Source organism: Ctenocephalides felis, unplaced genomic scaffold (assembly GCF_003426905.1).
Source record: "Ctenocephalides felis isolate EL2017-DRISC unplaced genomic scaffold, ASM342690v1 CF-g0.4_SCAFFOLD_01886, whole genome shotgun sequence".
NCBI classification, from domain to species: domain Eukaryota; kingdom Metazoa; phylum Arthropoda; class Insecta; order Siphonaptera; family Pulicidae; genus Ctenocephalides; species Ctenocephalides felis.
In genome coordinates, this window is record NW_020538040.1 from 113,166,761 (window position 1) to 113,238,849 (window position 72,089).

General features: G+C 30.1%; 1 protein-coding gene across 1 annotated transcript; it reads right to left on the reverse strand.

Moving 5' to 3' along the window:
* Positions 1–15,734: 15,734 nt before the first annotated feature.
* On the reverse strand, positions 15,735–54,776 carry LOC113375741 (homeotic protein empty spiracles-like). The gene is made up of 3 exons (XM_026615686.1): positions 54,110–54,776; positions 30,947–31,119; positions 15,735–16,025 (listed from the first exon to the last, which is right to left on the reverse strand). The coding sequence occupies exons 1-3, from the start codon at positions 54,774–54,776 to the stop codon at positions 15,801–15,803; spliced, it is 1,065 nt and encodes a 354-aa protein (XP_026471471.1). The 3' UTR covers positions 15,735–15,800.
* Between the last annotated feature and the right edge of the window lie 17,313 nt (positions 54,777–72,089).

Sequence of the window (72,089 nt, forward strand, 5' to 3'; positions counted from 1 at the left end):
TTGTAATATAGTTTGTTTTCTTGTATTGAATTTTGAACCAAAATTTCACTTTCAAAGGACAAGAATTACATTTTACAACATATCTCATAAAGCAATTACTGCTAATTAATTAATATTGTTCGACTTATAGCATGATATCAAGGAAAGTGAACTATCTGTATACAATTAGCAGTTATTAATCAAAGACACCAAACAAAAAAACCTACTTTTGGCTCTTTGAAAAAATTGATCTAAAGATCATGTTATGTGGGGCGCTGACTCAATTAATCGGTGCATGTTCGAATAAACATACTTCATCTTTTCCCCTTAAAATTAGTATATTTTAAGTGTTATGACGTTGTCATTACCGTATCCTGGTACAACCATACCCTGTCTCCGCTGCAGTTAAATTGTACCATTTGAATGAATAACATAGTTTTTTTTATTTTGACTTATAACATTAAATTTAATTGCCTTAATAAAAACTTGCGAAGACATCTCTAAAATACATTATTTTACAATGATCATATATTGTCAATGTAGTTTTATTCGATTTGTATTAGTTAATATTGAGTCAAAATCCGTTAGGTAGTTCATTGTATATAAAAAATCTAAAATGATCTTATTTTGCAGTTATTACAAAGTGGTAAGAAATTTGATAGTCGTTCAAAAATAAATTAATCTTTTATTTTATATCTCATTTGCGTGTATTGCGTCGACGTAAATTTATACTAATTTCCATATATATTAACACAAAATACATTATATAGGGCTATAATAATCAATTTAAATGTTTCTCACAGGAAAATGTATCTAATAAATCGCTTAAGACGTCTAGCACAATATTTTCAAATTTCATTAAAATAAACAGCCATTAGCAATCACCATTATTACATTGCGTTGACAGTTCACCACTTTTAGCACCTTTGCTTGCGAATCGCTGTTATAAATCCGAGACATTTAACCAGCCTGCTTAGTGTAGTCGGAGAGCCAGCGGCCGTGAGAAGCTGTATAGATAAATTATAATGCGATAAATGAATTAATGGATAAATTATAATGTGATAAATGAATATAAAAAAAATCTTTTCAATCAACTACCATACTCAAATACTAGAATCAAAATACTATAAAAAATATAAATAATAATTCTTCGCATGAAAGTTGTGAATATGATTATTAGTCGTGGCACAAAGGTTTAATTTGATTTTAAGTAAATAAACTGTTTAAACGAAATGAACTACATCAAAACAAATGACACGTATCAAACAAACAATTATCGAAATATCTTCAGTAAAATTTCTAATTATAGGAATATGTTTCTTTTTTACTTTTTTCTAAAATTTATCAAATTTATCATCTAATCCTTTTTACGCCGTATAAGTAAACATGTTCATTTTTTTTTAATCTTAAACTTTTTATTGTCAAATATTTAGCTAAATTATTCACCCATTCAATTTATAAATTTTATCGGTACATTTTTTTCAGAAATAACATTGTATATTATTAGTATATGTATTTTGTCAGAAGTATTCATAAGCAGAGTTGGATAATTATTTATTTAAATTACCTCTTGTAAAGTTATTTTTTTAACTTAATTTAGTTTTTTATTTACTATTTATTTTATTATTTATGCTTTTGCCAGTTAAAGGCTATGTTGATACTTTTTACTCCGCCTAATGTAAGTTTTTCTAGAGGTTATATAAAAAAACTGTTGAATCTAATTTAAAAATAGTTGGTATTGGTATTTTGCCTTGAGGCAAGTTACATGAACTTTCTGATATGTGTAAATAATCGACTTAATCAATAAAAAATAAAATAATTTAGGAGTCATTAAAAGTATTCCTAATGGATTTATAACACATGATTGAAAACGAACTAACACGCTAACTCGGAGTATTTTCTAAAAGCAAGTTTTCAAAAATCAACAATTTTTATAATTGAACCAGTTTCCGTAAGATTTTAACGGTTTAGTATGTTCATTAAGACCAAGTACTCTATCGTTATACCAAGTAAATCGTCTAATTTTAATTTTAGCAAACGTCAAAAAAACTACTCATTTTCTCAAACTTTGATGAATTTTAAAAATTAAACTACTTATCGTAAGGCCGTAATATTTCAGTGTGTTTTATAAGACCATGATATATATCACCAAAAAAACTTTCATAAAAATGGGCTTAATTTTTTTTTTCAACAGTTAATTACTAGAAAACGGCTCGGTAGATTTTTACCTAAAACTAATCAGTATCATTCCCAACTAATATCTTTCGAACAGTTTAAGATTTTTTAAAATCGATTCGGTAGTTTAAACTTAAATGTGGACGAAAAGTTTAACACTTTTTTCGAAATTACAAAGAAACGGCTAAACAGATCGTCGCACAAAACTGACGACCGATAGTCCTCATCGATATACATCAAATGGCTTTTAAATTTCTGAAATCGGTTCAGGCGTTTTTGAGAAAACGTCGATGAGAGGTCTAACTTTGACAAATTCCAAACAAACGATACCAATTTTTGCAAACTTTGACGAATTTTTAAGATTAAACCAATTGTCGTAGAGCCGTAATATTTTAGTATCATCTAGAACAGGGTTTCTTAAAGTGGGGGTCGCGACCCCCAGGGGAGTCGCGAGACTACTGAACGGGGGTCGCACAGATATGATACTTTTCAGTCATTATAAATTAAATTACGTGCAAATATAAATACTTCTTATGAGACTTAAAGACAGCCCCAATTTTGCAATACAACTGGACGAGTCGACAGACATTTCAAAAATGGCACAGTTGTTACTTTTTGTAGGATATATTTATGAGGGAAGGATTTATGAAGATATACTGTTTTGTCGTCCTCTGGAAGGTCATACTCGTGGAAAAGATATATATATAAAAAAGTAAATAAGTTTTTTGAAGAAGAAGGATTAAATTGGAAAAATTGTGTTGGTGTGTGCACGGACGGTGCTGCAGTAATGACCGGACAAGATCTTGGTTTTACAGCATTTGTTAAAGCTGGAAATGATCAAATTACATTTACACACTGTATGATTCACCGAGTGGCACTTGTCGTTAAAAAAATTGCACCAGAATTAAACACTGTGTTTTCTAATGCAGTCAAAATCGTTAAATTTATTAAAAGTCGAGCACTTAATAGTCGATTGTTTAAAAATTTGTGCATTGATATGGATTCGGATTATACAAGTTTATTGCTACATGCTGAAGTTAGGTGGCTATCAAGAGATCGAAGTTTGAAACGATTATTAACTTTAAAAGATGAAGTTCTTATATTTCTAACAGAGCAAAATTCTAATTTGGCCGATTATTTTCACGATAATTTATGGCTTCTCAAGCTATGCTATTTGGCAGACATTTTTGATAAAATCAATTATGTGAATTTATCAATGCAGGGAGTCTGCGCTAATATATTTATGTCAAAAAATAAACTTGAGGCCTTTGTTAAAAAAACTCATATATGGAAGAACAGGGTAGTATCCCCTACTATCGGAAATAGCAATGAACAATTTACTGCCATTTTGTACAACATATTTATGTGAATCAGCCTTTTCCACATTAACTTATATAAAATCAAACTACCGTTCAACTTTAATAAACGTTGAAAATTTATTACGATCTGCACTAACTCAAATTTGCCTAGATTTAATTATTTGTGTAAAAATAAACAATCACATTCGTCACATTAGTATTATTTGATATTAATAATATGTTTATATTAAAAAAATTGTTACAAAACTTTATTTTTTCTATTGAATAAATAAATAAATATATATATATATATATATATATATATATATAATTTTGCCATTCTATTCATTGTGTGTGTGTGAAATAAATGGATACGTATTCTTTAATTCTTATTTTATTTACATTGTAAAATAGTGTTATATTACATCTACGTCTACGGTTAAAATATATTTTATTATTATTTCATTATATGAAGGAGGGGGTCGTTAAAAATTTTCTGAGCTTGAAGGGGGTCGCTATATAAAAAAGTTTAAGAAGCCCTGATCTAGAAGACTATGGTATCTACCGTCAAAACAATAATAATGAAAATCGTCGAAAAAAATTTTTTTTACACTTTATTACAAGAAAACTGGCCGGCCGATCTCTACCAAAAACTAATCAGCACGATTCCCAAACAATATCTTTCGAACGGTTTTTGAATTTTCGTAATCGATTCAGAATTGCGGGCTAAAACGTGGACGAAAATTTTTTCACTTTTCTGCGATTTACAAAGATACGGCTCGGCCGATCGTAGCGCAAAACTGTTAAACGATAGTCCTCATCGAGATACATTGCATGGCTCTTAAATTTTTGAAATCGGTCCAGCCGTTTTTGAGAAAACGTCGATTTACGGCAAAGAATCTGTTCAGATACACACACACACATACTTCTTCCAGGTCTCGTTCGATTCAGAATGGCTTGAAACGTCGAGAAAACATAAAATTAGCGAGTCAGATTTTTTGATGAAAACATAAACTTCTCCTTCGGGAAATTAATTAACAATACAACTTATGAAACCATTAAATAACGTTCACTTGAAAATTATATTAAGATCTAGTAACTAAACAACAGTGCTCACAACCAAAGAAACTAATAACGAAATTAAATTCTTGTTATGGATTTTCAATCATTGCCGTTTATCTCACGATAGCGACGTCGTAAGAATCAAAGTGATGGCTGCTTATACATCTTTCTCCCTCTGCTTTCAAATATTGGTAAAGAATATTTAACATTGCTTGTTTTTGGGATATTGATGGTGATTCTTTTCACCCGCGGATCTTTAAGCTCCGCTCTATCTAATATTATGATGATTTTTATGTTACTATTATTATATACTAACTTATAAATACTCTGTAAATATACTAGTAATAAAATCAAATCATATTCAAAACTCTTGCGCATTTAATTTGAAAATAAAACTGATTTTCTTGCAATTTTAGTTGAAAATTCTCTCTGCTTATAAAAGTCCCGAAAAGCGTAAAATGTGTCTGTAGACTAGAATCTTCAGTCTAGTGCTCGGTCGCTGTCTCCTGACTTTTCTCACCGCTCGCACGCACACTTGGCTTGGCGCTTTCCGTCGTACTTCATCCCGTGCGTTTTGCCTGGCGATTCTTTTTGCCCGAGAGAGGTAATCACCACAACGATATATGGAAATGAATAATGCGCTTATTACACTATATTATGCATCGAGATGATTTTGAGTAAGAAAACTTATTTACATAGTACTAAATTTTCTTCGAGCGATCATTGAACGTGTTATTACAAAAACGAATGGATTTGTGATATCCACTCGCGTTAATGCGATGATGAATTTTATAATGCCGATGTACGAAATAATCTCGCCGTGATTACACTTGATATATTGCTGGGCCGATGGAGGTGATACACGCTTGTTATACGCTCTTACAGGACACCGGGCTTATTGGACGGTCGATTAGGCAAAATGTTCGATTATTAGTTTCGTTCATCATAATTAAAATTGCCAAAAAATTTAACGCTTTATCGATTGATAGCTTGTTAAGTGGTTCAATTTTTTATAACCAACACTAGCGCATCAACCGGTAGTAAAAAGGGTAGGGCAGGGCACAAAGGTCCAATTTGACTTTGAACAACTAGTGGAGCGCATGGCATCGTGCCACGCAAATTGCTGGAACTTTGCGTACCAAAAATTATTATTTTATCAAAAACGATAAACATTTTTGAAAAAAATTTACTTCCAAAAAAATAGATTTTTGAGAAACTACAAATTTGACAAAAAATTACTTTTTTTTTAAAAAAAAAATTTAAAAAATATTAAAAAAAAATGTTCTCTTTATTTTGACATATTTTGAAAATTCTGAACTTATTAACTTCCCGCAGGGCAAGTTATAGAAATCGCAAAAAAATCGAAAATGAAAATTTTTATATATCTTTACGTTTCAAAGGTTTCTGAACATTTTGGCATACCTTATTTTTAGAAGAAATAGATGTATGTGTGTGTATGTGTGTGTGTGTGCGTGTGTGTGTGCGGCTACAAATTTTCATCGACGATTTCGGGAACACCGATCAACCGATTTAAATAATTCAAAAAACATTTGATTCATATTGATAAGGAGACTTGCTGATTAGTTTTTGGCGAAGACAGGTCTTACGGAACGATAACTCAGTTTTTAAGAGAACGGAGCATCCGATTTTAATAATTCAAAAAACATTTTACTTGTATTGACAAGATAAAGAACTGATCAAATTTTCATGAAGGCAGGTCTAGCGGTTTCGAAGATCCAATAAAAAAAGTAAAAAAAAGCCATTTGGCGGTCAAAAATGATCATTAGACATATGCACATCAAATTATCAGATATTTTATAGAGATTTTAACAATAAGTATAAATTTTATTTGCACTCCTATGGGTTCCTTACCAATGTATATTCGTTAGCCTGCGACGCGGCGCTTATGCGCTTTGACATTTTGTCTCTATGCAGTTAAAGCAGTACGTATAATTTAATGACAATGTACAATATAAAATAATACATTTGAGCTGTAATACAGTAAGTGGCTATGCGAAAATAGCAAATATATGTAAAATTAAATTTCTATACTATCAGAACTCTAGATGTTTATTTTTAGTTTTTTTCGAATATAAGCAGCAAGATTTTTTTTAATAGCAATTATAATCTTTGACTAGTTATTAAGAATTAATTAACTTCCCGTAGGGCAAGTTATAGTAATCGCAAAAAAATCGAAAATGAAAATTTTTGTATTTCTCGACGTTTCAAAGGTTTCTAAATATTTTGGCATACCTTAGAAAAAATGGATGTATGTGTGTGTGTGTATGTGTGTGTGTGAGTGTTTCTGTGTGCGTGTGTGTATGTATGTGCGGATACAAATTTTCGTCGACGATTTCGGGAACACCGATCAACCGATTTGAATAATTCAAAAAACATTCGATTTGTATTGATAAGGAGACGTGCTGATTAGTTTTTGGCGAAGTCAGGTCTAGCCGTTCCAAAGATACGGGGCAAAAAGTGCCAAAAACGGTAACTCAGTTTTTAAGAGAACGGAGCGTCCAATTTTAATAATTTAAAAAACATTTTACTTGTATTGACAAGGTGAATAACCGATCAAATTTTCATAAAGGCGGGTCTAGCGGTTTCGGAGATCTAATGAAAAAAGTAAAAAAAAATGCCATTTGGCGGTCAAAAATGATCATTAGACATATGCACGTCAAATTATCAGATATTTTATAGAGATTTTAACAATAAGTATAATTTTGGTTTACATTCCTATGGGTTTCGTACCAATGTTTACGCGTTAGACGTCGACGCGGCGCTTATGCGGTTTGATATTTTGTCTTTATGCAGTTAAAGCAGTACGATTGCTTTGAAAAAAAGTTTAGATCTTTCAAAATATGTCAAAATAAAGAAAACATTTTTTTCAAAAAAAAAAATTAAAAAAAAAAAATGATAAAAAAAAAAATTTTTTTCAAAAAAAGTAATTTTTTGTTTGTTTGTCAAAAATCTTATTTTTTCGAAGTAATTTTTTTTTCAAAAATGTTAATCGTTTTTAAAAAAATAATAATTTTTGGTACGGAAAGTTCCAGCAATTTGCCTTAAGGCACGATGCCTTAATTGCCTTAAGACAGAATTCCACTTACAGCTAGTTATGATTATATTTTAACTTCAGTCAGAAACATACTTATGATCTATATTTTCAAGTAAAATATCACTGCTTGATATCAGAATGCATTCAACAAGAGATTGGAACTTGGATTCTTGTGGCCGCCAGGTCAAAGCTCTACCACTCGCTTAAAATAACTCATTTTAATTAATGGAGGAAAATGTTTTATTGTTACTAGCAAGCTACTTGTAAATATAATTATAACTACTTTAAATGACAATTACCGTATTGGTATTTATATTTATCTGTCGGAAAAAAGTAAAAAAGTACGGATCTTTTCTAGTCTCCCCTACAATATCCGCTTTAGTTATAGATGTAACAACTGCGATAGCCATCCGCGCGTTTCAAAAATGATAAATGATTTTTTCGAGTAACTGTGTTATTATTGAAATGGATATTTACCAAAAATGGTTCTGGGATTTTGTATGACATACATTTCTGAAATGGATATGGGCGTTTTTTGCAAAATTCACTTATTTTACTCAGCCATACATATGCTTGGTTTTAAATAAAATATTTTACAATCATTATATTTATTATACCGATATAAAAAATTTAAAAAAAATATCTCAAAAACTTACTGTCATAATTGCAATATTTTTGTATCATACGTATCGTATACTATATAAAAATTAGTATAATTTGAATCTGGCATTGATAGTAAAAACTGTCTACGAAGTGAATACAGTTTTTTTGTTGCTATAAATACATTAATTTGAATTTTTTTGTACTTTAAAACCTTTGAATCTAAGACATGGAATAAATAAATATACGTAGAAATAACTATTAATTCAATAAATCTATGGCAAAATTATATTTTAGCTTATTTTACTTTTTTATTTGCTATTTTCTTATTGTTTATACCTCTCCAGTTTTTTTTTTATTACATATAGAACTCATTTAATTATTTTACTTATTTTTAATTATATTCACTCACTGAAATTAGAAACATTTAGAAATGTAAAATGCCCATGGAGGAGAAGAACATGTACATAATTATATATATTGTATCATATTCCACATAATGCAATAACTAGTTGTGCATGGAATTGTGCCTTGAGGCAAATTGCTGGAACTTCCCGTATCGTAACAAAATGTTCGAGGAATATTAAATGTTTTCAAATAGATTATTATAAATTGTGTAATATTGTCTAATAAGATTTACATAAACTGAATTACAAAGTTAAAATTATTGACTTAAAATATATTAGTGAGCTTTAAAACTTTAACCAGAATTAAAATTGAAATCTGAATCATTTTAGATAAAAAAAAAATTAAGAAAAAACGAAATTATTTTTTTTTCCAATTGTTTCGTCAATGCAAGCAGAAAGTTTTTTGAATTATTCAAATCGGATGTTTATTTCTCTCAAGAACTGCCATTTTTGTACATTCAGCTCGGTATCTCTAAAATGACTGGACCTGACTTTGCCAAAAACTATTCACCACTTCTCCCAATGATTACAAAGTGAATGTTTTTTAAATAATTAAAATCGGATGCTCCGTTCTCTCAAAAACTCGATTTCTATTTTCTGCACTCTTTGCTCTTTATCTTTGTAACGGTTAGACCTGCCTTTGCCAAAAACTAGTCAGCACATTTTTTTATCAATAGGAATCGAATGTTTTTTAAACTATTCAAATCGGTTGACCCGTGCGAAAACGTGAACGAAAAAAATGCGGACACATAAAACGCACACACACACATACACACACGTTCATTTTTTCTGAGGTATGCCTAAATGTTCAGAAACCTTCAAAACGTGGAGAAATGCAAAAAAAAAATATTTACGATTTTGGGCCCATTACTATAACTACCCTACGAGAAGTTAAAAATTTCAAATCTGTAACTGAACTTTTTGAATTGAATCCCCGCTTTATCCTATTACCATTTTTAGATAAACTTTTAGTTTATGCAGATTTACGTTTTCAGATTTATAAATCGAAAGATTTATAGAAGCTTTTGGGGCAACTTTCCAATATTGGTAGTATACTCGTTTAGCTAAAGATAAAGATAATTAGTAATCTTATGTTTGATTAAAATTTCTACTGCCATTTGTTGTGATATTATAGAAATAATTTATTTTCATCTTGAGAATCCTCGGCCCGTGTGATTTTCCGTGTTGGTTCGCGGGTCCGCATAAAAGCAGTATACTAATCAAGGTGTAAAATGTTGTGTGTTCACTACCATTTTGTGCAATATCAGGCCAATAGAAATGCAATGCCAAATGCAAACAGCCTTTAGCCATGTCTTATTGCAAATTGCAGTCACGATATATGCAGAGTTCTTTACAATCTAATTTGATACCTACGCTGGTTCTCATTTACTCGCGCTGAATACTTATTTAAAAGAATTAATGCAATGGCTACGGAGTAGTCAGCTGAGCAATTTGTATCCGACGATTGTGTAATTTGTGAATTATGCCTTATCATATCATTGGCTCGGATTATTCTTGGTAGATACGAGCAGAAAATATTAACAAGAGTAATTGTGTGTGTTTCTACAATTGTATAATACCGCCTCCATCATTTCTTGGATATCACAGGATGAAATGCCAATTTGTTTTTGAAGCTCAGCTAAACTAATGTCTGACTACTAACTTTAATTCTTTCGACAATGATGTACCTGTGTGAATTTTCTTTTCACTCATAGGGGAGACTGGATACAGTTAAACATTTTTTATTATCAGCAATAATTTAATTTACCAGCTGGGAGAAAAGTAAATTAAATGTTAATTTGATCATTTCTCGACATGGAAATACTAAAATACTGTCTTTAAATCTTTAAATCAGACAAAAAAGGCGATTGTCACAACATAGGTTATCCACAATCGTACTCAGCTTTCTCGGCTAAATTATCTACGCAAAAGCTAGTTAGTGGAAATTAACTATTGATGTTCAACTTACAGCAAAATAACAAATAATGTGATCTATCTGTATACAAGTAACAATTATTATTAAAAGAAAGCCAACATGAAAACTAACTTTTGACACTTCTGACTCAATAATGGAAACTTGTTCGATCAAGCATTTTACATCTTTCTCGTGTTGGACTCTCAAAATTAGTAATTTTATTTAGTATGACAACTGTCACTACCGTACCCTGACATAACCGTACCCAGTCTCCTCTGATATTTATATGTTATGATTATACATTAATATTATTCATTCATATAAGATCTACTACACGGTAGATATTACAATGAAATGTATCAACTCAATTTTCAAATTTGAATGATGATAAAGATTGTAATTTATATTGGCAATACATATAAATGAAGAAAAAAAGTTTTATCCAATCGCTGTTAATGTGTATATCTATAATACTGTCACAACTAATATTTTATGTTCTGGATATTACAGAAAAAAATACCTACTTGTTTTTAATATCAATAAAACAAATGTAAAAAAACTATGATCTATAAATCTTATAAGAATATTGTTTCAATAATATATTTCTTTAATCCAAAATATCACCAACTTTTGGATCTCACTAATCACTCTTGGTACTAATCAATGTAATGAATGTTTTAATTTTTATATCAATTTCGATTGAAAAAATGCCGTTTTGTTTATGAAACATATCAATACAAATATTAAAAGTATACTATTTTTGCTTCAATACTATTTTACTGTTAATATTTCTACAATCTCAATTTAAATTATATACTTGTATAATTCTGTCTTAAATATTACTTTGAATTTTACAGAATGAAGTATTATTTAATTTTGAATCCTAACTAAAGAAATATCAAATATTAAAATATTTTGGTAGTAATTACAAGTTTCGGGCGCTTGCCAATTTGATTCGCTTTAAGTTTATAAAATATAATGAGATATATTTATTCAAAACTTTAAAAGGCAATTATAAAAATATTTTTTCATATTTTCCAATTTATTTTTAATGATCTACATAATAAATTTAGAAACAGAATCAGTATTATAAGCTTTCATTAATTCAAAAAAAGTATACGTGTGTTAAATTTTAGATCTAACAATGAGTACATGCAATATATACAAAAGAATTATTATGATAGAAAATAATGCAATAAATTATTTTATACTTCAATAGTTTTTAAGAATGGATTTAAGACAGCTGCCCAACAAACATTAAATTTTTATCGCTTCAGGATCAATACTCATAAATCCATCATCAATATTTAAAGCATAATATAACTATAAAAATAGAGTGAATGTAAGACAATTTGATGATGATTTCTACTTAAATAGCACGCGTAGAAGAATTTCACTCTACAACTTTTACAGATTCAGCAGTTAAATCAAAGTGTTGATAAAAATAATTCTAGCTAAATTTATTCTAATTGCTACCGGCGAATAGCAAAAGCTATCATATATATTCAAAAGAATTGCTTATGATTGAAAATTGAATCAAAAATAAAAAATAAATATTAATCAACGTGAAATTTACCCGTGAGTAAATTTTAAAATACTTTGGAATAAATATTTTGAAAGAAATTTAATGGCTTTTTTATTTTATGAGCAATAAAAGTTATCATGTCTACGAATTAACTTTAGAAAAATTTATTTGTATTTATTGTTAGCCTGTAGCATATCCAAATCTCTTATCTATTCTAAAGTATAATACAGATCCCAAAATATACTAAATCAGTAACAATTTGTGTATAATTTGTGTATGGTACTTAAACATTGTATGTAATAAAATTCTCAGGCTTGCAATTACCACGAAGTGATAATAAAGCTACTAAATTTATTCCAATATCTGCAGCCGTATTGTAAGAGCTTTCAACTTTTTTAAATTAGAATTTTGCTGCAATTGCTGGCACACAAACTAGTCTAAAATTTAGTATAATAAAAACTAATCAGTATAAAAATTATATGAATAAAAATAAATTTAATAATAAATAATCAAGTAATCAAAAAGAAATGATTAATTAATCGAATAAATTGTCGGAATTGTTCTTGTGACAGGTTGGACATTCACAAGCAATTGAGATGGTCGTCAGTTCTATTTTCGTTCAATTCTAATATTAATTTTAAAAAGCTCTTAAATGTATTCCAAGAAATCGCTTTCGATTGGCTATCATCGACTCATAATTCGATGTATTTTGGAATAAATAATTTAAAATACTTACTTATCCATTTGATTTATCGTTCAATATACATAAAGTCAGACGGAGCGCGTGCATTAGAATAATAGTGTGTACTAAATCATAAACGAGTTTCGAAAATTTATCAGAAGTGCTTTATTAGATTTCAAATTATTTATGTGAAGTTTACTGCTCACGGACAAGCGTTTATATTGTGATGAAATTTAAGATATCTAAAATAGTTTTTTGTTTTTGAAAAATCATACTTAAGCATACAAAAACTTACTTTTTGGTTCATTTACTTAATATCAGATAACTTCTCGTAGGGTAACTTATAGTAATCGCACACAAAATCGAAAATAATTATTTTATATCTCGTTACGTTTTAAAGGTTTCTGAACATTTTGGCATACCTTAAAAAGAATTGATGAATGTGTGTGTGGGCGGATATAAATTTTCTTCAGCGATTTTGGGAATACGGATCAACCGATTTTAATAATTCAAAAAACATTCGATTGGTTTTTAGCAAAGGCATGCCTAGCCGTTTCAAAGACACAGGACAAAAACTGCAAAAAATAGCAATTCAGTTTTTGAGAGAATGAAATTCTGATTTAAAAAAAATATATTTGTATTGACAAACTGATTGCATTTTTGAAAAGGCGCGTTTTCGAAGATACAATAAATAAAAAAGTAAAAAAAAATCTATTTAGCGGTCAAAAATGATCATTAGACCTATGCACATCAAATTATCATATAGTTAAATAATAAGTTCAATTCACATTTTGTTATGTACCGTACCAATGTTTACCCGTTACACTGCGATGCAGCGCTTACGCGCTTCTATATTTTGTCTCTATAACAGCTACGCAGCGCGATTCAAAATTTTCAAATAATTTCAAAATATAAAAAAATCTAAGTTTTTAGAAAAGTTAAGTTATGTTTAAAGAAATTTCAAAATGCTCAATTTTTTTTAATTTAATTTTTAGTATGAGAAGTTCCAGCAATTTGTTTTAAGGCATGTCATGTACCACCAATTTTGTGTTAATAACGGTTTAATTAAACTGGTTATGTGCAATTAAGATCGAAATGCAAATATATCATGCATAATAAAAGTTTTGAATAAGTTAAAAAAAACTAACTTGATTTTTTTTAAATCGCAATTTTTCGATATGATACTTTTCTGTATAATTTATTTAATTTCTACAAATATATATAGAAAAATATTCAAAAAATTTATTCATGAATAATTAGTATATACATTCTAAATTTTTTAATAGGTCTTTAAATATTTTTTAGATTATTTATATTTTAATATAAATTTTATACGTCAATATTCCAGAATATAATTTCTATTAGATTTTCATAAAAAACGGTCAGTGACAATAAAAGGAATAGTCAAACGACAATAATATATTTTGTTTCATACTTCATGTACAAATTCCTGAAAAAATATGAAATAAATGAAACATTGAATATATTTCATCATATATTTTATTATTTATTTTGTATTGAATATATTTATATTCCATTGACATAGAATTTCTTTTGTTTACGCTTAAAATTAAACATATTTATGTACATTACATCCTTCACTCTAATAGTACAACAAACTCATTTATATAATTTATACTATATAATCCATATGCTTTTATAAAAGTGTTTTATAAATTATTTACAGATAGTTTCGAGATGATTTATTAAGTGACAAATGACTCATTAGAATTGTGATTTTGTGAGAAAGATGTTTCAACTATGGAAAAAGATAACTGAATTTAAAATGAATTGAAATAGATAAATTGGACCAAGTATTAAATATGTTAAAAAAAATAATATTTGTCATTATTTGAAAAGCGTGTATATTTAATATTTCTAACAATGAAACAATAGTTAAAAAATCTTTTTATTTAATTATTGAAGTTCGTATTTTTGAAATAAAATGTTTGAATATTTACGTTTTCAGTATAATACAAATAATAATAAATATGTTGCGATAGTTTGGACAGAGCGCAATATTGCTTTATAAATCATTATCGATAATATCGTTATAATTTTGATAAAGTATACATTAGAAATCTATTTACATATGTACAAGGTTTGGATGTACTTTTGGTGTAAAAATTTATCGATTACTGTAAATTTTAATAAATAGAATAAAAATTTTCAAGATTACTTTTATTATTAGACAGAAAAACATATGCCATTTTTAAACCAATTTGCCGTACATCATATAAATAAATAATATTACTATGTTAAAAATATTTAAACATAAATCATTTTACACAACTAAGTATTGCTATTTACGATTTATTTAAATTAATTTTGGCACTATTTAAAATTACATTGCTTTCTTCATTACACATATATATATATATAATTTTAAACTTAATCATAAAAATACTGATTACTATTCCAAATACTATCAATATATAGGTAGGTTTTCTCTATACCTATTTATGTTTGAAAAAGAGAAATTTGCACACAATACTACAACATTTTGTTTAAAAAGATGAGAAAATTCATTTACAGATCACTGGTTGGATTATAAATATATTTTTAATGTCTTTCGAACTGAAATTCATTTGGGGTTATTTTTTGGCACAAAAGTTCACCAGATCAATATAAGTTCGTTTACATTTATCACAATAATTATAAATGTTTATATAGTTGGATTTAACTTGGTTACTAATTTTAGTATGGTTTTTGAAAGTAAAATTGTTAAGACAAACACGTCCAGCGTGGATTCACACATCACACGAAGTGGAAATTGTCTTTGTGCATTTAATTTTCACTAATAAAACACTGCCGGAAAAATTGCTGTTAGTCTTTTGTCGCACTTATGAAATTTCTTCTATTTGTACTCCGTGTAACTGTTTTTACTCCCAAAACCAAAGTTTTAATCACTAAGACATCTTCGACCCATCCTATCGCCTAAATCCTACACCTTCGAACGTCCAATCACAGATACAGCGCAGAGTCTAAAGCATCATATCAATCCCTGGTGTCATTTTCAAGTAACCCATGCATTTCGTTCTTATTCTAAAGCATCATAATTGGGCTGTCCAGATCCTGGTCACCAGGATCGACCGCTCTAAGTCACGCGTCGCTCTCTTCTCCGCTGCAATCGTCCATTTCCATATCGATTAATTCTTCGTCGTCGTCCAGGCCTGAGTAATCTTTGCCGGAGGCTCCGTTTCCGGAGGAACCTTTGTCTCCGTTACCGGAACCGCCGTTGCCCTGGCCGCCGGAACCAGATTTTTGGTCTTCCTCTTGCTGCATTCGCTTGTGTTTCGTCCGCCGGTTTTGGAACCAAACTTTTACCTGAAATAAAAAAACGCTCATTAGAGATTTGGTATATCATATAATATTAATAAATAAAAAAAGTATCCTTACTCCTTATCCTAAATGTAATGACTTTTTAAATATATTTCAAGAATTTTTATTACGATGGGTGTATCAATAGCGAACAAAATTACAAATTCTTAATTATAAATATTTATTTTAATTAATGAAAGTTTTCAATTTTTGATCAAATCGTAACATCGTGATTTGCGTCGCGCGCATTATTTCTTTCCATAAGCGAAACTAACCGTTTTGTCTTCAAATACGAAATGTTTCTATGTATCGTTTCTAATTATTGTGCGACTAAGCGACTTAAGCTTAAATGCCATTTAACTGTCAAAATAATCCGTTATAATGAATGCCGTGGCAGAAAGGGCAATCATATCAGCTCGTATACGTCTTCCGCCTTCCGTTTTCCGTTTTCAAACCACCGGGAACGGTTGTCTTTTCATATGAACAAATTGTCACTGCGGCAAAACGTTTTCATACTTATTACGAGACATTCGTACCGTTGATATCGCATTTAAGCACAAGAAATTACTTAACTGTCATCAGAACTGATTTTACTGACTTTGATTTATTGTACTACGATACACAAACATGGTAAAATTTACTATTCGACATATTAATAAAAAAATGTTTTATGATTGAAATTCCAACTGGTCTAAATCACAGTTCCAAAACAACTATTGAATATTGTGCGATTCGCTACAGTCTTCGAAAACTAATTTTCTCGGTTTTTCGAAATACATATTTTGGAGTCAAATTTGAGACCTCGCGAGGCGACGTGATACTACCGAACAATTAAAATATTTAGTTCATGCAATTCAAACTATATGGACTGTACAAAAGATTAGTGATTAGTTTATTGATACCAAGATACATTATAGTTGATCGCTAATAAGATTATATTGCAAAAAGACGAGTATAAATCACTCGACGAAATTCTTCAAACTTTATATGTCTGACGATAGGAAGATTTAACAATATAATTATAGGGCAGCTAGGGGCTTGTTGTAACTTTTTTTTAACATCTTGAAATCAACTGATTACATTTCTACGAAATGAAAGGTTGCTGTAACTATTCCTCTACCAAATCAAGTAAACATATATTCACGAATGTTGTTCATTATTTCACAATTAATCAATTTCAAGAAAAAGTGCGCGAAGAAGTAACGACAAAAAAACGACAATAACGCTTCTGATTATTCATTCTCTATACTTATTTTTATGAAAATTGACTTGTTTCTAAATAATTCTTTTCGTACATCAACGCAAACTATAATTAATACAAATAAATATATAATGTCTTCTTTAATATATATTTTTATCATAAATCCACGCAAACTATAATTATTATCATAATACAAATGAAAGATATAGTGTCTCCTGTAACACAATTCACATTTCTCGCACATTTTACGGATTATAAGTTGCACCTAATCTTCTTCACTAGAATCTGTGCATAATTCTTGTATGTTACACCTAGCCCAAATGTATGTTAAAACTAATTCCAGGTGTAATTCTTTTATTTTAATCAAGATAACTATTTAAACAATTTAACTATCACAAAAATTGTTATACGTTATAGAAGATTGATAAATTTGAAACAAGAAAACATACGTAAAATTTAAAAAAAATTCAAACTAGTCGATAATAATAATGTAAAATGAAATTTTATGTTAATATATTGCGTTCGTCTACGGGACAGTAGCTATGACAATATTAGGCAGAACGACTTACATGTCCAATCGATTTACTTAGTTTTCTACCGCTTGCAACCCTGTAAGAGTCTAGGCGACAACTGAAGGATTTGATCTTTATTGCTTGGGATGATTTGATCTTTATTCCCCCGATTTGTAGTGTCCCCGGTCATCGCGCGAATGTTCACCGCCGCGCCGCCGCCATTTTCAGCCGGGCGCGCGTGGCCGTCAGCCATGTTGGGATCGTTCCCGTTTCCCGGGCGCCGAGCTTTTGTTTGCCGAACGTGCCGGATAAAGCTCCCGATAAAGCGCGTCTGGTGCCGCGGAGCTTTCGATGGACGGATTACGCGTTTTAATTGTCGACTACGCTAACAAGGTTTCAAGTTATTTATACAGTATATGAGTTTGTGACGCGGAAACGCCGCTCAAACAAAATAGAGCGGTCGATGTCTCGTTTAGAATGCAATTGTAAACCAGGGAGAATTCGAATTTGATACGTGATTATTTCAGATTTAGAGTATAATCATCGCTATATACATATACATGTTAAAATGCTATAAATTTATTTGTGTATGCACCATGATCAAAATTGTCCATGGTTTGATGTCTGTCTTGTAACAGAAGTAGTGTATATATACGAGGTGTGTTCAAAAAGTACCCGGAATTACTAATAATTAAATTTCGCGGGTCTGGAGTGTCTGATTGTCAAATTTTTTTTTTATTGTGTTGGTATACATGCCCCTAAAGTATGATGAAATTTTCAGCTATATTCACTGTTTACTTTGTCTGTGGTAGTCGCTAAGGTTCGACGTGTTTTTCTGAGCTCGGCGATTTTTACAATGGAAGAATTGAAAAGTCAAAGAATTTGTATTAAATTTTGCGTAAAAAATGAAATAAAGTGTTGCAAAGTGCAAAAATTCACCAGATATGGCTCCGTGTGACTTTTTCCTATTCCCAAAGTTGAAGAGACCCATGAAAGGACGGCGGTTTTCCTCGATTGAAGAAAATCGCTGAGAGTGCTCAAGGACATATCAAAAAGTGAATATCAAGGGTGCTTCGAAAATTGGAAAAAACGCTGGCATAAGTGTATTATATCTGGGGGGGACTACTTTGAAGGGGACCACATAAATGTAGACGAATAAATAAATATTTTTTTGAAAAAACGAAAATTCCGGGTACTTTTTGAACAGACCTCGTATATATAACAAAATATATACACGGAAGATTGGTTCCGTAAAATGCCGTGTAACTTGAAAAATTTATTCTTATATGGTGAAGCCTTGCTTTTTGTTTCGGTACTTCAAACAAACTAGCTTATACATAAAATTTAGTTTTTATCATGAAACGGAGAGTTCCCATCTTAATTTACATATTTATATCATAGACATAAACTATATAGAACTCGTAACTGTAGATATAAGCGAATTATAGTTTAGTGTTTATAATTTCATGTGAATACAAAAATGATAAATTTCGTTAAAAACAAATTATTTCCATAACCGTGTAAGATAGAAAACGTGTAAAACTAGTAACGTATAAAACGGTGGTAGGTGTAATTATAAGTTTGTAATATAAATGTTAATCGGTATGCAACGGAATACATTTACAAAATTTTAAGGATAACTACATTGATATTGGCAATTTCAATCTTCTAAATAAAATGAGCTGTTTTACTTATACAGTCTCTTTAAGTAAACAGTTTTAAATAATAGAGGTAAGGTACTAACAAATAGAAATCAACGAAAGAAAACTATAAACAAAGTGTAATATAAGAGCAGTTAAAAAAATTTAATCAAATTATGACTGCTGTGGTACAAAGTTGAAAAAAATAACAATAATCATAAACTATTAAAAATTAACTCGTTGTCAGTTAAGAGTTTAGAATCTTCAGTTTTGAAATTTCAAAGTTTTGAGCCACTTTCCTATCATCACAGCCATTATTTTTATATTAGCCACATACCCGTATTTACTGTAATTATTTTCCATTGCAACATATTAGTTTTTGTATGATGTTTTGAAGCGTCCTTTACAAAACTACTCTATGCTAAAGTTCGCTATTTATATACGCAAAATCAAATAAAAACCAATGACTATACTGCATATAAAAATTGTCGTATATAAAATTTCAAAAGAAGGAAATGGAGGTTATTTGTCAAAGTTAACGGCGTGTAAAGCGCGACAAAATGCAACGAATAACAAGCACAAAATAGCGTCCGTTAGATCCCATATACATACACATATATGTACATATTTATCCACACACACGATTTGCAGCCCTTTTGCCTATGACAATTCTATAATAATGCGATGGGATCCCTTTTTAAATAATTTATTAGTTCCCGAATTCGGAGGGTTGAACGGTTAATAAAACGAGTCTATGATTCGCATCATGAACGATTAAATCAAGGATAATACACGCGTCATGAGCGGAGTCTGCAGATTAATTTAAGTAACAAAACATTATATATATATATATGGAAAAGTTCGGTTTTAAGTTACGATTTGGTTCACCAATACAATAAATCTAAAGAGGAAACAAATAGAAAAAAAAGATTTCACGCTCAATCACATATAATGGATAATTGATTTCATTATTTAATAATAAAGTTATTTGTTGAAAATTTAAATATTATTGACATCGTTTATTTTAATTTCATTGTATTCATATACAGCGTTTTATTTTGTATTTGTTACCATACTTATATTACACTAGATTTAGATTTTAAAATGTTTACTATACTATTTCACGCAATATAATCTTATACTTGAACAATGTGTAAATGGTATTTCACTTCAAGGCAATTTGTATATAATTTCAAATATCTGAAAATAATCAAGTTGATCAATACAGCTTGATAAATATTTGAATTTTTTAAATTTTAATTTTTCATTAATTATTATTTATAAGGAAACGACTGCAAATTTTCACACTAATCAGCAAATTTCAACTTATATCTTCCAAACGAATTTGCAAAATTCTTTAATATTCATTATTTTGCGCTTAAGTAAAGTAAAATATAATAATAAGCATCATAATGATTTTTTATTATAAATACAATAATTATATAGCCTAGGAATCTGGTTACTGAAATAAAAACGGAGGTTACATGATGAACTTAAAAAATCTTAGAAGAAATTAAAAAAGAAACAAAGAAAAATTTATTGTTCGATTAATATATTCGTATGTAACTGATTATAAAAAGAATAGAAGAATCAAATTGCTTGAACACACATTATATTCCAAACCCATAAACATGCAAGCTTCTAAACCATCTGCATTATGCGTGCACTTAAATGCCAGATCATATGAATGCGCAATTATTTTATTTGTCTTCTATTTTCGAACAATAGAAAACAAATCTGAGATCGTAACAAGAATGGCTAATTCATAAATTACAAATTCATTTACATCCCCTCAAGCGGAATATCTCTCATTCCTCCGATGGGAAGTTAATAATGTGACTACTCTCAATCTGAGCAACCCTGCTTCCCTACCCTTGAATAAAACTTGGTCAAAAGAGCATTTATCATCCTATAAAAGTGCCCCAGCGAAAAAGCATCACAAAAGATCGTCCAATCAGACGCTTCACTTTATAAAGCACCCTAATTTCCAAAACGACTCGTAATGACGACGGAGCAGCCTGAATGGATCTGCTTTCCTATAGAGGGTTGGAAAAGTTGTAAGGGTCGCTTGTGTACTGTATATTCACAGACTGTTATAACGTCATCAGCAAAATTAGCAGTTGGTATCACAATCTCGACAAATTGCCGCTCGTGACCCAAAAATCAGGCGACCGTGGAATATAGATATACAGATGTGGGACGTAATAATGGAAATGGTAGAAATCTTTGTGCATTCGAAAAATTATTAGGGTTATAGTTGAAAAAGAATTTTGAAAATTATCATTTTTTGCAGCTCTATATTGCGGTGTTCAGGCAGTTTTTCTGTTACCTTGACTCACTAGTTTTATCAGTAACCTATATCATCAAAATTACCAGAAAGTAATATGAAGATCAATTCTGAGGCTGGCTAGAACTGTAAGTATATACATAAAACAATACCTAACTAGGACTATAATTAGCTGAATCTTTAATCAAAACGATAATAAAATATTATCTAATACCGTTGGGATTCACAATAAAACCAGTATTAATTATTACGTGTAAGTTTCAGTGGTTTGTTTTGAAGAGTATTAGAAATCGATTATTGAACGTGTAATCAACTTCGTTACAAGTAACTTTCTCCAGGTTTAATTATAGGATAATTTATATTATTTGTCAGCGATACCGTTCGTGTTTTGAATGAGTAATGTGACTCAATCGATGTATAATTGCGACAGCTAATCAGGCATCAATAGCCGGTGAATACATTAACTATTGTCAATGATGGGATATATTTTTAATTGAGTTTTTAGTTTATTCATCTTGAATATGGCAAGACAATTTTATTAGACAATTACTAGAAATGTTTCCTAGTGTGTTGAATGTTCTAGTGTTCTAATTTTGCCACAGGAAGTTTGCTTCAAAAATAGGCGAGTCATTGTGAAAAATTAACCTTTGTTAGTTTGTTTTTGTATGAAATAAATTCATTAGAATACTGTCTGTATATATTGAACATCTTATGAAGTAGATATAACAGTTATACACGCGCCAAGATTAGTGAATTGAATTAAGCGAACAATGCGATGATAATCTAGAAAAATAAGTCTGAACGTCGGCCGACCATTCCGATATGTGACAACGGATGATGAATTGATTCATCTCATCCATTTATAACCCGACCATTTCAATTATGTACATTTAGACATGTGAAAATAAAAGATCGCAATCAATTTCTACAGAGTTTTTATTAATGTAATTATAATCGAAAAAATAAAAAAATCCGGAAACTTTTGGTCAAAACACCTGCTTAGAACAAACAACCAATGATAGTTTGAGCCGTCATTTGATTTGTATTGAAAATAAAATTTGTTTGCCCGAAACTTGTTATTTAGATTAAGTTTCTATGAAAAAAAGTTTTATTGTTGCTGCTTTATTATTGCTAACTAACATCCTTACTCCTGACTAATAATTTTTCAATTTAATAACTATTTTTAGAGAAATAGTTATTACCGCAACTTAAGATACTGGGATGACAAAATTATTCCTTTTTGCATAAAAATTAAATTATGTATTTATTTGTTTTTATTTTATTCATTATTTTTTTATTTGTTTGCTCAAACAAAATAGCATAAAATATGATTAAAAAGGATGGAAATGATATAAAAAACATAAAATAAAAATAATAATAAGTGATGAACAAAAAATGAGTTACCTAACGTTTTTTCACTATTTTCGGAAACATTATCATTTGATGTTTGTATTATATGAAAAGATCGAATCATAGACAAAAATTGCATAAAATTGTTAAACACTATTATCCACTTTTTTGTTTTAAGTGTTTTCGTCTAACTCAAAATTAGAGTGTTCGTATTATGATGAAAATTACAAATGCAAATGCATGAAATATATTAATTGTATTATATTACATTTATCTATCGCAGCACAATTGCAGCAAAATAAACGATCCCTTAGATATCAATGCAAAATTTTTACTTCCCATGCAATAATTATTGATCAGAACATTCTATCGTGATTCTCGAATACCTGCACGTTTTTAATGCGAAACATACATTTAAATTCTCAGATAATAAAACTATTTCGATCATATAACGTGCATTTTACAATGATACATATATTTTTTTATTAATCAATACCTGTTCACCACCAAGGCCACGATTTCTTTGTATGATATGATTAAACCTCAATTTGTTGCCCGAGTCGACGAACGGGTAAGTCGGTGTAAACTCGTTATAAATTTGAAATGAATTACAATTTCTATTTTATATTGGAAGAATAAATAAAAAATGAACCGGTTCAGTTTTTGAAAAAAGCATTTGGAAGAAAAAAAATTTGGCAGATTAGAATGCATCAAATAAATGAACCGTTGAATTATTTAATTTAATACAAAAATGATTCAAGCAAATATAGAATTTTAACATATATATATATATATATATATATATATATATATATATATATACGATATATATATATATATAATTTGGATAAGCAATCATATTGTGAAAACCAAACCAATTATGTTACAACAAATAACACACTTAACAAACAACTATCTGATTATCTTCAGTAAAACTCATCATTGTAAAAATGAGTTTTTTTTTTGCTTTTTTCCAAAAATTGTCACCCCATTGGTAGATTAAAATGGGGCAGCTAGGATTAAAACAGGTCCAATGTTTTATTTGTACTTTTAAATGGATTTTACAAAATAAAAGCTACAGTATCTAACAAACCCAAAATATAAATTTCATGGGTACAATTTTTACAGAGATAACACTGTATATACTAAAAAAACTAACATCCGAAGAAACTACATTTGTTAATAAACATTGGCGATTATATCCCGATTTACATTTCATCCTTCACAATTTGCATTTTTTTCCCTATACTTTCAAATGATGTTGTTAAATTCTTAACTTTACTTATTTTTGAGATATTGATGTTCGAACTTTTTATCCGTGGATCGTTAAATCAAACTCTACCCTATTGTATTTTTATAAATGTATACCTTGGAACGGATGTATCATTAACATATAAAATAAATTGTTACAGAATACTGTAACATGCACCATTGCAAATAAATATATTCCATCATATCTTCCATCATCAAATATAAGAATATAATTGCGTGCATATAGCAGACTTTTATTGATATATTTTATTTATAACAATTGATTTGTCTTTATTAGAATTCGTTTTCTAAAAGTGAGATCTATTTTTACAATTCGAACGCAGAGAGCAAAGCAAACCGTAGCGGATCCCACGCCTCCGACGAGCGCGCTAATCATTGAACAATAAAACTGGCACGATGTTCCGTCCAATAAAATACGTTGTAACAATCCGACAGCTAATATAACAAAGATTGCCAATTAGTGCTCTTTCAAGATCTGCTCGTGTTCGAAATACTAAATGCCTAGATCGATGATAATTATATTCAAAATTCAACCGAATACGGAACAAAGGCGGATAACAGTAATTGCACAATAGACATTTAATTCTCACTCAATACCTCTTTTGTTTTGGCAACGAATGATAAAGATATTGATGAAATTGTTTTTGAAATTAAAAAACGTGGACTTGGTCTAATTTAAAATATGATTTCAAGTGTATATGGGTAGGATAGACTGAATACGGTTGTACTAGGGTACGGTAGTGACAGTCGTCATACTAACCTATACTGATTTTAACATAGGGTCCAAAGGGAGAAAGATTAAGTAAGTTTGTTTAAACAACTATATTATCGCGTTCAGTCAGCGCCCTACATTAACACACTTTCGGCGGATAGGATTTCGGGCTAACTTGTACCCGTAGCGGGGTTTTTACAACGGTGCGAATGCGTAAGCGTGGCATGAAAGCACAGTCTTTTACTACAATACTTACTGCCTAAACTCATACGCAGTAGTAAATAATATAATATTAAGTTATTATGAGGTAAAACTATCAACACTGAAGGTAAAATATTTGCAAATAAAGTTGAATATTATTACGCAATGATACATATGTTTAGGCAATGAAATGAAAAATGTAATTAATTCTAAAAATTTAAAACAAAATACACAGAAAAATTTTCTATACGTTTTCTTACGGAATTCCTCATAAGTTTAGTCTCTGAAATAAAAAAATGAATTTAATCATAAAAATCAATTAATCAAAATACAGAAAAGTTTGTTATAGGTAGGTTTATACGCGATTATACACTACACATTTTTACGCAATAAGTTTAGAATTGTAAAAATCATTTGGACTATTCTTTTTGAAACATTGTAACAAAACTTCTTAGCGTCTTCTAAATATTGTCTCTCCTCTTTTTTAAGTTTCAAATTTTTAAGTTCTTCAGGAAGGCCCCTGATTGTCCTTATAGTCCCACAAATTCTAGTTTTATTTTGTAGTAATAATTATTACTACACTATTAAAAAAATTGTCCATGTATACATGATGCCACAAATTTAAATAAAGTTCTAATATATCTAACATAGTTGTCTGTAAACTATTGCCATTACCACAGTAAATTTTTAAATTGCATATGTAGCCTGACTTTGCTTCGCAAACCATTCTAATCAGAATACCATATTTTACTACTTTTGCTTAAATGCTTATTTTAAATATGTATATATATATATATATATATATATATATGTATGTATATTTGAAGATTTATTTAGGTAATAGGAAGTAACAGGTTATTAAATACATTTAATTCCGTTGAATTCTTTCAAATAAAAGAAATTGGATAATAAAATACGAGAAATATGATATCATACATTTTCAAATTACCTGTAATCCAAGCACAATTGGAAAACATTGCAAAAATTCGTCATTCAACAGCAAATTAATGAATTAGTTTTATTACTCGCCGGATACTGTATTTGATAAAATTACCTGTTGCCAGGTACGTGAATTAGACAAAGTAATTCCATTCTCCAATCATACTATATACAATCTAGAGTTTTACGTTGAAAATTCGATTGTTTTTAATATTGTACGAAATTAATTTTTATAGTGTATAAATTAGTGACAAACCTAATAGTTAATGACATAAATAATATGGGTTTATAAGCTGCTCGATTGTTTGTAAAAATGTAATAGCTTATTTTTAACATTGTATTTGAAAATTAAATTATATGAATTATCGAAACGCAATAAATACAAAGATAATAGCAAAATATATAAATGATAATATAGTAATAAAAGAAATAGTTTGTTTACCAAAAATGCTGACGTAAAACATATCGTCTTTAATAAAATACCATATATTTATGTAATATATACGTATTTACGTATCGAAAATAATTTTAAAGAATAAATTATAATTTTATTATAGTTTTATAATAAATATAAAACTAGCGTTACAACCGCTCATAGTAGGAAATTTTGTTCGCTCTTCGCATCTAGCGTGTCCGACCGAGTACCCGAAAATACCCGCACCCGCAGTTGAATGACAATCCTCAAATCGAGTACCAGTACCCGCACCGCCGAAAGTGTGTTAACATGTTTTACAAAAGCATTGCTTTTAAAGAGTCAAAAGTAAGTTTCCATGTTCTATTTCTTTCACTTGTTACTTGTATACAGATAGATTACTTTGTTAGTTATTTGGCTGTAAGTTGAGCATTGATGGTTAATTACGAGCAATTAGTTTTTGCGTAAATAATTAATACTGAATCAAAGTTCAAAATTTTATACCAATTTCAGAGCTTAATACAATCACTTGCAATTATAGCATGAGATCCACACCTAATTGCAACATCAAATACAATTCATCGTTACTGCCAATAATTCATGCCGAAGTTTATCATATTATATAACACTTAATTGGCCTTTTGAATAATAGTTACTATATTTATATCAAGAAGTGAAAACACTACTTTTTAGCTCACGTAATAACAAACGAATTATTTAGTTCAGCAGTGTTGTGAAGAATCTAATTATAATCGCAGAATGCAAAACAAGATTTCATCACTTCATTATAGAAGTGAGTCTTCTACAATGATATAATCGAGCACTTAAGAATGTTGTGCCGACCAGCAAAATAGAAAAAGAATGGAACAAAGGTAATTTTGCTTAGACGACAACAATTCTTTGTTAAAATTACAAATTCAATAGAAATATAGAAATTTAAACAAAAATTCACGTCGGAAATTAAACTTGAGCCTGGTACGTCTTCGACAAAAAGAAGAACCAACATTTTTAAGTGAATAAAATTTTTAGAAATGTATTTGCTAAATTATTTATCTATCTCCTTCTCCTCTAGTGGTTTGTGAATTTACCACTGTTATTATTTTAATTAAACACATAAAACTGGAAGCCATTGTTCGCAAACATTCCTATTACAGTCATTTGTGCAGAACACGTCGAGTGGCAACAAAACTCTTTTGGTCTTGTCAGTAGCGATCTCAACAAGTCGGACCGCAAACAAACAGGTATTGCACAAGATCACAAAGCCTGTTAATGACAACAGAACTCATACCATAAGTTCTGCAAAAAGGTGGAACAATCATAGTTAAGGTTAGAGCAGTATAATCTGAAGAATCTCAACTAAAGTTTTGTATTTATCCACGTAAAGAACCAACACATTAGTTATTTTAGAGTATACAAAACGATCAACAAGAAAGACCAAGATAACTGATTAAATTAAATAATAGCATGATTTGTGATATCGATGTTGCAAATTAAAAATACAAACCTTTATTTAATAAACTATGCCAAATATTCACACTAAAGTACGCTCAAAGTTGCGTTCCAATGTATTTCAACATAAAGGCAATTTATGTAAAATTTAACGTTGTCTCGTCCCGATCCCTCTGTGCACAATTTTGTTCGATCTGTTTAACTTTTTATTGAACCATCTTTACATATAAACATCAATTATAATTATTTTTATTTTTTACATACATACTGCTACCACCACGTTATGAGCTTATAACGTGGTGGCAGCGGTATGTTTATTTTTCAATTCATTCAAGAGAAAAATTTATTTGTAAAATCTAAATATTATCAATTGAAGTGATCATTTTTCTCATGTTTTCGTAGCAAATACGCTCGGATTCAATGAATATTATTATATTTTTACGCCGTATTCAAAACATAATCCAACCAAGCTTAATGTTCTACGAAGGCGACGATTTTACCATGTTTGGACGCGACTGTATCTCCGCAAACGCGTTGAGTGATGTTATGATAGGACGCTGATGATCAAACACACTTTGCAGAAAGATTCATAAACGCAGAAGGCATTTGCTAGATAATAGATAACACGGGCTTCTCGAGTTTCATAAAACCCGTAACACATTTGAGTACAGGTAGTAGCCAATTATGTTAAGTAAGTTTGAAATACTGATGTCTTACTATCATAGCAGAATAAGGAAAAATTATTGGGTAATTAACTTAATGACAAACTTGTTTTTTAAAACTGTTTGGTGATAGAAATATTCTAATAACCGTTACCATTGTCCCATGCTGGCCACCATTTAGTAAACCTCACATATAATTAGTATTTTGTCTAAATATAAAGATACATTATACGTGAGTATAAGAAAAAACTATAAAAGTAAAGTAAGTCTGATCACAAATGATTGTCTGCGCTTAACTTATTATACTGTAGATCTCCTTCTTGAACAATAACAAAATAACCGACATTTAATTAATTATATATCCTTCTATTAATACATATCTGTTGCTGCTTGCCAATATAATACTTTTTTAAAGGCAGTTGCAAGAATGTAGTAAACATAGTTTGAACTAAGTAGTTATTATCGTACTTCATATAATTCTCACCATTAAATGTGATTTAGTATGTAAACATGTCTGACGCATAAATATATCATATTGAGTATGACAGATTAGTAATAGTGTAGTTTTACAAGTATTAATAGTAATTCAATTTAGTACTGCAGATAAATGTATATAGGCATAAGTAATATATATATATATATATATATATATATATATATATATATATATACATATACGTGTGAATAAATGGTTTGTGCATGATTGTAATTTTAGACCTCAGAAAAACTTTTATTTGTACAGCATTAAGACATTAAATCATTTCATACTATGAAGAAACAGAACAAACAAGGAAAGTATCGTGATATACCAACAAGATCCACTATATTATTGACAGCAACGGAGTAATTTCGATAAGTGCATGTGCACTTATCTCTAAAAATTTTCACAACAGCCAGTGCTCGATGTTTAACACGAATGATACAAAATAATAGAGTCGCCGATGGAGGTTCGCAGCGCAGTGTGAGGCTACGTCTGTTATTCTTGTTCTCCACACTTTCACTACTAATAATACTACAAGAAGTAGGGGATAAAGGTTTAAAAGTGTATCCTTAAGGATGAAATCATCAGAAATTTTTGTCAGTTCTAATAATTATTGGATAGTACACCGATACATCTTCTAACATATTTTTATGATTTTTCATTTTTATTTGGTTTTTAGGGTAGAACGGGGTTCAAAGTTACGCGGATAAAAAGGTCCACCCCCAAAATCTCAAATACAAGTAAAGTTAGGAATTTTTTACAACAATATTTGAAAGTAAAGGGGAAAAAATATATAACTAGCTATCACTTCAATTCGTACGACGTTTTCGAAAGTATTTTTATTCATATTATAATCTTAAATTTGAACTACATGAAGCCGCTTGATTCTTTTTATTGTAAATTAAATCTATCAACAATCATTTACTAAAGTTACTACCGAGACGGTACAAGAATAAGAAAGGCTAGTGTGATTTTATTCCAGTTTTCCCTAAAAGGTATAGTCGAATCTTTCCTCCGTAGTTGCGCCGAACGCGCGCACGACGTTAACCCCGCGCAAACCGAGACCGACCGCCCGATAGCAGATATGAAAGATCGTCTGACACTTCGATTACGGCGAACGATTCGATTGGATGGAGCATTTTTTACGGTTACTTAATACCAGTAAAGAGTTTTTTAGTTTAGATGTATACATTGATGGCAACAAAGCGGGATAATGCGGATGCATTAAGGCGATAAGAAGCCAATACTTAATGCAATACTGAAGTTATAAATTTATTGCCGGACAAATCGAGATCTCATCGAAACTTTGCACAATATAAATAGAAATGTACGGTCTGCGAAAGGATTGGCTTTAGAAAGGTAATAAATGTTCGAACGCTTCATCGTTGACTCGCGCTATTTATTAGCACGTCCACGGACAGCTATGTGTGTTCAACATAAATACGCTCAAGAAAATATCTATTTAAATTGGACATGTATCTCTATATCTTATGCAATTAGCATTTCAACTCAACATACTTATCAATACTCAATTAATAAAATTTATCGACACAATAAAAAAATTCCGTGAATATACCCAATTGCATCAGTACATATATGTAATAAATACCGTTCATGGTATCAAATAAATTTCCAAACACAGAAGAAATTTTCTTATCATTTCTTATCATTCTTATAAGTACTTATAGAAATAAGCACTTATCCTGTTATGTGATTTTATTAATTACATTTTGATAAAAAATATGATTACCACAACAAATATTTCTAGTATTCATGACTATAAAACTTGTATTAAATTAAGATATTTACCTGAGTTTCCGTTAAACTGAGTGCCTGCGCCAATTGTTTACGTTCTGCTCCAACCACATAGTGGTTGCTTTCAAACGCATGCTCCAATTTGAGAAGTTGCGATGGCGAGAAGGCGGTTCGTACTCGTTTTGGTTTTCTGAAAGGCTGCAGCAGGAATCCGGGTATATCAGGTCCTGAAATTATAGTCAATTATTAGACAAATGCATAAAATATCAGATAGTGTTCAATTTGTATTCATTGCCACAGCTTTTACAACAAATAAATGTAAAATTAAAATGTTTAGCCTTGCTGCATCTATAATTTAAAACTATTGGTATTTCAAAACAGTTGTTGCAAAATTTTTTCAAATTCATTATACTAAAAAAAACATAAAATGTTCATTATATAATCAAGCACTAATTAGGTTGACGTCAGTTCAACGGATAATTACCCTAACTTTTGCTCGAAAATGCATAATGAAAAAAATACATATTGTTATTGCTTATAATGATCTAATATTTGTCATATGTTATTAAAATTAAAACATATAATATTATTATATGTTATTACAGGCGCTCTCATGTGAATTTAATAAAAAATTATACAGAATAATTCAGTGATAAATATGAAAAACTAACAAAATTGATTGCATTTGCGTAATGTTAAAGATTTGCAATTTGCTTAATGCATTGGGTTGCAGATAATATTTGACGCAAAGCAATTTTTATGCTAAATACTGAAAAATCGGGATGATTTATAATTTTGCTGATTGAGCTGTGTATAATCTACATGTCACATAGATAACATATTAGCATGTCCGAGCAATCATTGAAGATAATTTATAATTTCATAATATATATTTATATTTCTCTGAATAGATATGGAAAAATAAAACGTGTAAGTCTATATACATAACATAATTCTGTATAGAATTGTAAAAATGGAATTGGAGCATTGAAATTGCTGGTAATTAACTACTAATGATAAACTTGCAGCAATATAACAAACTAAGTGATCTATCTGTATACAAGTAATAGTTATTACTAAAAGATATCGAACAAAAAAAACTTACTTTTGACATTTTAAAAGTAATGCGGTCTACAGATTATGTTAATGTAGGGCGCTGATTTAATGCACTTCATCTTTCTCGCTTTGCACCCTATATCAAAAACAGTATAGTTGAGCTGTTATGACGACTGTCACTACCGTACCCTTTCACAACCGTACCATTTACATAAGTTTTACATTTTAAGTCCGAGTATTTTCCGAGTATGTATTTTCAAAACGAGAAACTTGGTGCAAAAGTTGAAATATGTAATGGATCGTACGTTGTGTCAAGAATTCAAATCTCTAGATATATGAATGGTGGCATTCGTACGAAATAATATAAAAGGCACGAGTTGTTGTAAGTTGTTAATGTAATGCATACCACGTACTTTATACCGCATTATGATGAGTACATGTACAGCTCCGCTGTCAACACGCCAACAAAATGGAAGAACAAGATAATGGCATTATTTTCGTATCATGGCGCACATGATTATGCGATACGTCAGCCGCAAATAAAAAATATAAAAAAACGTTCCTTCTAATTATGTTCATTTGATGTTTTCTGAAATGCGTATTATTGGATTGCACGCATCGTCGAAGTTGCAAACTGTAAATGCCGTAATTATAGAATACTTGACTCTATTCAGTCGCTCATTACTGCGTTTTGTCTGATTTATTCGCTGTAATCACAAGATTTTTTTCTTCACGTGTTTACAGAATGTAAACTCGTTTAACTCAATGTTGCGTACATGCGTTAAATATTTTAATTATCACGAGTACTTAATGGGCAATTATCCAGCTGTCAATACGTTCACATTTTATTCTGCTATAATTTATATGGAAATATCATTTTACTTCCTTTGTGGTATTTGAAATGTAATTATGTACAAGATTCCGCGTTTAACGACGGTCAGATCAATTAAATATTTATTTTTAGGTATTTAAAAATGTTCAATTGTAAATAATATAAATTCTAAATGAACTCAATATTGGTATATAAATAATTAATTTTGTTGCATACACGCTCATACAATTTATAATGTTGGGTTTAGTGTGAGTCTTCACACATATGTGAAGAAATCAGAATTATTCTTAGGCACTAAATTTCGTATGATGTTATAGTATTTCGTATATTTACAAACAAAAACTTTTGATATTTATTATTAAACTGAATATTTATGCGTGTGCAGAGAAGGATTTCTAGGAGAATGTGTAATAATAATGTGACCATACGTCCAAGATTGGCCGGGACAGTCCCGACTTTCGGCTTTTTCTAAAAGCAATATTTGTCCCGCTTTTAGGTGTTTTGTCCCGGATAGTCCCGGATTTTTGAAAATGTTTTGATTGCCAATATTTTTTAAATATATTTTAACTACAAAATTTGAACCGAAAAAATGTGCATATAAATTTTTACCTCACCAACCCTCCTCCCCTTCACTCTCACACACATTATAATCCGTCCCGGATTTCATGCAAAAAAATATGGTCACCTTCGTAATAAGACTTTTTACGTAGTTTGTATGTTATTTTGGTGAACCGTTGATAACAATGAATACTATCGATGCGCGTATATAAACAACATTGTAAGGGATGAATAATGAAACAAATTGCGTAGTTTGAATGAATCACGTGCTTGCAATATATTATATATATATATATATATATATATAAATATATATTATGTTTACATATTTTACCTAAAGAAGCACACATAAAACATATTAATGATCTATTTGTTTTGTCATCTTTGTCTATTTTCGAGTTTCATGTCCTGCCATGATTAGAATTCGAATTTTCATAAATGATAGATTTTCTAGTCCTTAACTACGCGCGAACACGTAAAATCGTCAAATTGCTGCCTCTGATAGTCCCATGTGTATCTATTTACATAAAAATACTATTATTCAAATTCAGCGATAGAATGCCTTATTTATGTGATGCTCACAATTATGTATAATTGTCACGGAAGTAAATGAATCACTGGCTTGTTCACACGCATAACATCGAGGAACCTTAATACAGATTTAAATGATATTTTATGATAGCCTCCAATATCATATCCTTATTTCTTCTAAGGTATGCGGCAAATGCTTATATGGATATTGTAAGGTGCTTATCTATACATGTTATGATAATAGATTCTACTTTGTAATCATACCGTCGCTATTTCATCCTTCTATAAGTTATTAAGTGTATTTTGTTAACTTCAATATATTATTAACCAATTTGTTAACTATTTTATGTTTGCTCTTAGAAAGCGCAGGAACACGACAGTTTAACGGAATCATCAGATTTAATATGATGTCATAGATGTTATATTAGTTAAGTACTTATGTTTGACTGAGCCGTTAATTTTGCAAACGTTAACAGTGAATGTATGAATAATAATATAGGTCATTTATAGATTAAAATTTGTCTTAACTTGAATAATTAGTAATTTGTTAAAATGTACCTATATGAGATGCAAAAAATCAATCTACATTCGCCACTAGTATTCACAATCGAGTAAGTTTTACGATCGACAGTAAGTTTTGATATTTATGTAGGTGTCATATAAAGACTTTAGTGAAAGTTCACTATGTAGTTGTTTGAAATAATCTTTTCAAATAGTACATGCAGTATCGTATTTATTTTAAAATCAATATTGTTATAAGCCAATAAATGTCACCACATGCTGACACGCTCAGAGAGTGACATGTTTAATTTAATTAATTTAATTTGAAAATTTGCTTTATTTGACTTCAATACATACAATACATTGATTTTTACATAAAGATATAAATTGTATACACATACTCTGGGAATATCATTATACTATCATAATATAATATTGTTTGCATATAAATATTTTTGTTTCAATTAACTTATATAGGTATGAAAAGAGCTATTAAAAACATACTGCCATCATGACATATTTAATTTTCATTTTGTAAAATCCAGTTTAACTTGATCTTTGATAACTTTTTAATGTTTCTAAATTTAAAAAAAAACTTTGATATTTGGGTAGTATATATATAAATTTTTGCATATCATTACGGTTTCTGAATATTTTGACATACCTAAGGAAAAATTGGTGTGTGTATGTATATTGAAAGACGTGCTGATTAGTTTTTGGCAAAAGTTGGTCCAGCCGTTTCGCAAAAAATGTAAGAAATGAAAATTAAATTTTTAATAGAACGGAGCACCGGATTTGAATGATTCAAAAAACATTTTTTTGATGCTATGCACCACTAGTCTTCTATATTATTTTGTATTTTAAGTTCACAATAAATTTCTGTTACTCGATATTAATTAACAGATGTAACTTAAAACAAACAAATAAAATAAAGTCAAGGTTTTGTGTTGTGTATTTCGTATTGACTTGTGGTTATATTTGAGCCCTACGACATACTATCATTAAAATATCAAAAACATAACGCAACCTTATCCAAGTTGATTTGTTTACTAGGCAAAACAAAACGATAAAATCATCGAAGCATCGTTTCAAGTATATTGCATATGGTTAGCAGCCATATGTGTGGATAATATCCATATCCTCGTTGGATATCTTGAATCAATCGTTTTAACGTTTCGCGCTTCTCCCAGGCTATGTTGATAAATAACGAAACGCATTATAAAATGAAACGACGCTTATCAAGAGCTCATTGTTAGCGAGATCAGATTTATCCCCTTTCGTCTGGCAAATCACGAGGCACCACACTCATGTCGGAGCAGAGGATAAACGGTAGGGTTGAGAACGAATTATAATTTAACTAGGCGTAAGTGACATTTTACCGCAGGGCAAATGATGTACTATATCAGTGAATCACTATTTTTGAATTGAGATTGACAAAGATATTTTTTGACTGTTGATCACGATAAAACTCTTACAATATCTTATATCATTTTAAATATGTACCATAGAAATGGTAAATGCATATTATTAAATTTCACTTTTCTTCAACTCGATTATAAATTTATATCTACAAATCTATATTATATCATGTCATCTTTGGTTTACGAAGAAAGAACTTGAGATATTTATATGACCTATTTATTTATTTACTTACTTGAGGGTTATACTTTAGTCATGAAATTGGTAATATCCCATATAAACACATATAATATCTTTACTTATATATTTGTTTCAAAGATCAGTTTTTGTGAACTACCGAGACATTTCGATATGGAACACAGTAAGAGTACGCATTGCTCGCGGTCGATTTTTTAAAGTTTAGTTAATTTTTATAGTGAAACAAAAAAAGGTGAAACAATAATGTATCGATAATTCTGAACATTTTATTTCTAGTATATTGTCTAAACATATGTTGTACATAACGTGTTCTTTTTCTGTCTATTCCCGCGTGTGTCCTTTACCTGCCAGCCCTGTTCGTCCGTCGACAGGCCGAGTCAGCGCGATCGCGTTGCTCCCGGAACGCGCGACACTTCTGTCTTGTGCGCTCCGCACTGCGGCATTTAATAATGATCAGCGAGTTGTTTCGCGCGTTTTTATTGTTTCAGCATCGTTGTTTCGCTTTGCATTCGATTTATTCAGAAATATCGATGCCGTTTCAACGAGTTCATTTCTGCATCGTAGACTGAGTCGTTTTTCTCTTTGCCGTTCGTGCGTATCACAATGCAATTTTTAATGGCGTTAAACCAATGTAAACAAACCTTATCGGTTTACCAGTAGTGCATATTATTAGATTTCACGCTTCTTCAACTTGATTATGAATACTAAATTCCGGTAGGCCACTTGGGATAAAATATTGTAATGCTTTCAATTTTTCATTCTTATTATTTTCAATAAACGCATTAATCATTTGGTGCGATCGAATGTTGCTGAACGAAAGAAATTGCCAGAGGTGAAATTTACATGTAATGAATGTAATGATATATGGAACATCTTATAATAGTAGAGAATACTTTAATAATAGTTTTATTTAAATTGAAAATTGAATTTGTACTGTTTTGGAGGATTGAGAAGGGTAGGGGGGGCACAAAAGTCCAATTTGACTTCGAGCAATTATATTGTTCAAAAACCAAAATAATTATATCATAAATAACATATAACATATATGAAACAAACAACTATCTGACAATGTTCAGTAATATCCTAAAGAATTCATGTGTGTTTTTTGCTGTTATTCAAAAAGTGTCATCTGGTCCTTTTTACCCCATAGGCTGTAAAAAATGGAACGGCCAGAATTAATTGTCACAACTAACTGATGCGTTGTAATCGCAAAAGTCATTATTCTCAGAAAACAGCCAATTTCATTCCTATTCAACTACGAAGTCGGCAACTTCAGATTGCTGATTTATGGTTGATATTACCAATTGGACATATGTTTCTCACTTGTTGGCGATATTACAAGACGTGAAGATCGTCACATCCATGTGGGATCCGATTTGATCACGGTTGTCTCTGCATTTCTACCACAGACGTGCAATGCAAATTAGAAGAAACACGCCAAGACGTAAACCCATCGGTTTATATACGACAACTTATATTGCTGGGCTTAATGATCGCGCATCGAAGTTATTTAACATATAACCGGACAATTACAGAATTTGTATAATAGTCAGTAAACGTTCTTTATTAAAATGATTTATGATGCTGGCTCGGACGAAAAGTTTATGAGCGATAAAGAAATATTTTCCTATATATATATATATATATATATATATATATATATATATATATATTCTGGAAATGGATCTCCAGGGCGTATATGAGTTGAAACATAAACTAAATTATACAACGGTTTGTACGCACTATAAATGTATTTTCTAGTAACTGCTTTACAAGCTTACATAAACTAGTAGTACTTTTTTTATTTATTCTTTTGTATTTTATTTTAAATCGCCTCGTAGAGAAAATGAGAAGTGTAGCCCGGTTGACAGAATGTGATATAAGGGCGAAGAGAACGCGCAAGACATAAAAACACTACGGGCATCGTAGACCATTTAACAAGCGACGATATAACACTAATTGGATGGTAAAATGTAATTAGCAATAATATTTATTACAAACAATATATTGCAAACAAATAAAATAAAACAGACCATAACTATTATTGATGCCATTACGATTATACTTTATATTTAAAGTAATTGTACATACTAAAACTGTGTTTAGCAATTGTAAAACAAAATCAGGATTTTATTTACATTCACGCTCGGTAATCTATATAATATACACAGTTATCATTATGGCCACAAATGACACGGTTACAGGCAATTAGTATAATAAGGTGTTATTAATTCTGCTTACAAATTGTTATTGTAGATTTGTTTTAAATGTTTATTTTTAAACCTTGCACTAGAGCGTACCTTGATTCACTTAGCACATTAATGCGTTGTAAATTACAATGGAATTAGTTATCATTATTTTTACTGTTTTCAAATCAACATATCTTGATATATATATATATATATATATATATATATATGTGTGTGTGTGTGTGTGTGCGTGTGTGTGCAAATATCACTACAATGTCCATGCTACGGCCATAACGATTTATATACGTGCATAAAAACTGTACAAATAATTTTATCGTTCCAAATCGGAGTAATACGTTTTTAATTGAAGGTATATACAAATACACACACACACACACATATATATATATATATATATATATATATATATAAATTGCAGAAATAAGCAAACAAATTCTACGTGTCTCACGGTTGATTGCACCATTCGCCCATATATCAATTTTTATTTCCATTTATTTTAATTATTCAAAAAGTGTTCACCGCCGATATCTCACAAACAAGTAAAGTTAAACATTTTGTAACAACAATATTTGAAAGTAGAGGGAAAAAGGTGTAAAACCAGCAATCACCTTGATTCTTACAACGCTGCTATCGGAAGATAAATTATTTAATAAAATTTTCTTTCGTTCTAGTTTTTTTGAATATAACTAAATATAACTTTTAAGTATACGTTATTTAATTGTTTTATTGGATGTTTGTTAATTTTAAGTTAAATTTAACAGTTTTTTTCATATAACCTCTATAAAAACTTACACGTGGGTGGAGTAAAAAGGACCGACAGAGCCTTTACCCTGGCAAAAGTGAAAACAATAAAAGACAGTAAGTAAAAAAGAATTTTAACTTAAAAAACGAAATTTTACAAACGCTGTGGTATAATTAGTTAGATTTTTACTATATAATTGCTCAAAGTCAAATTAGACCTTTGTGCCTCGCCCAGACCTATTTAGTATTAAAAATTCAAATCAGAATATCTATTACGAATCCTTTAATAATGCTATGCCATTTCCTACTGTTTTCAATACAAATCTGTAATATCTCTATTTTATTTTAGAAAATTATATTTTCTTTCAGAGTTGACAAGAACAATGATAAATTTCGTATTGTTCAAAGGATTAATAGGTTTAAAATAGACATTGAGGTACAATGGCTGCGTAATATGAGAATACAAACGCCAGCCTGATTGGAAACACGCGGACTAAATGGACATACTTGACGCTGGGTAATGAGAATGTCATTATTAACCTTTTCATAAGACTTTTGATCGGTAAGAATGCCTGCGATGCATAAATCAACCGCGGTGCAACTCTCTAGGTTAGCCTGATGCTAGACTCCACAAAAATAAAAATATACAAGTTACAGTTCATTTTATTTCATTAATAATCATCTCTATTTTATTGTACAAAGATTTCAATTTCAATCTGATAGATGTTAAATTAAAAATAGTGTAGAAAGATTTAATTAAAAAATTTCAAATCACTATCGCCAAACTCGCCTTACCACATTCAGCGCTTTATTCAAACCAACCAATTCAACCATCAACTTTATTTATTCCCAAATTATTAAATATATTTTGGTTGCTATGAATTTTACACAGCAATTATTAATGTTAAACAAAAATAAATGTGTTATAGATTCGGTGAGCGTTCTCAGAACGTGCAGAAACGCGAAAAGGTCATCAACGGCAGCCGTCAATAAACTGTCAAACACTTATACACTGCGATATTATAGCGGAAGATTTTTTATAACTCGATATAAAATAGTTGCCTTTTTAAATAGATAAAATAATTAATTCATTTCTTATATTTATCAAGCATATCCATTATAATAAACTAAAAAAAAAACAAGTATGCTTGAGACAAGAATTCAAAAAGTTTATAGAATAGTGCTCAGAATGGTAAACTGTAATTCCCGAATTTAATAACAGAAAGCTACCTGATTTTTTTATTTATAGGATAGGGAGGGGCACAAAGGTTCAATTTGACTTGGAGCATTTATATTGTGAAAACCAAACAAATTATTATCAAAAAAACTCACAGCTAATCCAACATTGTAGAAATGTGTGTTTTTTTTTTTAATTTTAGCCTGATCCTTTTTACCCCATGGGTGGGGCGAAAGAGCAAAGAAATCCAATGTCTAACTTTTAATTTCAAAGGAATTTTACGAAATATCATTCAACCTGTGCAAAACATAAACTTCATTGGTACATTTTTTCGGTCGAAAATAATCATCAGTATAGTTGTAACTATTTAACTTTTTTTGTAAAATTGCATTTGTTAACTCAATTTACTTTGTTATTTACTATATTTTATTGTTTATATCTTTGTCAGAGTAAAGGATCAGTTGGTAACAATTATGGAGTTTTTGTTTTTTAAATAATTTAATACTTATATCGTATGAGTTAATTACATTCTTAGTTTTTACAATTATAGCCAATAAAATTGTATTTATGTAACCATAAACACATTAATTGCTATTGCCATTATAATCTTTGGATTTATTCCAGCAGAATATTACCTACAGGAGCCGTATCAGATTCCGCATCAAAAATTCCGATGAAGGACCCATTCAAAATGCATATACTGTTAGGTTAATCGCATAAGTTAATTTTAATCCCTCTCGGTGATCTCTTCGGGTCCCTCATAATCCGTTTATTTTATATCTCTTTAACGCAATACACATTAACCAATTTTAATTTCCGCCCTCATTCGGCTGTGCCTTACCGGCGTGCACGGCAATGCACCTGGCGATGGAAGTTCTCAGAAGCATCCCTCCTGCGTTCTTTGCCATGCGGGTTCTTAACGCTCTTAATAAATGTAACAGAAAAGCGAAAAAGGTACACAGGGTCAATTTAATGACGGCATACTGTGCCTTGGACAGAAATAAGGTGATCGACTTTTATTTGAACAAAAGCTGGGTAGGCGTTTAGGTCAGGGATATCCAAAATGGTTTTGAACATGCTAATTATGATTTTATTGAGATTGTAATACAATTCGTATGGTGAATATTATTTTAAAATTAGCATTACTTAATTGATGTCGACCACAAATGTTTAACGAAAAGCAGTGATTTCATTATAATAAGCTTTCAGGGTTTTTGTGCGATGCACCCTGCGGTCAATTTGATACCTAGGATAAAAATCAATTTATTTTTGAACAATGTTAGGTATACTCTTAGGTAAAAGAATTTAGCCATTATGTTGTTGGTTACATTGAAAAATCATTACAATTTGTAGGATAATCATCAATTTGAAATTATCCATATCATATTAATATCTTTCACAAACATTTGGATGAACAACAAATTATATTATAATGTTACTTCTATTGTTAATAAAATCTTTTTTCAACTGCGCTTTGCTTAGGTACTTCATAAACGTGACAGAAAAGCCAGGAGGCAACTAGTGATCAATTTAATGATGTACTCTGTGTGCTGAATAGAAATCAGGTGATGGACTTGTTTTGGAACAAAAGGTAGATAGGTACGTATTTAGTTTAGGGACATTTAAAATGGTTTTGTAAATGTCAGTAGTGATTGTATTGAGATGTCGTAATGACCAATTACTGACATAGCTTATTTTAGAGCATAATAGAATTCATTAGTTGAGCATATTTTAAAACTATGTATAGACTTTTATTGAAACAGTGTGTTTTTATTTTAATTGCTACTGTTATTCTTATTATAATAATGTGATTCCCCGTCCCCCGTTTTATATGGTACTCGTTTTACAAGTTTTCGATCTTACGGTTTTTGAAAATACTTTTTTCAACGAAATTTATTAACTTTGCATTTACACGAAATGATAACTACTAAACTATAATTTGCTTATATATACTATTATATTTTCATTGTTTTACTGTCAAAATATTTTATAGCCAAAATACAACACTACAAAATGTATGTTACAGTTACGAATTCTTAGTAGCCTACGTGTATGATCCCAGTTTTATGACCAAAACTAAGTTTTATGTGTGTATGAGCTAGTTTGTTTAAACAACCGAAACAAAAATATAATGTTTAGACTTATTAATTACAATGAACCTAAATGAATTTATATTTTTAATTTTTATCTGCGAAGTAAATGCAATATTTGGGATTTTATTTATATTTTTGGAATTTAAATTATGCATCTGTCATACCTGCGTAATACAAGCAAGGTATTATGAATCTGTTAGAACATTTATTTTTAATTATAGTTTTCATATTTTGTTTTATGAATTAAATTTTCTCTCTTAAATAACTTCTAAAAAAAGATTACTTACAGCAAACAATATTAAAAATCGTTTAACAGCTCAGTAAATATCCAGGCACTAGTTAAATACAATAGCGTGCTGAGCATTTACAAATTTTCGCGTGTGTGTTTGTAGCATAATGTATGTATGTTTTTGTAAACAGTCATATCGGATATTTATATGCAATATAAATATTGCTTTAAATGGGCTTTTAATTATCCTCATATATGGCCGCGGGCGATGTAATTTAATGTAATTTACTGTAATCTAATATTTAAAATCATTCCACACACAGAGCCCGAGTTTCTTCTAAAAACAATTATTGCCTCTTTCTCATATTTGTACATGCGTACGCTCATATATGTACGTCTATAATTTATATGTAATTAATGAATGGCCGCATTAAGTTTTCTCGAAATCGTGGCCGTATAATGGCGAATAAAAAAATAATATCTGTTGAATTAGGTGTAATTATATTAAACGCGATGAGATAATTATTATAGAATGCAAGGTTAAACGGCTGCTCGATGTTCAATTGACTATAAGACTGTCTGGGATATCAATCCCAGAGAGAGAGGTGATCAGGGGCCTGTGGAAGCAAATCAGATCGGTGTCAGTACATTAGGTCACTTTTTATAACAATTCTTAGGACTCCGAAAACAAAATCCTATTGGTACAGCTACGTTGTTCGATAAATGTTTATAGCTGTCTGATACTGATATTAAGTTCTAAATCTAAGCTAAATCTAAGACAATGTTTTTGTCACATAAACATTTGCTATAGAGTAGAGCGGGGTTTAAAGATCCGCGGGTAAAAAAGCCACCACCGATATCTCAAAAACAAGTAAAGTTAAGAAATTTTCACCAACAACATTTTAAAAAATGGGTAAAAGATGTATACTTCTAGCCGTCACTTTGATTCTTACGACGTTGCTATCGGAAGATAAAAAAACACGTTTAAAAATCCATAACAAAAGTATTTTCTTTCGTTGTTAGTTGGCTGTGAGCACTGTTGTTTAGTTTATGAGACCTTAACATAACTTCTATATATACGTTATTTAATTAAACCTTATTAAACAAGAGTATAGTTAATAAACAGAAATACGATAAAAAATATTATAAGGAAAATGTATGTAAAATTAATTATATTAGCAAATTTTGTATTATCACTGATTTTTACTTTTTAATAACTTTTAATACAAGTACTATTTTAACTGTATTACCTATTTTATTCCCAACATACATTATCGATATTGTCATTAAATGTATTTTAAGTTTTTGTTGTATTATTTTTATTAATTGCAATATTAAAATTTAAGATTAGTTTGTAACTATAAATAGTAATTTATTCTTTACACTAATGAATAAATTTACAACGATCCGATCATCGGCACCTAATTAGATATTGCTAATAAATGAGTGTTAATAAGTATGGACGGCCTGATTACTATATTTAGAAAATCGCGTGGCTGATGTTGTTGAATATACTTTCACGTTCTCAAATCATTTTAATAATTTAATAACACACTCGTCAAATTACCATTGTCTACGGTTTGTTAGCCATTGTTGCAAAGAAATGTCTTGTTTGAAGCAAAATGAAAATGGTGATTTTAAACAGTACATTTATGTAATAAAAACGCGCGAAAAACATTAAACTCGCACTGAAATAAAAACGGGTAGTACTGTCCTAGGGCAGATCCGTGAGCTGAGTTAAATTCTATCTTGATTCAGGGAAGAATAGTGTGGTAGATTTTCCATTGCAATTTCACACCACAGTTCCCGAAATGGGCTATTTTTCATGAGAAAAATATTTTAAATTATATATATATATAATTCCTTTTCTGTAAAGCAATTTGCAAAGTCAATTATCGGACCTCATTGAAACAAGCCATAATATTGTTTGATTTAATATGATAAACGTTTCGATTAATCCATTAAACTCATCGCAGGGATCCTAATTTCATTAATTTGTGAGCATCGACTCGATGTAACGCACGGCAATAAATAATGTCAGTAACTGTTAGAAAATTTTGATTTATTTTCGTAATACATGTAACATTATTTATTATCACTTTATTCTTAGTGCATCTATTGAAAGTTATTAATTCGAACACTTCGCACTCAGAATTGCTATTTGCAGTCTTCAGGCATTGGCGGGGGAGAGTGAAAAATTAGAATAAAAACAAAAATATATCGATATCATTGATTATTGTTCAGCATAATTAGTTATAATTGGAATCAGAATTTTATTGTCACATTTTGTTCACCTACTCGTAAATGATTTTGTTCTTCATAAGTTACCACATCAAGGTTATATACAGTGTAATGTGTGTAAAAATGTATGAAATTTACATTTTGCATTGGTTGATGTACCTATTATTTCGTAAAATTCCTTTGCAAATAAAAATAAGACTAGTTTGCCTCCTGTCCGTCGCATTTAACTCCGCTTATGGGGAAAAAAGGACCAGGTGACAAATTTTTGAAAACTAGCAAAAGAAAACCGTCTTCTACAATGATGAACAGTAAAACTAGCTGGTAGTTTTACTGCACATGGTCAGATAGTTGTTTGTTTGATATGTGTTATTTATTGTGATATATTTGTTTTGATTTGCACAATATAAATGCTTAAAGTCAAATTGGGCCTTTATGCCTCGCCCTACCCTATGTATAATTTTTTGATGGTGATCCATTTTACCAGTAATAGATCCCAACGCCAATGCTTCAAGACGAAGATAGCAAATGGGTCGTGTGTTGTGTGCATATAAAATATAATTTAAAGTAACGAGATCGCCACACGTGTATTTCTAATATAACTCATCCTATAATTGAATATAAATATCTGCTTAAAGCTGTACAATTATATTTGCCAGCATATGTCAATGAAAACTTAATATAAATGTTGTATTCTCACGTTTGAAATAGAATATTATTTATCGTTATTTATTAGTTTTGCTAGATTAAACATACTAATGCATTCTTGATTTGCATTCTACCATTTCAATGTGTTATAGTTAAATGTGTTTTCTGTTATAGCTCTTTTGTTATTGAACTGAATTCACTGTGAAATCATTATAATTAGGCTTGAAGAAGTATTATTAAAATATTGTAGATTTAGGTCGCAAATCATATATTTAAAATTCCTAGCAGCAATAGTTACAATTTTATCTTAAAACTTGTATAAAAAAATATCCCACCAATTCAGCAAGTTATAATTATGTTAACCATAATATAATAAATAACTATAATAGATATAGTGATAAAATGAGTCGAGACAAATATATATAATTACAATAAAAGATAGGTATAAATATATTACAACTTCAACAATAGAGAATAGTATTTTTTGTTGTATCAAGAACACGCATGTGAATGATAAAATAAATTTAATTGTTTGGTACAAGTGTACAAAAACTCATTGAAACTAATAAATATTATTTGCCTGAAATAGCTTTTACAAATTCAATTTAAGGCTGAATTTTGTCCAAAATATTTGTGATCGATGCTCATATACAATAACATCTATTAATCAAAAACTCACACTGACTATAATTCAAATATTAATATAAAATGAATACATTTACTGGCAAAATTATAACTTGTCACGTTGTACGAATTTTTATAGTGCAGGGCGGGGCATAAAGGTCCAGTTTGACTTTGAGCAATTATGTTGTGAAAACCAACCCAATTGATCACAACAAATAGCACATATCAAATAAACAACTATCTGACTATGTTCAGTAAAAATCCAAGCTAATTTATTATTGTAGTAATGTGTTTTTTGCCGTTTTTTAAACATTTGTCACCTGATAATTTTTACTCCGTATGCGGAGTCAAACAGGGCACAAATTTCTTATTTATTTGTTTTACTTTTGTATTGTTTACAACTTTGCCAGGGTAAAGGATTAGTTAGTCTTTTTTACCGCACCCGAATGTAAGCTTTTATAAAGTTTATATAAAAAAAACTGTTGAATCTAATTTAAAATTAACAATACATCTTATAACACAATTGAATGTACTTAAAAATTATATTAAGGTCTCGCGAAATAAACTAACCCTTATTAACTAAACATAAAATTTATTTGAAAACTTTAATTAAGAATATCAGTCAAGCCTTTTGTTTGCTTTTTATAATTTTAAAAATTAGTATTTAAACTCTAATTGTTCCACACGATTATTTTCAATTATCGGAAAGTTCATCTTGTCTGTAGGCAAAAGATATTATTTTCACCAATCAAATTGAATAATAATAATAAAAAAAATCGTACATTTTCACTAACGAATTTCTATAGTTCGACTACTAATGTATCCCAAAAGCATTGCTCAACGCATGTATTTCGTATTCTTCGTGTTCTGACTGTGCAGTACGTAAAGTACGCCGTCCGTCGTGATAATACCAAGTCTAATTATGCAAATTGATTTGTTGTCGAATGGTTAATTACAAAACACACTTGTTTATAATATGAACTTGGTCGCACACTCGCGCAACAGTCAGGGATAACGAACCTGTATGACAATAATTATTGTCTCAAAATATAATGAATAGCAACATAATATGTTCTATTATATTATTATATTATACCCGAAACAAATTGTCCGACGTCAGTTTTCAATTTATTGATTAATCAGTGATAAATCATACAATCTAGTTTAGTTTATCATATGGGGATCAAGTAAAATAGGGCCATAAACCGCGTTTGTATTTCTAACAAAATCCCATACGTGTTATAATTATTTTATTCAAAGTTTATTATTTAGTCTTCTTAATTATATATAATCACAAATTATTAGAAATATAAAATTGTAAAGTTATATTTTTAACATCATTTATTATCCACTAATGAAATATAAAGTATGTTTGTTCGGTTTCCAATAATGCATTGACTCAGCGCTCTACATTAACACGATTTCATTGCTTTAGAGTCAAAAGTAAAGTAATTTTTGTTCTTCTGCTGTAAGTTAAACATTTGATGTTGATTACTAGCAATTAAGATTATTTTATATGGCATGTATTTTTTCTCGTTTTCGGGCGCGGATTAAACAGATAAAGGAAAATCTAACTTAACTAAGACAAAATACGAAAAAGAAAGGAAAAGGATTCGATACAATAAAACGAAAGATTTTGCAAAGATTTCTTGTTAAAAAAACATATTTTCTTATATATTGTTATATTATATTCACAAGTTTTGTTTAAATGATTGTGTTATTTATTTCTCTCAATAAAAGTCGTAATAAACCATTTTGGTGTTCATAGCTATTTTTTGTGTCTAAGCTCCTAGACGTGAGGACCATTGTATCATTCGTCATTTTATTGTATGATTTGATTTTATGACTAATCCGTCGTGTTTATTGACAGTAGTTCAGTATTTCCACGTAGACAAATGTTTAAATCACCATTTTATTTACTTTTCTCCCAGCTAACTAGTGAATTAACAAAATTATTGCTGATAAAAAGTGGCACTACCGTACCCAGTCTCCCTACCAACGTTTTGTATAATCTTTGAAAAATTAATAAATCTTCAAATCATATGTCGAATCCTGAAAGGTTGGCGCCTCCGCGTTTTCCAAGCCCGATGCCCGCGCATTAATTGGAAGACGCGCACGTTAGAAAAATTGATTCGAAAGAAATATAAGAAGCAAGAGAGCAAAGAAAATAATCACGATCGGTTTGGAAAGCGTGCTAAATTAACGTGTATTTTATTATAAACATGTACAAATGATCGCTACAATTGGGTATTTATTATGTGTAACAATTAATTGCGCGATTTGCGCTTTCACCGTTCGATGGGGATTCTTAAGATTCGAAACACGCACGATGATGTTGTGCGACGGATTCGTGAGTTATTTTTATTTGAAAAATCTGCGAGTAATTATCAGTACCAATTTAGCATTTAATCGCATAACAGATATAGTTTTTACAAATATAAAAATAATGAAATCTATAAAACTTCTCGGAATAGATATCAAAAATGATCATTTATCAATCAACATTATTAGATAATATTAGTGAATGAATTTCCATCATTTGACCTACTCGGACTTGTCTGTGCATATTATTCTACTAATTAAATATCTTATCAACATTTAATGTGTTTGACACATGTGTATATGTGATTAAATATAGAAATATGTATTTCAATATCTTTTCTATGGCGCTTTAATTCCGATAATTATTTTACGAGAGGTTAAACCTTATCGCAAACGATGTTTCTAATTTGTCATTTCGTGTTATCTCGTTTACACAAATAGTTGACATAAAATCGAGCACAAGAATAATATATTATCACAGTCACAAATGTCAAACGTATTATATAAATGTTCCATATGTACAATAAATATTTATACGATGTAAAGCAATAAACATGCGCTATTGAGCAATTGAAAAATCGGGACACAATCAGAATTTCCAGATTTACCAGCTCAAATATCAGGTTCGATTTCTAAAAGTCGAAAGAAAATTATCATTTTATTGAACAGCCTGTATTTCGTCACGTTTTCTTGCAGTGATTAAAAATTTGAGAGCCGATTACCGTTGATATCAGAAATAATTCAAGCGCAAAGAAGATGCGGAAATAAACGTTTTAGTACCTACAATTAGCACTTTTGCGCCTTAACACGAATTTCAAACGTATTAAAATAATTGTCGTATATCAGTTAGCCGTTTTAATAACAACTCATGTCCGCTAATTATGGCCCATTACGCGTATTCGGAAAATATCTTGTTGAAACTGTACCGCGCGATTATACAAATGCGTGGAGCCTCTTGAAATATTCGAAAAGAACACAGAAAAAATACACAACACATAAGCATTCCTTTAATGACCTTTCATTACGGGAACGTTAAAATTAGCGCTGTCATTCTTAGCAGCGTTTCAAAACTGCCATAATAATAATACATCATTCTTTCGTATTTTTTCTTCGACTTTGCCTATATAGATATTTATTATTTCACATACGAGTACACGATGTCAGCCATGTTGAGCACGTCGGTATTGCTGAAATGCTCGGCTTCCCCTTTCGAAAGCAGCCCTATATAATCGAGCTTATGACACTTCCCTCCCCGATAATATCGGGCTCATGATATCGCCCTTATTATGTTATTGATATTCGCGATGTTAAAAACGAAAAAAAACTCAGATCGGGCGCATTCATTGTTCGATTTTTTACAACGAGTCGAGTGGGTTCGTGTAATTCAATTGGGCGCTGAGCTGCCGCCCAGCGCCGACTCTTCATAATGCGTAACATGCAACAAAAGCGCTTGATTTTATTTGATGGCATGCAACTGTAAATGAAAAGGTAATTCATTTTTTATTGCCGCCACAGGGGCGCAATGCAAAATACATAGACAAATTCTGCAATGGAATTATTTTTTACTTCTTTGCTGATATCCTTATCATATTATTATTATTCCTTATCTATGGCTGATATAATTAAACGCGTGTCAATTTAGACAAAAGCGACATCTCGCTTTTTGGTTATTGATTAGACTTTACAAACTTGTTTTCAAAATCTTTTTCAACGCTGACATTTTTGATTTTCATTGCATTCGTATTTCATTTCTTGCGCCATCGTCGAAAGTATTATTTTCGTTTATTTCTTTTACTTGTTTGTGTTTATAATGTAATATTTCATTTGACATCTTCTTGTTTTGTGTTTGTGTATTAATTACTTGTGTGGTAGTTTTTTATATTTTATTTTAATTCATTCTTACACAAAATATTTTTATATTAGATTTACTTATATGTAATTGCTTAACTCTTGTTTTTACTCGCTTTAAAATACTTTTGTTCAATTACCATATTTTTCTTGTGACATTTTGTGTAGTTTTGTTCCCACTAAAGAAGAGTCGAATTGAGACTCGAAACCTATGGATCTATTAAACTTATTTTATATCTTACTTTTCTTTCCAGTTTATTATCTGAATCAATGCCCGTTAAGAAGTTTTTCATCTTATCAACATATTTTTCACCATAAGAAAAATTATTACACACACACACACACACATATATATATATATATATATATATATATATATATATATATATATATATACTAATTGTACTTTTCTCTTACAATTACTCGCATTTCATGCTCAACTAATCGAAAATATGTTTACACTCATAAGACTGGTTAATGTTTAAATAATATAATTGTTAAGTAATTACTAGGTTTGCGTTGTAACTACAGTTTTAATTAAACCATTTTTTATTGTAGAATTCATTATTGCTAATTACACGATTTATCAAATTGTTGAAAACTAGTAGATTAATAAACAATTAATCTTATTATAATGCAATAAATTACTAATGTAATCGATATTATACTCTACACATCAATGTAATCAGTATTCACGCATACAAAATGATATGATGATATCATATTCAATATTATTGAATAAATCATTAGGAGAAATAAATGATTATACAATACAATGTTTCTGTAATTATTTCGATCAAACAGAAGGAAATGTGCTCTAATTATATTATTGCTATATTTGTTGTGATAACACATTTATCGTAGATAACAAAAATGATCATTTCAATTCCGTGCAAAACTTTAAATTTTACGGAATTTTTTATGAAAGAAATAATAAAAATTCTGCAGTTGTAAAAAATGAATGCATGAATATATTTATTATAATTAATTAGAAAACAAAACATAACATTGAGCACAATCAATTAAAAGTTTGACGTGATTTTTAATGAACAGAGCCTCATATCTAACGTACTCTGTTTGTCATTAATGATAGAAAAAATATGCAAATGAATGGCATGCGCATTCACTGTGCACACAGACACGCTCGTAATGATAATTATAATTAATTAACTGACATTGAATCAGATAAAAAGATTTTTTTTCATAACACTAACCCATGAACATTTCTCCAGATCGTTATTTCTAATATTGTTTGCGCATGTAAAATGAAATAAAATTATGGTTGAAAAATATTTCATGTATTTTTAAACTATTTTAGCATGCACTATTCATTACACAAGCATGAAAGCAATTTTTTGAACCATTTTTTATCAACTTCGTGATAATTGGAATCGTTTTCGAAAATTAATGACTCAATAAAATTATAGTTAATAACTGCTCAACCGAGTTAGTTTTTTTGTTCTGGAACCGAAAAGTCATAACAATTTTAAGAATCTCAAGTTCGTACCAAATTAACCGATCATCGGTAAAAAATATCATATTTCTGCGTATAACAAAGACCACCTCTGTATATAAACACACATAAAATAACATAGGTGAATAATGGATAAGGTTTCGTGTGTGTGTATTGTTTAGTTAAGTCTAAATGCCAAGTGTATGTGAGTATTTAAATATATATGTATACACATAAGGTCCATTGCGTTCGTTACGCCTGAAATAACATCAATTAATGAATAAAAAAGCGTCTCAGTTTGGTATCGCGCCGTGATTGACAGGTGATGCAGGGATTTCCACTCCCAATGCACGCTGCACAAATGTCATATAAAACATAGTATCAAAATAAGTGTACAGATTATACACACACACACACACACACACACACATATATATATATATATATATATATATATATATATATATATACTTATCCCTCGCTTTGCGCAGGTTCCATGAAAAACCGCGTAACTTGAAAATTTCACTATTATATGGAAAAACCGCGCTAAACAAAAATCACTATAAACAGTCCTTTTTGTCAGTTTTTAATATGACAAATAACAAACAAACTGGCCGAAAAATAAATATAACTATATAATTTGATAAATTATAAGAATATTAATTTATTCCAATGATCAAAAATAATTTTGTTATTTGTTCACCTTGAATATTAAATATAGATATCAATTAAATTGCAGTGTTATAATTTGACAGTACAACAATGAAACTATTATTGTAAATATAAACAAATTATAGTTCAGTGTTTACAATTACATGCGAAATTGATAAATTCAGTTAAAAAACTTTATTTTAAAAAAACGTGTAAGGAATTCACGAATACTGTGTAAAACAGGGGATAGGTGTATATATAATATGTGCCTACATATCCCTATCCCTGCGTCTATTACATGTCTAGTTAGGCCCTGATGAGACGTCAAGCCTTCGCAAAATGCAAGAAAGCTGAACCGAACAGTCGCTAATAATTTATACGTGATGCAGTTCGAAATAACGCCGTGTCTTCTAATAAAAGTTAAAGATGTAAAATAGTAAAATGCTATTAAGTCACGAATCAAAAGTGGCTCCTCGCACGCGAACGCGATTCCAAATGTCTCGAGCTGAGAACATTATTTGGCTTCGTTGAAATCGTTATTGGTATTGTTTTGGATTTCGCGAAGGCTAAATCGCACTTTGGAGTGATTCATATTGTGTTTATGTCTTTAGCGAGGTGGAAAGGTTCAACATTTGTTAGCCTTAAACCGAGTTCCTGAAGGGAACGAGATATAGATATAATGTTTCTGTATCGAATAATATTTATGTATATTGCAAAAATAGAGTTTGATTATATTTTTAGATTCTCTTCTAGAAAAATTAGAAATATCAAATATTTTGTTGGATACTATTTAAAAATATTATAATCATGTGAATATTTATAGTTACATTTATTGATGTGCTATGCTATGTTTCAACACTAGAAGTAACGAGTTATATGCTAAAATTAATTTTAATAGATTTGTGATGCCTTTCCTTACTGAATTAATCACCATCTTCTCATAATTTAAAAGTGGTTAAGAAACCAGCCGTTTGAGTGACGGGATGTAAGAAAAACACCGACAAAAATTGGATCATAAGCCAATTCGCAATTGTAAGATGATCCATTGTCCCCGCAGAAATTTGAAAAGTGCCTTTTTTAACATAATCGTTTTTCGAACAAAACATGCTGCGAGCTAAACAGCCCAGCGGTTAACTTAACGCATTGTATCGAGAACAGTAGCGGACCGTTGTAAAAACTGTTCGATGCCCATTGTCGACGGTGTTATGATATATTTATTTTTAATTTAGTTGCCTATTTTTGTTTTCGAAGTCACTTTGTTAACTGTCAAAAAAATAAGGATACGTGTGACTGCTGTGATGGGTAAAGGTATTCTATCTTTTGTTATCCTCTCTTTTGCCTTCATATTTTTATGTGTTTTCGAATACAGGTATAATATGGTTATTAACAAAAGATTTTTTAGAGATATTTTTTGCCTTACAGCGTTCGTACAAAGAAAGTTAATGACATATATTGATTCTTAGAATCAAAACAAACAATTTCAGAATATTCGTTAATAATTTGATTATAGATTAAATGCACCCTGCGCAAAACATATTGTTGGTGTTCTGGGGGCGCATGCTGAAATATCAAAACCATGCTCGAAAGCCATTTATTTATTGTAGCGCAAATAATGACTCGTTTATTATTTAACGGCGCGTATCAAATTAATAACTTGATTTTATACGAATAATTAAATAATAAATCAATCGAGATCGTATGAAATTAATTTTACAATATCGTTTATTTCTTAGGATATTATAAAACGTTTAAAATTTCGAATCATGAGTAGCACTTTTGACTAATAAAGGCAAACATATCTCAGTTACTTTTAGCATACGTATAATTTAAAATTCAGCAAAGATTCTTCTGAGTAAATTAATTGTTATAATGAATATTGGTCACTTACCTCCGGGAAATCGATGTGGGAATATCCTCCCGTGCCTGCTGAGCAGCCACGGGTAAAGCGGGTAAGAGTCTCTCGGTGCGGCGGGTGAATGGTGTCCGGCTGCTGGAGGGTGGTGTCCGTGCGCGGCCGCTGCATGAGCGAACGCATTTTGTGCCGCCGCTGCTCCATGATTATGGGCAAGAGCGGCCGCAACTTGGAATTGAGCGGCTAGGAAATGTTGATTGTGTGCATGCACGACGAGATCTTGCTGGTTGAGGTGATAAGGAAGAGACGCAGCCGCTGCCGCGGCGGCCGCTGCGTGCGGAGCCATAGGACTTGGCCGGAGTATCGCAGGAGCTGGAACTGAAGCGGTTGCTGCCGGTGGCATTTGCGGTTGCATAGGCGGTGGAGGCGTCCTGTCCGCTGGTCCGACTGGCGGACTGAGGCTACCTCTTCTTCGATGCAGGCTTGAGTTGTGATAACTATTATCGCTGGCGGGCGACGGAGCGCGATCACTGCCTTCGCTGTTCGGGCTGTAACGCTCGCGTTTTGCATATTCGCGTTCGCGTACGCTGCTGTTGTTGTTATTATTGTTATTGTTTTGACTTCCTACGATGGAGTCGATGCTGAAACCGATTTTTGGCTTCGTCGGTATGGCGACGATCGGAGTCGGTGCTAGAGGCATCATGATCGTTTTCGTAAATAACGGGTGCTGTATTGTATGCGGCCTATCGCACGCCACTTTAATATAAACTACGCAAATCGTCTACAATTTTTTAAACAATTTTTATCATATTTGCGAAAGTGGTGAAATCACTTTTGTAGTATGTAATCGATTCTCGCAAACATAACATAAAAATGCATGTTGGTTATTTTATACTAAAAACACGTTGTAAAATATCAACACTTGTTGCTTCTAAGTCACTTTTCAAACAAAAACACTATTTAATCAATGGTAATAAATCAATCGTTCCAGTTCACTTGCACTGAATCAAAAACACTGAAATTGTTATGTTCGCGAAAAACACTTGATAAATATAAAATAAACACTTTATCAAACACGGTAAAATCGTACAGGATCGGTTTAAGTATTGTCACTGTGTGAGCGCGTGTTCACTGCACGAGAGCCGGGACTTGAATAAAGGCTATTAGTTAATAGCAGGTCGCATGGAACGGCTCGGCGTAGCAGGCGGGCCGAGCGGCTTCTCTCATTGGGTGATGCTACGAGCGGCCGGATCCGGCAGGGGCGCCCTGTCTACGCGTTCGATTGGCCGAAGGGGGCGCGGTCCGGTCTAAAGGATACGCCTCTCGCGAAGTCAATATTTATTTAATGCCGTTATAATGACAATATGATATAAAGGTTGCGTTAAATAATGGTGCTTTTCAGTGCCGTCTGGCTGCGTTGCGGCCTGCGCTGTTCTGTTTTTGTTTAAGTCCTTAACGACTCGAGATTTTTTGGAAATGATGAGGCTTTAATGTGTCGGCCGATCTCGCCGGGGCTCGTCTTCGTGCGCTTCGTTGATGCCGCTCTATCTCTCCGACTCTTTTCTTTCTTCGCGTTCAGCGTGTCTGTTTGTTTTTATTTATTTTTTTGTCTCATTTCGTTCGTTTCGAAATGAGTCGCGTTTATTTTTATTTTTATTTTGGTCTTTTTAATTTCGTTAACGACGCTGGGCGTGCCTTTCGGGAATAAAACAAACTACTCGGATATTACTCGGGCAGTGTGTGCGCGAGTACGGGCCAGGCGTAAATACACGTCGGGGTGTAACAGATTAACTTGTTAAATCATATTTTGATTGATGCATATCTGTGATACGAGTTCCCTTGGCGTTTTCAATAAATCATAGATTTTTATACGCTTCGACGATGCGCGTTTTTAATTATCATGTTTGTTGGTTTAATGTTCTCGAAGAGCACCGTAGGCGTGGTGTTTGCTTTTTTAAAGCGTAATGGCTTTCTTGCCGGATGAACTAACTTTTGCCTTTCTGACACACGGTGTCGGCCGAGTCGGCTTTCCACTCATTTAGAAAGATTGCGACTCTGTAGCGCGATGTAGATATTACGCGGTCTCCACATAAGTGAAAACGTTAATGCACCGGAGCTGATGACTTTGTGTCCATACTCAGTCTCGACCTGTTATAATTAAAATCGTACAAAACGGGGCATAAATCAATTCTGACAACTACGAAAAGCGAGTGGACGAAGATAGGGGGAAGATTTCACATTTTCATGATAGAACGAAACGCGAACATAGAACATTTGACATGTACGGCTGCAAAATTCGTCAGAAGAACTAGAACTGCGCAAAAGACAACGTACTTATTTTTCGAACACTTTTCAAATTGTATGTTTACACCGGCAAATGCATGTACGAGTTGCTATTGAATACTCTAAATAAAATATTTGACTTCTTAATGGCTCTATTTACCTATGCAGTCGCAACACGTATATGTAGTTATATTATAACAACTAGCTGTGCATGGCATCGTGCCTTAAAGCATATTGATAAAACTTTTTGTACTGAAAATTAAAAACTTTTAAAATATGAAAAATTAGGGAACCCATAGAAATAAAAACAAAATATGTACTTCTTATTAAAATCTCTATAAAATATCTAATGGCTTTTTATCGTCAAATGGCGTTTCAGTTTTTATTTAGTTGGGTTATCTCCGAAAGTGCTGGACCTGCCTTCTCAAAAATTGAAACAGTTCATTTCATCAATACTCAAAAACTGAATTACCATTTTTGGCACTTTACGCTTCGTATCTTTAAAACGGCTTTACCTGCCTTTACCAAAAAGTGAACACACTCACACACACACATACATCATTCTTTTCTAAAGAATGCCAACATGTTCAAAAATCTTTGAAACGTAAAGATGCATAAAAAAAAATATTTTCGATTTTTTGGCGATTACTATAAGTTACCCTACGGGATGTTAATAAACAACAGTTATCTAAATTTGTTTATATAAAAAATTTTTGATCTACCACAATGGTATAACCAAAACCAACTTAAAACATTTTATACAAAATTCAAGACTAAAACATACTTTTGCTCATAACATAATTCGTATTGTTGAAAAAAAAGTTAAAACTAATTACTGCAAATTCCAGTTTTATGTAGATTAATCATTTGATTCCAGTTATAACAGACACACATCGTTGTCTCTTTTACTAGCTTACTAATTACAAACAGTAACCTTTATTACCTGTGTTTAGGAATTCACAGTTTTTGCTTTAAAGCACGCGCATTAGAAATTTCATGCAAACAATTCTGTACTTCTGCAATCACTGAACATGTATAAAAATTCTATCGTTTTGCATCCGCCAACGCAATTGCTGACTTTATTAGTCTAAAACTCGTTTGCTTGTATTAAACTAATGTTTAGAGGTAGTTGGCAATTTACAATTTCACAAAAACAACTGTCACTGCTAATAAATTTTATTTATATTGTATGCAGTTTATTTCACAAAAGTGGATTTCTCACAATAAATGACAAGTTTCAGCGACATACTGTATTTTGAATGGAAGGAAAATAAATTATGTCGAATATTTGAGTATATTAATGAAATATTTAAAATTGTATGCAGTATTTTTTTCTTTTTTTGAATATGATGTATTATACATATAAATATATAGGGTAGAGCGAGGCTTAAAGGTCCGCAGGACGAAAGGTCCACTACCAATATCGTATCGTAGTAAATTTAAGAATATGTTAACAACAATATATGAAAGTAAAAAAGATGTATACTCTGCCATCACATTAAGTCTTATGAAGTTGCAATCGAGAAATAAACGGCAATATTTGAAAATTCATAACAAAAGTATTTTCTTTCGTTAAAAATAATATTTAAGTATACGTTAATCAATTGTTCTATAAGGTGTATTGTTAATTTTAAGTTTTGACAATTTTTTATATAATCTCTATAAAATCTTACACGTGGGTGGGGTAAAAAAGACCAAAGTTGGTAAAGGAACCTTTACCCACGCAAAAGTGTAAACAACGAAAATAGTAAATAAAAATGTAACCTAAGTTAACAAAAAAAAATTGTAAGGGATATAAGTTAAATAAAGAGTTATTCGAACTAAGCTGATGATGATTGTTTCTGATGAAATACCAGATCAAGGTTATGCACAGTGTTATCACTGTAAAATATTTACTCATAAATTATATTTTGGATTGGTTGAATAATGTAGCTATTATTTCACCCTGCCTATGTAGTAAACAAAACTACGTGACAAATTTTTGGAAAACACCAAAAGAACACATTTCTACAATGATGAATAGCTGTGAGTTTTGCGAAACATAATCAGATGGTTATTTGTTTAATATGTGTTATTTATTCTGATTGTTTTGGTTTCTACAATATAATTTCTCAAAGTAAAATTGGACTTTTGTGCTCCGCCTTATTAATATAAAGTTACAAACTTTGTGCAAATTTATTTTTCAAATCAATAATATGTGGAACTATTCTACAGCTTCCTGATGCTAGTTTGTACATCTCTAATAAATTTATCAAATTGTATATCTGCTACATTATTATTTTGATTTCTTTAATGATAGTAAATATAATGAATTACTATTTAATAATAATGACATGCCCATTTTTTAAGATGATATTAAACTATCAAACGTTTCCGATTGTTATTAGTAATCAAATTATCCCAATGAATATAAACCTTGTGTATTTGAAATATTGGAAGTTTTTACGATCACATTACTATACAAAATCAACATCCCGTGCATGTTTTCATCCAATTACTTCATTTCTTAATAAGCAAAATAAGACGGGTATGATATGTGCGTGCATTTTGCATTTCAACGCGATTTCGCGGCCTCTAAATATTGGAGGTTTCGTTGCATGCACCTTGCAGTCTGAATTGCCATTATTTGTTTTAAATGTTTTAGTGATATTTGAACTTTGCAATCTATATAAATATAGATTTAAAATAGTACAACTTAGTTTTTCAAAAAAAACAATAAAAGTCATTAACAACTGCAATTTTCTATTTATTATCTTCGACTAAAATTCGAGATTCGTGATTAAGATAATCCCATAAAAATAAATATGCTGAGAATAAGTCTGAACTCCTGTGCGGCCAAATTCTTCTCTTATAAAATTTGTTAACATCCTCGATGGATTTGTGTTACTGGATGGAAAATTGTATTTGTGTTGCTGGAACTACATATTCCAATTATAGCCAAGCTAATCATTAAGTTATTATTAAAATTATCATCGATCAAATAAATAAATTTATATCTCAAACCACTATCTAATAATTATCATTTTTTAACATTGAATAAAAAATTGTGCTTAACATAAAACCAGCTATAATCGATATAAAAATGTTTGAATATGAAAGTGTTCTCAGGTTTATAATGGACCTTTTACCGCGTCCCACTCTATTCTAAAATTTACCACTATTTTACTTAATAAGTTGTTAATATTCTATTGATAAATTTAATTTGGTATAAAATAAAAATAAATTTAATTTTGTATTTACACTTTTTTGCAAATTTTTTTGTACCTCTTTTCCAAGCTTCTCAGATTTACTTGCATAGCTATTATTTTCTACAGTAAAATATTAATATTTTTTATTTGTATGTTTTTTTTTCAAGTGGAACAAAATAATAATATTAATCAAAAATATGATGGAAATATTTGTTATTATAATTATGGCTTTTTTGCTGTCCGATTCAATTTAAAACTGATCTTGAATTAGTTAGAATCCACAAGTAAATTATAAATTACAATATATTGTTATTGTAAATTGGTAAAAATATGTAAAGTAGTTCATTTAATTTGTTTGCATTAGAAGATGATTTTTACAAAAATGTATAAAAATCAATCAGTGGAAAAATTGATTTTATTTATTTTTTGATAATTTCGCATTAAACATATTTTATGAAAATTATTACTGCTTTGTATGCTGTTTTTACCTTAATTATACAAACTATTTATAAATTAAATTTTCCATTGCAATTACCAATTACAACTATTTTGCAAACCCGCCTGTTACTTTTTATGTCTCACAATAGACCTATCCAAGTTGTCAGTTTGAGTACGACATGAAAGTTATATTTTAATTTATTTCATTATTATTACTTTTCATTAACTTTGAACGTATAAATTATTTTCTTTTTTTATGAATATAAAATAAAAGTACCGCAATAACAATGTTACCAATGTAATTTTTTATCAAATTACAAAACGCGGAAATGTTTAGATGTCGTTTAATACGTCGTCGCTCAGGTTACACATTGTGATTTCACAAAATATCATTATTTTTTCAAACAGACAGCGACGTAAAAAGGTTTCATTCGCATTTTCAAAGGAACGATGACTTAATAAAGAAATACTCAGTGTTTGAGTAGAGGAGATTGGGAGAAGTTGCCCCAAGGGGTTGATATTTTTGCATTTTTATCTAAAGGTCAAATTTTTTATTTTAGATTGAAATGTATGGATCACATTTTAAATAGAGTAGCGCGGGGAACAAAGGTCCAATTTGACTTTAAATAATTATACGATCTAAACCAAATGAACTATATTTTAACCAATAATACATATCAAACAAACAACTAACTATGATTAGTAAAATTCCCAGCTAATTCGTCATTGTAGAACTATGTTTTTCTTGGCTGTTTTTCAAAAATTAGTCACTTTTTTACCTAATGTCTTATTTTTAATTTTAAAGTCTCATTTTAATCAATTTTTAATCATTGGTATTAATAATACATTTCTTAAAATTCTGACGAATATAGCCATTTTTTTTAATTATTTGTATTACGAATTTATTTCTTCTTTTTTTCTAATAGATGGTATGGCCTCACCGCTAGATTATAAAGTCAGTATACCCGTTCTCCCCTAATTCAGTGCTTCATGATATCTATCCATTACCCTCTCTTGACAATGACAAAACTCCATAATAGAGAACTGCATTAACGTCAAACGTGGGACTTGACGGCCTTTCTCTGAATGATACAATTATGCTATGATTTCATAGAAAAATATATCTTGTCGTTTGAATTGCATGTTATAGTACTTGTTTCATCAACCAACTGTAGCCCATTACATTTATTCTTGCGCATATGCAATAAAATAGCGGATTTCGTGTGCGTGGAATGTTCAAATTACTGTGACGAGATTTTTAAACCACCCTTGAGTTTGTCATAGGTTATATAAATTGTGGACGTACTCAGGACCAGTGCTGTATTTATATGTAAACTAGTGGTGTATGGCATCGGGCCTTAAGGACAATTGCTGAAACTTTCCGTACCAGAATTATATATTCGAGAGAAAAAAATCAGTAATCAATAAAAATTGATCAATGATTTAAAACAATTGTTTTATACATTTTCAAATAGATAATTAAAATCACTATATATTTTACCGTTCATAAAATATACAGTGGGGATCTTATCGCTCGTTATCGTTATCATATCGTTATTATTAACACTTGAGATAGTTTACATTAGCAGAAGGTTATTTAATGAATCCATCTGAGGAAATATTTTTTACAATCAGAATAACGCATTTGAAATATAAACATTTTGAAACTGAATTGTAAATTTTAAATTTATATTTGAAGTATAAAATTTTGGTATATTTTTGAAAATTTAGAATTTTTTTCGGAAAATTTTGATATTTGCTTGAACCGTATAAGTTCGGTTCGGTGTTCTTGGTACGGAAACCAACAAAATTGTAACAAAAAAATTAGTACTTCTTTTAAAAAAATCAAATATCTGATAATTTAATGTGCATACGTCTAATGTTCATTTTTTACCATCAAATATATTTTTTTTTTACTTTTTCCTCTTTATTTCCGAAACTGCTAGACCTGTCTTAACAAAAATTATTCATTTCGCCATTACAAGTAAAACGTTTTTTGAATCATTCAAATCAAGTACTTCGTTCTCTCACTTTTTGCCCCATCTCTTCGAAACGGCTAAACCTGTCTTCACTAAAAACTAATTAGCACGCCTTCATATCAATAGAAATCGAATGTTTTTTTAACCATTCAAATCGGTTGATTTGTGCGCTCGAAATCGTGGACGAAAATTTGTATCCAAACATACATACATACTACACACACATACATTGTCTGGGATGCATAAAAGCATTTTCTTCGCTAAACAAAAAAACGGAGACTATAGGTACGGTTATGGCACTTTTTTTAATCAGCCATAATTTTGTTCATTTACCAGTTTGTTCGTTTACCAGCTGGCAAGTAAAGTAAATAGTAATTTGACCACTTGTCTATATGGAAATACTCAAATACTGTTCTTAAATACGATGGATTAGTATTAGACAAGAAAAGGGTGAGTGTCACAACATAAAAGTAGGTTAAAAACCGATAGATATAAACAACAAAATGGTTTATAAAGACTTTTATTGTCACAAATATGTAACACGACACAACATAATCAATTAAAACTACTTTTACTAAGTTTGTATTGAATTTACCTTTCCCTTGCTTTTTGTATTTTGACTTATAATTAGTTAAGATAATTTTATTTATCTGTTTAATCTTCACCCAAAAAGAACAAGTCCTACACTCGTATGTCACCACTATACCCAGCATACACTTTTGAAGACAATTCATCGTTATGTCTGATATTATTTAAATAGATTAAAGAAACTTTTTTGTCTCTTTAAAACTAATGCAATCGACGGGTCAAATTAATGCAGGGTGCAAACTGAAAGCAATAATGGGTACATGTTCAAACAAACATACTACATTTTTTTCATTTGGACCCTATCTCAAAATCAGTATAGTTCAGCTGTTATGCGGACTTTCACTACCGTACCCTGGAACAACGAAACCCAGTCTACCCCTTTTTTAAATGATAGAAGTTAAGAAAAATCAAATTTTTTTAAGAAATATTTTGTTCTATGTTGGAAGATGATAAAATTGCATTTAATAGGGTACATTAAAAAAGGTTTATTTAAAATTTAAGTACTTTATTGCAATAATTTTGCTTTGGAAAGTTGGATTATAGTACTATACTAATAGGAATCCATTTGGAATCCGTAAGAGATCAATAACTACATTCATGTTGGAAGCTGATAAAATTGTATTAAGAAAGGTAAATTGTAAAAAGTTAATTTAAAGTTCAAATATTGCATTACAACAATTTTGCTTTGGGAAATTGGATTATAATTGTCACTGATAGAAATCCATTTGGAATCCGTAAAAGGTCAATAATTATATTCATGTTGAAAGCTGATAAAATTGTATTAAGTAAGGTAAATTGTAAGAAGTTAATTTAAAGTTCAAATATTTCATTACAATAATTTTGCTTTGTAAAGTTGGATTATAGTTGTCACTAATAGGAATTCATTTGGAATTCGTAAGAGATCGATAATCACTTTCATGTTGGAAGCTGATAAACTTGCATTAAGTAAGGTAAATTTAAAAAAAAGTTAGTTTAAAGTTCAAATATTTTATTTCGTTTCGGAAAGCTGGATTATAATTAGCACTAATAGGAATCCATTTGGAATCCGTGAGAGATTGATAATCACATTCATGTTGGAAAAAATTGCATTGTAGAGAAGCTAGGGGCTTCTTTTGACATGGGTAATTTATAACAGACAAAAGTATGCAGTAGCGTCATTTTTGAAAGGTCATATAAATTTGTACTATAAGAAAATTTTGGTTTGCGTTATTATAATCAGCTAATTTGAAATTCTATATGTTTTATTTCATTACAAATTAATCCATCTTTGATAATTTGTAATAATTTTTGTGATTGCTAAATTGTTTGAATAGATATTTTGATTAATATAAACAAATCACACCTGAAGTTAATGATAACAAATTCTTGAAGCTAGTTGTAACATATTTATTTATTTATTTATTTATTTATTTTATCATATAGCCCACAGAGTAGCTCCAGGAGGAGGACTTAAAAATACCATTTTAATAATACATATTATAATAATACAAATATATAGTGATATATGATATAACAACATATAACATAATATAATTTATAACATAACAATACATAACACAAAATAAAAAAGTATCAAATTCTTAACGGTAAAACTAATTTATATATGATGGAAATAACATATACATGACAAAATATCAAGATTAACTTGTACATATAGTAATTAATTGTTTTACTGAAGTATTGTGAATATTGATATCTTTATTAATTGAGTTGAAATTAGAGGACATTAGCACTATAGATGAGTTTAATAGAGCATTTGTCTTAGGAGTAGGATATTTGAAAAACATTTGAGTTTTTGATGAGAGTCTAGGAACGTTAAAGGATAGTTGGTCCAGAATTTGAGGACAATCTATGGCAATATTACATAGTTTACACAGGAACAAAATACTATCAGTGAAACGACGTATAGCAAGAGATGATACGCAGAATGCATTAAGTAAAATGCAGGGTAAAATTTGTGCGTTTTAAAATATAGATATTTTAGAAATTTCCTTTGAACTTTCTCTATCGCATCTGAATTATTGCTGTGGTTAAGATACCAAATGATCGATCCATACTCCAGCTTTGAACGTACAATTGCATAGTATATGCTAATTAATGACATATTAGATTCAAATTTTTTGCAGTTTCTTAATATTATTTTACATATTATATTATGCCCAAGTTATGGTGTAGATAATTGTTTTTTTTCTGCACTAGGAAATTAAATTAAAATGGTGAACTAACCAGCTCCGAGTTGTTCTAATCCACAAAATACTTTTTTGTCATCAAATGTTGCACAACTTTTGTTAGGTAGGCCAAAGCGAAAAACTAATGGAAATAGCAGACGCAAACAAAAATCTACGGTATTCATAGATACTCTTGATATAGAAATTTTACATAATATGAGAAAAAAAATGAAAGTAGAAAAATTTAAAAAATTTAAATAATTAAAGAAAGCGGTAAATAAAAGTCGAAGGGTGAAGCCAAAGTAAAAATAATACATAAATAATTGGCGATTTATTTTTATTTGACTAGGTGGAGCAATAGTTACAACATTATTTTGTAAAATCATAATCAGTGAATCTCAAGATAAATTCATTTCAAAACAAAAAACTTTTACAACAAGCATTTAGCTCCACTACTCGTACTTTTATATTTTTAAAATAATTACTTTTTCCATTATCATTTCACCCTTCAGAAGTGGTATTACAAATAATACTGATTTGTCCTTTTCGCTGTAGGAGTGTTCAAATTATTATCATATAATATTCATATTATTCTATGAGATCATCCTGCGACAATTTCATTGTCACACGACTTTTACGTTGTTCCGTTACAAATGATTGCTTATTGTTCCTGCTCGTTCTTCTTATTGTTGCAAAGCTCGGAAAATGCATCAGTTCCGGACACATGTCATGCATTTTATACAGGGTCGGAGTAGATAATGCATCTGATTTATTATTTATAGGGTAGAGCGGGGTTTAAATGTCCGCGGGTAAAAAGGTTTACCACTAATATCTCAAAAACAAGTAAAGTTAGGAATTTTTCAAAAACAATGTTTGAAAGTAGAAGGAAAAACATGAGTAGTCAGCCTAAATATATAACAAAAGTATTTTCTTTCGTTGTTAGTTCTTTCGCTTCTGATCGTTGTTGTTGGTCGTGATCACAATAACCTCACAAAGGCTTAAACAGTAAAAAATAGTAAACAAAAATGTAAATTCAGTTAAAAAAACAATTTTAGAAGAAATAAATTAAATTAGTAGTTATTCCAACTCTGCTGATGAATATTTTTGACGTCAAAAATGTGTTTGGCCGAATATTGTAGCTATATTTTGTGAAATCTCTTAAAAATTAAAACTAAATCTGTTTGTCTGAATTAACTGGAAATTTTACTGAACATAGTACCATAGTTGTCTAATTGATTGATTTGAGTTATAAATTTATAGAGATATGTTTAATAGTTTCTCAAATTCCTGAAATGTAGAAAATATTTATAAATAATAATTAAATAAGTTTTTCAGAAAAATAAAGAAGAATTTTAGCTTACTGTTAGACAAAGTAATTTGTACAAATTTTTCGTATTTTTGTATGTGTAGGAGAGCTAGGTGGAGCTAATTTGTAACAGAGGCAAGGTACTACTTGCGTTTTTCAACAGGATTTTGAACAATATTAAAATATTCTTTTTCTCGATTGGACATGTAAATCGTCCAACATAATATTGTCATAGCTACTGCCCCGCAGGCCGACGCAATATACAAAACTGTGCAGGTCCGTCATTTTTGACATGCAATATAAAATTGTACGATGATAAAATTTCGGTTTGTGTTAAAACTATTATCGACTAATTTTAAGTTTTATATATATATATATATTAATTTGGTTAATTAGATTTCTTGGTTGTGAGTACAGTTGTTCAGTTTACGACACGAGTCCTTAATGTAACCCTTAGTGTTATTTAATTGTTTTATAACATGTTTTGTTAATTTTAAGTTAAATTCATCGGTTTTTTTATGTAACCTCTATAAGACCTTACACGCGGATGGGGTAAAAAAGACCAATTAAAACTTGGTGCAAACTGTAAACAATAAAATATAATAAATAAACAAGAAAATTAAGTTTAAAAAGCAATTTTACAATAGATAAATTGAATAAATAGTTGTTGCAATTCTTCTGATGAATGTTTCTGACGAAGTATGTACTATCTTAAGGTAATATACAGTGTTATCTCTGTAAATAATGTAAAAACTAGCTGTAAGTGGAATTCTGTCTTAAGGCAATTAGGGCATCGTGCCTTAAGGCAAATTGCTGAAACTTCCCGTACCAAAAATTATTATTTTTTTTAAAAACGATTAACATTTTTGAAAAAAATTTACTTCGAAAAAATAAGATTTTTGAGAAACTATAAATTAGACAAAAAATTACTTTTTTTTGAAAAAAAAATTCTTTTTTAAATTTAAAAAAAAAAAAAAAAATTAAATTTTTTTGTTTTGAAAAAAAAATGTTTTCTTTATTTTGACATATTTTGGAAGATCTGAACTTGTTTTTCAAAGCAATCGTGCTGCTTTAACTGCATAGAGACAAAATATAAAGCGCGTAAGCGCGGCGTCGCTGTCTAACGGGTAAACATTGATACGGAACCCATAGGAAAATAAACAAAATTTATACTTATTGTTAAAATCTCTATAAAATATCTGAAAATTTGATGTGCATATGTCTAATGATCATTTTTGACCGCCAAATGGCATTTTTTTCTACTTTTTTCGTTAGATCTCCGAAACCGCTAGACCTGCCTTTATGAAAATATGATCAATTCTTTACCTTGTCAATACAAGTAAAATGTTTTTTGAATTATTAAAATCGGACGCTCCGTTCTCTTAAAAACTGAGTTACCGTTTTCGGCACTTTTTGCCCCGTATCCTTGGAACGGCTAGACCTGCCTTCGCCAAAAACTAATCAGCACGTCTCCTTATCAATACGAATCGAATGTTTTTTGAATTATTCAAATCGGTTGATCCGTGTTCCCGAAATCGTCGACGAAAATTTGTATTTGCACATACATACACACACGCACACACACACACACACACACACACACACACACATACATCCATTTTTTCTAAGGTATGCCAAAATGTTCAGAAACCTCTGAAACGTAAAGATATATAAAAATTTTCATTTTCGATTTTTTTGCGATTACTATAACTTACCCTACGGGAAGTTAAAAATTATATTTTGCATTGGTTGAATAATTTAGCTATTATTTCGTAAAATTCTTTTAAAACTAAAAATAAGACATCGAACCTATTTGCCCCTTAGCCGTCCCATTTTACCAGTTTTTGTTATCTGACCATTTTAAAATTTTTGAAAAGCAGCAAAAAAATTTTTTAATGATGAATTAACTGGGAGTTTTACTAAACATAGTCAGATAGTTGTTTGTTTGATATGCATTGTTCGTTGTTATATATTTGGATTAGTTTTTAAAATATAATTTCACAAAGTCAAATTGGATCTTTGTGCCCCGCCCTACCATATATCAATTTGAAAAAAATTTGTTGCACCAAGTCTCATAAATAGCTTCCCTATTTATCATATGTAATCTTATCAGTTTAAAGTTTTTGTCGTCTGTAGTTATATTACCTTATATCTGTCTGTAATCTGTTATCCCTAAATCAATATGATATTTATTTTTGTTTGATAAAAGTGCGAGTAAAAAATTGTAAGGGTCAAGTAATGTTTTTGTGTCTGTTCTTGAATTGATTGCGTTTGGAATGGTTTTTATAAGAATTGAGATATATGTGAGTGTGTTTATGTTTGCTGTGCGTATGTGCATTTATATATCTCCATATCCATGTATGCATTCCGACGAATGTCAGAGTTGACAGGTTAGCCAGACATTTTCATCCAGTTCAAATAATCGAGTTGCGCGCGTTGTCCCATTCCCATTCCCATTCCTATTCTCTATTCTCCGTAGCGCGGCGCTCGCGTCACCGCCTGTCATTTGTATCTGTGAGCTCTCAATTATCTCCATAGGTGACCCCCCGTAGGCGCAACTATAAACGAACGAGATTGAAATAACTAAAATGAGATGAGCGAATGAATAAAATAAATAAAATAACAACACATTTCTAAGCTAATGTTTCTATCAATCTATAAAAGTAACCGCATGCTTAACCAGTCAAAACGAATATTAAACGATTTTATTAATAGAGGAAACTGGGTGTTGTTTTTTAAACTGCTGTTGAAATGTTTTATCGTTGTGGAAATGTTCCAGAAATTAATATTGGAAACGTATTGTGATGCTTATCATGATTAATTGGTGTATTTTTATTTATACTTATATATTTGTAGTATTTTGTACAAACATATTAACGTTCGGAAGTTTGTATTAGAAAAAAGCTAGTTTCAATAAATGTAATAATCATTAGCCGTAGCCGTATTTAAGCCCAGTAATTCTAATGGGCGATATGATTATTTTAAAATTAAAATATTATTACTATTATATTTAAAATATAATATGTTCATATTTATAATATGAACATATTTTAATATTTCCATAATTAATTTAATTTAAAAAGCAACTAGTTGTATATAGCATAGTGCCTTAAGGCAAATTCCTGAAAATTTTTATTTGCTTTTCTTAAAAACAATCGTTTCGTCAACACAAGCATAAATTTTTTTGAATTATTCAAATCGGATGCTTCGTTCTTCGAAAATCTCCGAAACGGCTGGACCTGTCTTTGGCAAAAACTAATCACCACTTTTTCGCATCATTACGAATGGAATGTTTTTTTGAATCATTCCAGTCGGATGTCCAGTATTCGAAAAAACCGAGTTTCCATTTTCTGCACTCTTTGCTTTGCGTCTCAGAAACGGCTGGAGCGACCATTCCCAAAAACTAATCAGCACTAATCCCCATCGGTAGGAATCGATTGCCTTTTGAATCATTTAAATCGGTTGAATGGTACTAGCAAAAACGTCGGCAAAAAATTTTATCCACACATACATTCATACACACATAGGCACACATCCATTTTTCTGAGGTATGTCAAATGGGTCAGAAACCTTCAAAACGTAAAGGTATGCAAAAAAATTCAATTTTGATTTTTGGACGACTACAATAACTTTTAACTCAGTACGAGTAGTTATAAATTGAAACCTGACAAGGGTGATTTTATTTTAACTTCTACTTTAAGTATTTCTTAAAATAAACCAAACCGGAAAAAAGACACCTTACCGGAAAAAAGAGACTTGCATTTATTATATAGGTTGGTTACGATGTTTAATAAGTTCCCATTAGTCTCATGGGTATGTGCATATGACCCAAAAAGGATCAAACGATTTATTTCTGAACTACCTTCTTAAAAATAAGCATTTCAGTATATTCTTACTTTATATATCAGATTCTCCGTACTATATGCACAAAATGGTATTTGTAACTCGTTGCATTTTTTTTAAATAAATATCTTATTATAGTTTCTACTTAATTAAATGATTATATTACATGTAGTCAATGAACCAAAGATGAGTAAAAACGAATGAGATTGATTATAATATTATTAAATATTTAAATATCATTACAAGGCAAAACATCATGTCATTTTGTATATTAGAAAATAACAAATTAATATCGCTAAGGATCTTTTTGCATAGGCTACTATACTCGTTACTGCAAAATGTTCCGACTGCGTAAACGACTTCTAATAGCTTCTAATCAGTTACGTGAATGGAATGTGAATGTTCTTCTAATTTATCCCGATCTTCTCTACAAACGAAGACATCGGTGTTAATCTGGGGTTGAAAGTTGGAAGTTGGAGTAGGAACAAATAGTTGTGGCTCGGTTCCGTTGAGATGTTGACGGTGATGGTTCCATCACGAGTCCAGGTTTATTGCAGACAGAAATGCGTTATGAGAACGGCTTAGTCGAAGATATGTTGATTACTTATTACTTCTTATTAACGCCCAACAACATGCTTACTTAAGTTCTACGTGCAGTACGCATCGCTTTTTTGCTTTCACTAATTACTGAACGTCAAATGAAGATGTTGGAAATATTTGTTTGCTTTTTCATTCAGGTATTTACACGCTTCCACTCTTTGTATAAAATCGTGTTACTTATAAGAATAATTATAATATTAATTATGATGAAGCTATTACGAATCATTACATACAAATTAAGATTTTCTAAGTTTTTTTAATATTATCATCTTTATGTCTATTTAATATTACAATTCAATTTCAAACTATGTTTTAATTCGGTACCAGGACTCGCTCCATGTATCTCTGGCATGCGTGTCGATTATGCGCCAAAGCAGCCATACCCGTGTGCTCTATAATTACTCTATAAATATAAAATATCAAACACCCTTGTAGTTATATCATAATTTGTAAATGAACTTAAAAATTTAATTTATAATCACAATCAAATATTCAACACTAAACATACAACATTATCATAAATAGAAGTTTTAATCACTTCATTCTAGTGTAATCTGCTTTTATAGTATTAGCTGTTATAATATATAGGTTAAACAATTTTAATTGCAACCTGAGGAATTGTTTCCATCATTCAATATGCACAGTAATAGAAAATATTTTTCACTTGAGAAAAAATTGATTGTGAGATTATAGCATTTTATATTATTTAGTTAAATTTGTTACAGCTTATTATATTATGTACCATAATATTGTATTATTATTGCTAAAATTTAATCAATTTCTTATTTGTGATTCTCATATAATACAAGAGAAGAAATAAACATCCAGGGTAATTGATAGCATTGTTATAAATTAAATAGAATTGCAGAGTAAACACAAACATTTAGTATCGAGTATTGCATCTAAAACGCTTATATTATCACAGCCTTAGAAAATATATAAGAGTATTCTAAAAACGTTTCAAAATATATTTAAAATCTTAAGCATGAATAGGTGCAGCTATTTTATATGAATTTGTCATGCATCCCTCGAAGTTATCATTGTCACTTTATGAAAATTCAGTTTCTGGCAAAACGAAGCGACGGATTTGAATTTGATTAAATTTTTGGAAAGGCAGGTCCAAGTGTTTGAGGACCCAGAAAACAAAGATACATTTGGTGATCAAAAACTTTGGTATTACTTTGTCAGTAATATTTATCAGTAGTATTTAATTTATCGCTTGTAAAATTACTCTTGTTATTAACTTAATTTATTTTTTTATATTCTATTTTTCATTGTTTACATATTTACCATGGAAAAGGTTTAGTTGATCCTTTTCATTCCAACCACGTTCATAGAAAGCTTTTTCAGATTATATAAAAAACTGTTGAATCTAACTTTAATTAAAAATTATATTAACGTCTCGTAAACTAAACAACAGTGCTCACAACCAAAAAACTAACAACAAAAGAAAATCCTTTTTTATGGATTTTCAAACATTGCTGTTTATTGCCTGATCCCGAAGCGGTAAAAATTAAGATATTGGCTGAAAATACATGTTTCGTCCTCTACTTTCAAATATTGTCGTTAAAAATTCTTCACTTGTTTCTTAGATATTGGTGGTGAATCTTTTTACTTGCGTAC

Bases quoted from the DNA above. Each gene is read 5' to 3' on its own strand.
- LOC113375741 (XM_026615686.1), bottom strand. From the start codon at position 54,776: ATGATGCCTCTAGCACCGACTCCGATCGTCGCCATACCGACGAAGCCA. The intron at 31,120-54,109 runs GTAAGTGACCAA...CTATAATTTCAG, and splicing joins CCCACATCGATTTCCCGGAG to GACCTGATATACCCGGATTC. The intron at 16,026-30,946 runs GTAAATATCTTA...TTTTTATTTCAG, and splicing joins TCAGTTTAACGGAAACTCAG to GTAAAAGTTTGGTTCCAAAA.